Source organism: Hibiscus syriacus, unplaced genomic scaffold (assembly GCF_006381635.1).
Source record: "Hibiscus syriacus cultivar Baekdansim isolate YM2019G1 unplaced genomic scaffold, ASM638163v2 tig00111670_pilon, whole genome shotgun sequence".
NCBI classification, from domain to species: Eukaryota; Viridiplantae; Streptophyta; class Magnoliopsida; order Malvales; family Malvaceae; genus Hibiscus; species Hibiscus syriacus.
This window is the reverse complement of record NW_024063151.1, coordinates 164746-235496: the sequence shown is the minus strand read 5'-3', so window position 1 is coordinate 235496 and position 70751 is coordinate 164746. Positions and strand designations below refer to the sequence as shown.

Here is a 70751-nt window from a genome sequence, read left to right as displayed (position 1 = left end):
ACAATACGGACACTTGTTATTATACTTATGCATAGAGATGGGCATGGGACTAGAACTCAACGGGCTTCGACCGGGTTGGAGTTTTTTTAATGTGATGTTCGAGTCGGGTCATAGTTGGGTTTAGGGTGAAAATACTCGACTCAATCCAAACTAGAAAAAATATAAATTTGCCTTATATATTAGAAAAAAATACAATAATACCCCTCTCTATATATATATTTTAATTAAGTTATTGTTTTTATTAAATAAAATAATATTTTTATTATTTCGGGTCAGGTTGGGTTTTTAAGTTATATATCGGGTCGAGTTCGGGTCAGGTGGAATCTTGTTTGGTCAGGTCGAGTCGAATCTCGGGTGAAAATTTTTTTGTTCTCGGATCGAGTCTTGTGAACCAAAAAACCGACCCACATGACTCATGTCCATCCCTACTTATGCAGCCTCGATGATAATGTTATAATGGACGTGTATATTATTATTACGACCTTAGTAATGCGATCTTGAAATATATTTGAGGTCTTATGTAAATCTATGCGCGATTAGATGTGATCGAGATTTGATATATTAGTTTGAAAGCTGTTGTCACGGCAGGACGTTGCAGCTTTCCTCTCCATCCTTGTCTACGCACAACTTGAATTCAACATAAATTCTTTGGTATTATTTCACGGTCTTGCTGACTTATATTTTGAATTCTTCTATTTAAAACTAAGCAGAATTCCCAATTTAATTATAGTAGAGAATCATAAATAATCCAAATTTAATTCATAAAGAAATACCAATTTATAGGAACGAGTGGTACAGTCGTCCCCTAAAATTTTCAAATTATCATATATTTTATATTTTTTTTTATTTATTTTCTATTCATAAACTGTTTTCACCCCTCTGAAATTATAAAAGTACGTTCCTTCTAAAATTTTATAAGTTTACCATTGACATAAAATTCTACATCTGTTTTGACTGTGTCTAAGGGTATGTGTGCATTGTTATAATCACCCGGACTATTTTTAAAAAATGAGGTAAATAATAACAACAATATTTGTGTATTTGATTTATTACAATCACTCAATAATTAAAAAATCATTATATTTAAACCCTTAAATTTTTGATTTATTCATAGTAGAAGTTGTTCTTAACAGTGCAAAAATTAAAGTCTGGGCTTAAAGTAATCAACAACCGATAACTAATATCAACATCTAAAGTTAATCTCTCAAATTCGAATCACCACATGAGATTTTTTATTTTTAATTGTTGTTCCGATTTCAGGACTTCATCCTGATTAATCTAAATTAATCCGTGTGAAATTTTAATAAAATCGAAAACACTTTAAGATGAATTTATCGTTACTATTCATTGTAGCCTATTTATCAATTAATTATTCAACATTCTTAAATCATTAATATTTTTTTTTATCAATTTCCCTAAAAAAAGCCTCATTTTACGTTTCATTACTTTACATAATATAGAAAATAAAAAATAGATGAAATGGCTAGCTCAATATTAAAGGGAAAAAAAGAGTTAGTTTTAAGTATGCAAACTCAATGCTTATTTATGAAGGCATGAGTACATAATAAAGATACATTAATGCTGCCATTGGAGTGTAGTTAGAGTCATTACATGATACCAACTATTCTCTACAAATTTTGACAACTAAATTTTTATATTTAATTTGGATTCTATGTTTACGAACGAGGTAAACTAGATTAGGAGGGTCATCCTTATATTTATAATACTGAATCATATTATTCAATTAATAAATCATATACAAGTGGTTATAAAAAAACCAATAAATTATATATAATAATAATAATAATAAATTTAGTTTTTAATTTAATTTTATTATTTATTAATTAAATTTGCTCCAACTATTAAAAATGAATTTATCTCTTAATTTTAGAAAAAGGTAAACTATGTATTAGTCATCTAACTATTCTCGTGGTTCCGTTTTGCTCACCCACTATTTTCTTTTCAAAATCATACCTAAACTTACGTTTTGTTCCGTTTTGATCACCTGACGTTAAAAATTAACAATGATGGTGATGTATCACCATAAGGTAATAGTATACCACATCATTATTCAAAAAAAATTAAAAAAATGTCACCTCATTAAATCTATTTTTAATTTGACGGTGGATGATCAAAATGAAACAAAAATGTAATTTAGATTTTTTTTTTAAAATAGATGAGCAAAATGAACTACTAGAATCGTATGCATAGATTGTCACTCAAATGGTTATATCAAAATTGTGGAATTTTTGCTAAAAAAGAATAATACCCAAACTAATAAAAGGTGTAATCATTAAGGATTAAATTCAACATTATGCCAAATAAAACCACAAGTTTTAGTTATGGAGGAGCAACAGGAACACATAAAATTTCAGTAGTTCTAATCGTAAAATACGAAATTTGCTCAAAGGGCTTCAAATTATGAATTATTTACCTTTACTGAAAAAAGATAAAACCAACGTTCACATCCGGTCCTTCAAGCTGCCTGGTTGCACAGTTTCGAGCGTTTAAGGTCGAGAGCAGAAGCCGCTGCAGAGCTTTTAACACATGTCGCCAACCCAGCACAGCAGACTAGCGATACCTGCGGACTCGTGTAAGAAAAGAGATAGAAAACAACAAAACAAGAGTAAATGTTTGTTTGTAAGTAGTCCCACTTTGTGAAAAATCTCTACTTTCCTCTAGGAAAAAGTAAAAAAGGAACCAGAGGGAGATAGAAAGAAAGAGAACGATGGAAACCTGTACAAATAAAGCTATGTTAAGCTTCAGATGGCCATTTTCTGGAAAAAAAGTTTTGATTTTTGAGGGGCCAAAATCATGACACAAGAACAGAGCTTTGATGTTATAGAAAAACCACAACTTGTACTTGTTTTTTTTTTTGCTCTCTGTCTATCACATTGGGTATTTGCTTGTTTTGAGTGTGTTCATGGCTGATGTTAGTGCCCATAAACATGCTACTTTGAGGTATATATTTGTTTTCCTTCATGTTTCTCATTTGGGTATCTTTTTCCTTATGTTATGAATGCTTGCATACTGTTTGTGTTTTGTTCTCCTTCATGTTATTTCTTATGGGTATGTCTTCGTTTTGTTGAAAGTTCTTCCTTTTGTAATATTCATCAATGAATATTATCAGAAGAGGAGTTGTTTGTCTCTCTTTTTTCATCATTTTTGTTGAGTGGTAGCCATTGTTTGTTCCATTTTGCATTTACTAGTGCTTTTCTTTAACCATTTCCCCTTTTCCATTCGTTTTCCTTTGTGCTGTTTATATTGATTTTGATGCTATTTATGCTGTGGTTTCTAGTTTGTACATAATCATCTTTTGGCACTTGTGAGTTTCAGCTTATCAATTTTGAGGATTTTGTTTATTTTCTGTAAATCCTTTCTCTTTTGGGTTAAATCTGGTTTAGAGCTTTTTTTCATAGGTGTGATGATGATTTCCATGTTGGTTAGTGTTTTATTTTAATGCTATAACTGTCTCCCCCAAAACAAAGTTACTTGTACACATCCTGACAGAAACTGAGGTTTGATGATTTCCCCTTTTATTTGGTTTTGATGGTTATTGATTTGTTATCGTCATCGGTGTTTTCCAGTGAGAGCTCCATGGGTTCTGGTGAGAGGCGAGGTAAGAACTCAGAAGGCGGGGTTGTTCGAGCAACACATAAGAGGCAAGGGAAAAAGCTTTCTATATTCATCGGCCCAAGGTATTGCGACCTATCTGATTCATGTGTGGTGCATGACTGCATATGTTTCTCGAGTGCAAGCTCTTACCTGTCTTTCTTCTTATTCTATTCAAGAATTGCGGGCATTGGATGCGGAAAATGAGAAAAAGGATGGATCGTCTCCTACAGGAGTTATAGAGGCCAGTTTAGAACTAGGCTTGGAATCCGATATAACTTCTCCCGATGGCAGCCCCAAGGCAGAACTTCGTTGTACACATTCAGCAGCTCTTTCTAACTGGAGAAAAATCTTCAAATTCTGAAAAGAAAACCAGACAAGCACTTCAGCATATCGAGAAAGAACAACAAGAGCACGAAGGAGAGTCCTATGCTGAGAGAGTTATACAGCTTCAAGTCTTCTTTGGAGAACTTCAGTATATCTCAGCTCCGAGTTGCAACAGGCAACTTTAACCGAGGTATGCAATTATTTTTAAGACTATTAGCACTTGCCAAATATGAAGCTATGCAAGGATGCTTAATGATACTGTAAATACATCCAATACAATGACACTGATACAATGATGTAGATTAATATGGGTACGGTTTCTTGTAGAGAACATAATCGGAAGGGGTGGTTATGCCGAAGTCTTCAAGGGTCGGTTGAAGAATGGAAAGCATAGCAATAAAGCGGCTGGCAAGAGGGACCCCAGATGAGAGGACAGCAGCTTTCTTATCAGAGCTTGGTATTATAGCCCATGTAAATCATCCAAACACCGCCAAGTTGATTGGATGTTGCATTGAAGGAGGAATGCACCTTGTCTTTTTTATCTCCATTGGGAAGTTTGGCATCAGCTCTTCACGGTTTGTTCCTAACCTGCATTGTTTTTCTCGAGTTGTTATGATAAGTTTTTGATGCTCTTGACTCTTCAACATTATTCAGGTTCAAAAGTTACACTAGATTGGAGTAAGAGATATAAGATTGCTTTAGGCACGGCAGATGGCCTCACATATCTTCATGAGACTTGTGAAAGGCGGATTATACATAGAGATATCAAGGCTGATAATATTCTTCTTACAGAGAACTTTGAGCCTCAGGTAGCGTGAATCTGTATTTTTCATGATAAAAGGAAATCACGAAACTGTGCGGAGAGAAGAAAAGAGAATGCATTTCCTTGTAAAATGCTAGAACTGATTTTCTGTTAGCTGGGTACTTATGGTTATCTGTGTTAACTATGCTCTATGCTTTGTAATTTTTCGAATCATAAAGAAGTCAAATTAATCACCCAATAATTGCTTTTTTTCATTGACCTAGTGCTTGCCTGAATTTGTGATGCCTCATTTTGATTGTAATACCCGATCACTTGTGTTAAGCTTAATCACAATGTGAGCCTTATAAGGTATGAGCTTTGTGTTAACGAGAGAAGGTTCAAATAAGCCTCAAAATGAGGAGGTTGAAGCATATGCGGGATACGTGTTGCTTCCTTCCTTTGTGCTCACTCTGAAGGTAGCTGCAGTTACGGTGAAAATCTTAGACTATTACGTGTCATGTTTTAGTTATGAAAATCTAGTTTTTTGTCTCAATATCCTTCCCTGAAGTATGCACGTGTCGTGTCGTGCTTTATGAGAACTAATATCACCACCTTTCTGTCGGAAAATTGTTTCCGTTTTGTTTCTAACAGGCGCCTCGCATATAATATAATAATTAGTTTTGTCGACATATATAGGCAAGATCTACTAATAATAGTGTTGCTATCTGTCCTGTTATTTTGGCATTTTATATTTATTTTGTAAAGCTCCTAATGATCTGTGGTCATGATTGTCAGGAAGCCGTTTGCTTTTGTATTTGATTTCCTTATCCGTTCCATTTATTGATTACGCCAGCCAATTTTTCTTCCAGATTTGCGATTTTGGCCTCGCTAAGTGGCTACCTAGACAGTGGACTCACTACAACGTGTCGAAGTTCGAAGGCACTTTTGGGTTTTGTAAGCTTAAAGTATCTTTGTCGAGTTAATAAATACTTTGTCGTAACGCTGACACATTTATTTTGTCGACATGCAGCTACTTTGCACCCGAATACTTCATGCATGGCATAGTCGACGAGAAAACTGATGTCTATGCATTTGGAGTTCTGCTTTTGGAGCTCATAACAGGAAGGAAAGCTATAGATGATCACAGCAAAGCATTGGATATGGGTACATTTCTTCACGAAAATATGATCAACTGTTCCATAATCATAAAGGCCCCTTACTTACCCTTTTTAAGTTTGTAGGCAAAGCCTCTTCTTGATGAGAATGATATTAAAGAGCTCTTAGATCCTTCCCTCGGTGACGATTATGATGCAGAGGAGGTTGATCGCATGGTTCTGACTGCCTCTTTGTGCATTGAGCAGTCTCCTATTCTTCGTCCTCAAATGAGTCAGGTGAGGATTACTTTTAGAAGTGCTTATATTTGTTAATGCACACCGGAAAGAAATTAGCGAAAAGAAAGTAATATTAGGAAACAGAAAAATGCTAATTATGATATGATATCCTGCTTTGCTCTTCGGAAAGGCCCGACATTACGTTTCATTAGGAAGAGGTAGTACTTCTCGTAAAGTTATATCATTGATTCATCATAGAAAGCTACTCTGGTGCTTCACTTATTTCAACATGATATCGTTTGGTTTTACGATGCCAAAATATGTTGTAGTTGCATGTTTGTCCAAGTTCAATTGGTAGAATTCGCTCGATGATTGCTTGTGGCATCCATTTCTTTGCTGTTCTTTGTAGTTTCTGTGAATGAATTATTTTCTCCGCGACATCCCTGCCGAAACCGTAGAAATATAGCACCAAGAAGTTCTAAACCACAAGCAACTATACATCTAAACATGCAAACATTTTAGAAATACTAGTACCGTGCATGAAGGGCAAAGTCACTTTCTCATGCAAATGACTTGGTTTTAGGCTCATGCTTTGTCTGCTTTTACTGTATCAGGGACGAATGAATATTTAACTTTTCTTTCATTGGTTTGCTTCTCGTAGAAGAAGATCGGATCTAAAACCAAAACGTCAGCAATCCTCATATTCTAGATGGCCTTCATATTTCTGCATGCTCACATTTCATGTAGTTCTCTGTGATGTTGAACCATTTTGTTTATGATGCAGGTGGTGATACTGCTGAGGGGCGATGAATATGCAGCAGAATGTTGTAAAGAATCCCAGAACCAATCCCACCATAGAACAAACTCGAACGAGCTCCGCAACACTCAACTGAACAATATCGATCAACTTCGGGAGATTGCTTTAGGCTCATAAAAGCCTGTTAACTTTGTTTCGGTATCTGATGGAACTAAAAGGACAAATTGATGCTGTGTTTCATGGCATTTGGAAGCATTGGGTTCTTCCAATTTCATGTGAAAAACAGTTTATCAAAAGAACCAAATTGTCTTACTTTGGTGTTTGTGTATAGATAAGGTTGAAACTATGTGTATAGGTTTTAAGGTTGTCTTGTCTTGACCAAGTTTACAAAGGGTGTTTTGAGTAAATCAAGCAAGGATGTCCAGGAAGATACTTTTGATAATTTTTGGAAGGAAACACCGTGAAGAAGTGGGGGAAAAGGAATTAAAAATCAATATATACAAATAGTCCCCGACGAGCCTCTTAATTATTAAAATTATAAAATGATCATTCGATTATATGGTGTTGTTTTGTTAAATCATTTGACTATTAAAGTTATAAAATTCATCTATTTTTCGTTAAAAAAATGAAATGATGGTCGTCTAAGTTGAACTTTAACATGTTGATTTAGATATAATAATCGTTTGAAATTTTAGGATCAGATTTTAACATGTATTAATAGATAGATTGTTTAATTCAGACTGTCATCAATTTTTTAACGAAAAATGATGAGTTTGAAATATATGAATAATCGGTTGACTATTTTATAACTTAAATAGTCGAAAGACTTATCAATGCAATATTCTATGTTTGGAGGATTATTTTATAACATTTAATAGTCAGAAAACTCAACAAATCAATACTCTACGGTCGGAGACTATTTATGTACTTTACCCAAATTAATAATAAAAATGAGGAAAGGACAAGTTGGAAAAAGAGACGTAAGATGAATGTGTGATGGAGGAAACAAATTTGACACGTTAAGTTTGCATAATCTCTTTCAGCTGGAAGTGCTTCGTTACGTTATTTAATTTCATCTTTTAAATTAGGACTCGATTGTTAAATTTTTTAGCATTTCAAATTAATTTTTAAATTATAATCCTTGTTTGATATTAATCTTTAAACTTTTGAATGATTTAGGGGACTTTATTAGAATGTTTAAAAAATTGAAGATCATTTAAAATCAGAGTTATAATTTAAAGATAAATTTAAAATGAGCAAAATTTTGTGATTAATTTAGAATAGCTTAGGTTAGAGGCAATCAAAACTTGATTAAGAAAAATGAATTTTTCAACCCGACTCAATTCTAAGAAACTCGATCTGAAATTAAAATAAAACAAAGGTCGAATTTTAAGTTCGGGTGAATCCTTCAACTCTGCATGATATATGTATATTACATATGAAGAAAATAAAGAAATATATGTATATCGTATATGATTATAGAAAACTATTTAAATTAGAATTAAATAGTATCATAACATTATAAATATTTACAATTAAACTTAAACATAAACTCGAACAACTTGACTCTACTCGAATTTCATAAACTCAATTTGACTAAAAAAATTCAAATAAATTAAGTTATAAAATAAGATTCATAAACTCGACTAACTCAAAGTTTTTTTGACCCAGCTCGACTCAATACTCGCTCGTTGTTTAAGAATAAAATTAAAATATTCAAAATTTAAAGATAATTTAAAACGAGAGTCGAATTTGAGGATGTATGCTAAATCAATTATAAAATTTATTTTATGTCCTTTAAATTGTGTAATTTCAAAGTTTAGGGTTGACAAACTGTGCAAATCTATAATACGTTATACGCCCCCGGGTTTTGTGGCTCGCCATCTTCCCTTGAGATATTCTCCTCCCCTGTCGTAACGTAACCGGTCTCCCCCCTATACTTTTTGTTATTTTCCATCTTAACCCAATACTTTATTCTATCTGTCACTTCAGTCCTTTTCGTTGCTAATAATATTTTTTGCTATCACCAAACGTTGAAGATTAATCGTTAGTTTTGTATGATTAAATATGTTAATAGTAATAATTTCATCCATTAATAATTTCCCATGCTTCAAAATATGTTCAATGTACATATAAATTAAGCATTAATTAGATTCATATATGTTAAAACTTAATTAAGAATTTAAGATGTAAAAAATTAAAAAGATTTCATTCTTTATTTTTTAAAATATTATTCTCAAACTCGTACATTTTTTCTAAAATAGTTTCCCACTTTTTCTTTTAAAATGTAGCCTTAGATATTGACATAGTGTCCTTATATTTTTCTATAATATTCTCCAATTTTTTATTTTTTTTTATTTAGATATAAATAAATATATTCTCCGTTTTGATTTCTTTTCTTTTCGTCTATTTTTGAAAATTTATTTTTGTCTGTTTTTATGACACAATTTTCTTTATTGTTATGATAGTTTGGAGTTTCATATTGCATTCATCAAACTGCATCTCCTAATCAGGAAAAGTCGACGATATTTCATAGTTTCATCTCCTTTTATCGATGCATCAAAATCAATCACAGAGCAACCTATTATACTAGCTCTCTCAATCTACATGCCTATGTCAAATTTTGTATCTAGTTTTGAATAGAGACAAAAAGATTATTAATAGTTGTTAAATATATTTTTATAAGACGAAGCAAGTATTCAAGGGAAAGTTTTAATTTTATTTTATTCATGTCATTTGAGTTTTTTCACGGTAAAATTACCCGGATAATGAGGTGAGAAAATTATTTTTCCCACCTATTGCACCCCATAATTATTCACTAAGTAGGGTGTTTTGAACAGTAACCTTAAAATACGCCGAGAGTATAGTGTGTCTTCAACAAGACTCAGAGATCACAATGCGTCTTTAATTCTTTTGGGGAAGATGCATGGATAAGACAGATGTAGAACCATGTAAGGTATAAAAAAAAGACATATTATGATCCATGCATCTTTATCAGAAAAGTTGAAGACCTATTATATTATCGGCGTCTTCCAGATAATGCTGTAACAATCGTCCTACTTCATAGCAAATAATTCATGGAGCATTAAGTCCACAACATTATATGCGGAATTTTGTCGAGTTTTCACATTGAGTTATGTTATTTATTGCACCTTCTTTTTCTTATTTGATGAAAATAAATTTTTTATTTAAAAAATACTCATAAACCCTAAATCTATATCATAATATATAAAACTTAAGATATTAAAAAATAAGAAATTAAAAGTATTTTAACATTGAATATTTTTTTTTAAATTAAATGATTTACCCAATTAATCAATCAATCAAACCCGCTATCCAACTTTTTGTCAGGTTTAAGATTGAATCCAAAAAAGGAAAAATATGAAAATTCCATTTCCCGTGAAAAATAAAATAAAATAAAATAAAATAATTTAATAATAATAAACCATTGGAAGTTCAAAAAACAACTGAAAGTAGCAGGTAAGCTGCGTCAACCAAATCCCATTTTGACAAAAAAAAGGACTCCATCGAACACTCCGAAAACTTAACAGGGACTGATCTGCAATTCTTCCATTGTTACGTGCACTACAATTTAACATTTAACGAAGAAAGCAAAGGGTCGTGTCGTCTCATCCTTCCCATCCCTTCCTCTCTGTTAAGAAAGGTCAAACCCAACCACCGCGCAAAAGAAAGAAAGAAAGAAAGGTTCCATTAACGGTGATCCTCTGACATTGAAGCGCTGCCGTTTTGTTATTTTTTTTACCTCTTATGCTATTGCCGATCGCTTCTTTCTGTCCCGGTAACGCCCCGGTGGCCGGAAAAGGAAATTGGGTTCTTTTTTTACTATGAAGAGAAACGCCAACATCGGAAACAATAAAGGCTCAAATATTAATAATGATAATCGCTTTTTTCCAAATTCTTTGAAATTCATTTCTTCCTGCCTGAAAACAGCCTCTTCCGGTGTCCGGTCTGCTAGTGCTTCCGTCGCCGCTTCTATTGCTGGAGACTCTCATGAACATCCAAAAGAACAGGTTTTTTTTTTAATTTTTTTGATTAATTTTAGTTTTGGAAAACTAAGCTTTTCCTATTTTACCGTTTGGTGGCTCAGAAGAAATAAAAAGAAACTAAATGTGGAGATTTTTTTATATTACCATTTTTTAAAAATTTTAGGGCTTAATTAAGTGAATGTTGTAATGTACAGCTATAAGTTAATCCATTTTTAAATTTTATTCTTTGAATTTTTTTCGTTAATATTTGATGAAAAAAATTAAATTTTGATTGTTGAAAATGATCTTTTATTAATAAGGTAAATTTCAGATGCAGAGGAATCTTTCTCTTTTTTCCCTAAAAAGTATACTGTCGCTTTAGTGGCCATTGAATGGACATTTGCATTATAATCATATTAATTAATTTGATGAAGGGAAAGACAGCAGATTCAGTGTTTTAATTTAGATTGATTTGTGTTTTTTGCTCTAATCAAACCAATAATTAGATGATATTTGTTAGATGCATTTTCAGCTATAGTTTTGTTAAAAAAATGATTATGTTATAGATCTTAAAATGGTGGCTCTAAAGAGTTTAGTTATTTGTATAAGAACAACAATATTGATTTTTGGACATAGCCAATGATTTGATTCTTTTTTACTCTTTCTATTACAGGCCGTTATGTTCTATTCATTCTAGTAATGCTCTGATTTGAGCTCCTTTAAGGTCAAAATTGCCAAAATGGAAACTGAACTGCTTCATGCCATTGTGTTGTATGCAAGTTGTTTATCAATCGCTCAGTTTTGATGACAATATCTCATTGTCACATTGCTTGACATGGTTTTTTGTTGTGCTCTTCTTTGACAGGTTGTGTAACTCGTATGTGCATTTTCCTCGAAACTTGTTACTCAATCTGCTATCTCACTGGGTTTCTTTTTTAAAACAGGTGCTATGGGCTTCCTTTGACAGACTAGAGCTTGGTCCCATATCTTTTAAAAGGGTTCTCTTACTTGGATACTCCAATGGCTTTCAAGTTCTTGACGTCGAAGATGCCTCCAATGTCAGTGAACTTGTTTCAAGGCGTGATGACCCAGTTACATTTTTACAAATGCAGACACTCCCTGAAATGTCTGAGGGACATGAAGGATTTAGAGCATCACATCCTTTACTTCTGGTTGTTGCCTGCGATGAGTCAAAGGTCTCAGGGTTGACGCTTACCGGAAGAGACGGATTGGCTAGAGATGGTTTTGAGGAGCCTAAAAATGCAAATGTGCTCTCTCCTACTACTGTTCGATTCTATTCGCTAAGGTCTCATAATTATGTTCATGTATTGAGATTCCGGTCAACTGTGTATATGGTTAGATGCAGTCCTCGTATAGTTGCTGTGGGGCTTGCAACACAAGTAAGAATCAGCCCTTTTTTTTCTGAAACTTAGTTTTGGAACTAGTATTTTTATATTTGTCATAAATAAGTCCTGCCAGATGGAGGGATTTTTATTCCTTGTTTTCATATGTTGGAATGACCAGTTCATTGAAAAACTTAAAATAATCAGAATGAATTGTTCTGAGAGTGGTTGCATTTTATAAATATGTTGATGATAATTACATTCGTTATATCATATTATTTGATCAATTATTTAGTTGGAGCCAAATGATTTAAACCATGCATTCTTTTATTGGTTGGCAGATATACTGCTTCGATGCTCTCACTCTTGAAAATAAATTTAGTGTCCTCACCTATCCTGTCCCTCAAGCAGGAGGCCAAGGGTTTTTTGGGATTAATATTGGATATGGTCCCATTGCAGTGGGTCCCAGGTGGTTTGCTTATGCTTCAAACAATCTATTGCAGTCAAATACAAATCGCTTGAGTCCACAGAACCTGACTCCATCACCTGGTGTTAGCCCATCAACTTCTCCCAGTAGTGGGAGTCTTGTGGCTCGATATGCCATGGAATCTAGTAAGCAATTAGCTGCTGGGTTAATCAATCTGGGCGACATGGGCTACAAAACTTTGTCAAAATACTATCAAGATTTTATTCCTGACGGTTCTGGCTCTCCCATTTCTTCAAATTCAGGCCGGAAAGTTGGTCGGGGTGCATTACATTCTGCAGACACTGATATTGCTGGGACGGTTAGTACTTTATGTATTTGAGAAGCAAACTTTAGTCCTATGTTAGAATGCCAGATAGTAATTCACATGACCATTACACATTAATTCCACTTTGATGTGGAAGATTACTATTCATATCTTTTCCTATAATGCTTGAACTTTTATGTCAGATACATGTTTAAATTTCTTTGAGAGACATCCGATGAGCTAAGGCTGCTCATTAGTTCTTAGGAGCACTTGATATAGTCATGGAAATTTGACCAGTTAATTATCACCTATGAAAATTTTGAGTGTATATTTTAGGGTTTTTCTTTATATGTGGTCTATTTCAGGTAGTTGTCAAAGATTTTGTTTCCAGGGCAGTTGTATCACAGTTCAGGGCCCATACTAGTCCAATTTCCGCTCTATGCTTTGATCCAAGTGGGACTCTCCTAGTTACAGCATCAATACATGGGAACAATATAAATATTTTTCGGATCATGCCATCCTCAACAAAAAATGGATCTGGCACTCAAAGCTATGATTGGAGTTCTTCACATGTGCACCTTTATAAGCTCCATCGTGGCATGACATCAGCTGTATGTTACTGCATTCTCTACTTTTTCAAGAAAATATATATCTATAATTTCTTTTTGTTTTGATTTGTAGGTGATACAAGATATTTGCTTTAGTGCTTTCAGTCAGTGGATTGCCATTGTTTCATCTAGGGGTACTTGCCATGTTTTTGTTCTTTCACCATTTGGTGGTGAGACTGTACTCCAAATCAGGAATTCTCATGTTGATGGCCTATCTTATCACCAGTTGTATCTTTCCCTTGGTGGTCCACTCCGTCTTTCTTTGTAAACTATCAAACATTTCCTTTGCCTGCACCACCAACTGTTACCCTCTCTGTAGTTAGCAGAATAAAAATGTTAACTCTGGATGGCTTAATACGGTTACCAATGCTGCATCATCTGCTGCTGGAAAGACCTCCTTCCCTTCTGGTGCTTTATCTGCTGTTTTTCATAACTCTTTACCTAATGATTTGCAACGAGGTCAAGTGAAAGCTAATGTTTTGGAGCACCTATTAGTTTACACTCCGTCTGGCCATGTTGTCCAACATAAGCTACTGCCTTCATTTGGGGAGAGGCAGGTGAAAATGCTTCGAGAATTGGATCAGGTTCTGCTCTCCAGATACAAGAAGAGGCTTGTGGGTAAAAGTTGAAGCTATGCAAGCATGGGATGTATGCAGAAGAACAGATTGGCCAGAAAGGGAGGAATGCCTTTCTGGAATGACTCATGGGAGAAAAGAAGCATTAGAGATGTCTATGGATGGTTCTGATTCTGAAGATAATTATGCCGGGGAAAAGTACATGTCAAAGCCCCAAGACCAAGCACACTTGTATCTTTCCAATGCAGAAGTGCAAATTAGCTCTGGAAGGATACCAATCTGGCAGAATTCAAAGGTAGCTATTTATGATTACTTTGTAATATGCTATTGCTCGTTGCCAGTTTCACTTACGTCATTTGCATTTCCTTAGGTATCATTCTATACAATGAGTCCTGTGGGGTTCGATGAGACTAAGCTCACTGCTGGTCAGTCTGGTGGAGAAATTGAAATAGAACGGATGCCTGCTCATGTGGTTGAAATTCGACGGAGGGATTTATTGCCTATTTTTGAGCATTTTCACAGGATTCATCCTGATTGGAATGACAGGTATTTTCGGCATTCTTTGCATTGTGCTGAATATTTCAATATGGTGCCCACCAAATGGATTTCCTTGACACAACTCCCTTTTTCTTCCATGTGCAGGGGCTTTGCTGCAGCAAGTTATCCAATGTCTTCTCATGATGCTAAAGAAAGATTCTCTGAAGTCACTGTTATTTCTCACTCTAAGTTGATGTCACCTAGCCCGATCGAAAATTCAGATACTGGTATGACAATGTTTTTAATTGCAGATATCATTCAAAACACTTCTGGATTCATCATTCATGTAACTCAATTTGATGATTGGTGTTTTAACCAGGGTCATCAAGAAATTCTTATCCTCCTAGTCTTCAATCTGAGAACGGTAGTAGTGGGTTAAAAGGACAGAGTTCTATTTTGGTATCACATATGCTTAACCAGAGCACTCTTAACAAAGATGCTGGTTCAGTTTCTATTAATCAATCTAAAATGGGTGTTCGTCACATCGAGGATAATAAATCTACTAATAGTCCATCATTAACAAGTCTATCTGGTGGAAGAAACAGAGGTGGAAGCAGTGATATTCTGAACACAAGTTCTAACCGATCAGATTTGAGTATGAACATTTTAGACGAGGGGCCATTGAATGAATCACCAGATTTCGAGCACTTTTTTCAAGAAGAGTATTGTGAAGTATTGCCCTTAAGTGCATGTCGGGAGCCAACCGAGGTTGTTATTGACGTTGACAGCAACAGCAGCCCTTGTGAGAGAGGAAAACCAGAGGAAGAATGCGACAACGATGATATGCTTGGTGGCGTTTTTGCCTTCTCCGAGGAAGGTTCGTATCTAAATGTTATGTGATATAATTTCTTCCCTTTTAACAAACAAACCGTCTTTTATATGAATCTAAAACCTTATTGGAATCATCGTTCCGGTTTTGTGGCAGGTTGAGTTGTATCTCGTGTTCCTTTTTCTGATGTGCATGCTATATTTATATCGTCAACGTCGGTCTCTTTCATCGAAACGCCAGCCTAATCGGGCGGAGGCCGGCAAACTAATTGAAAGTGTGGTTTGGTGATTTAAGAAGCTACCGACTGATTGATTCAAGTAATATAAAGACTGGCTCATTGTGCCACTAGGCCAAATCTCTGGATTCCACCCTCTTAATGTGTACATGTTGTAAATTGAAAATCTCCTAAATGCAAATTTGTGAGTAAATGTTCTATCTGTGTTGTGTAAACATTATTCATTCTTCAAAGAAAAAGAAAATGTTTATATCTGTTATGCCCTTGCATACATTTTGAATGTATAGGTGAATTGAATCGTAAAATGTCACATGTCACGACTTGATTGATTGTTGAAATGTGATGGTGGCATCAACTTGAGATAAATTACTAACTCCGGGTACCAATTTGTATATTAAACCAAAATATATAGATTTCCAAGAATAAGCCAACATTTTTTATAGCAGACAAACTTTTTTTAGTATTGTAGAGAAATAAGCTCATCCAAAACATTTTTATTTTCTAGGTTAAACTATGTATTTAGTCACTTAACTATTTTGCATTTTCGGTTTAGTCACCAAAATATTTTTTTCAATAACATACTTTAAGTTATGCTTTTATTCCGTTTTGGTCACTCGTCATTAAAAAATAAATAGAATTGTTAACGTGATAAAAAATTATTTTTTCAATGACACGGTATTACCTTATGGTGATTAATACGTAACCACATGAATAGTTTGACGACCAAAACGTAACCTCATGAATAGTTTGAAAACCAAAACGCAAACGCATGAATAGTTGGGTGACTAATACGTAGTTTACCCAATTTTCTTTGATGACCTTTATGTTCTTTTCAATTTATTTACGAAAACTTTGGATACCATATCTAAACAAACCATCCTGCATCTTTGTATTGTTGTGGCGTGCAGCAATGGAAGGTACATTTATGGCATGGAATTTGCCCCCACCCACCACCTAGAGAGATGCCCTTCCCATCAAAGGAACTTAGACAATGGAGTGGTCCCTTCCAACTCTATAACCAGTCACACTGAGATACTCTTTTTCATCACCATTTTCTCATACAGCCAAAAATCTTCCACATCTATATATATATTCTTACAGCAAATTTTGGGGTCTGGCTACATGACAGTATTGACTGAAGTGGTTAGCAAAAACAAGATTTTGGAAAGGGCTTTCACTTAGGCCCCTTGCTACTATGGAGATTGGAGCCATTTTTGGTGTCCAGTCCATATCTGTTTTTGTCGTTTATTAAGGGCGAATTGTCTTATTCCAACACTACCATAGCCATGGAGGGTCCCCAGCAACATCTGGCCCTAAAACCATACCCAAAACGGCTAACTCTTCAACTTGGGATGGACAGAGGATAACAGGTGAAAACAGTTATTTATCCTAGACGAAGCCAAGTTATAGGTGAGAGGACAATGGCCTCCCAAAACTTTAATGGTCTAATTACCTCTAGGTCATTAGTAGTTTTAAAACTATTGCAATTAACCCATTGCTCCTAAATTTTGTTGCTATAATTATTTTTTAGGATATTATCGGTTTTAAAATTAATGACATTAAATCTTGACCCTAAATTTGTCTAGTTTAATTACTTTTTATTAGATGTTTGAATTTTAAAATTAGTGAAATTAAACTCTTAATTTCTTAATTTTTATAGTTTAATTACTTTTTATGACTTTTTGTTTTAAGGTTAAATAACTTGTCTCCCTCGTACTTTAATCCTGACTCTGTCCTTGATTTTCTTCTCTTAAAATTTTATAGATTCATTCCCTTGATTAATCTCTTTCGACAAGCAATGTTTTCATGGTTTTGTTGGTGGACAAATTATGCCATCAACTGTTGTCGAATCGGATAAAGTGTCGATATATGAATTTTCGTGATCAAACATGTTTAAACGTTCTATACCTTCCTTGAAATTAATTTACGGATAGTTTAAGAACAGCATCGAAAGATGAAACATTTCAACATCAAAAGGGAAAGTAATTGAGATGGCTTGTGGAAGATTAATTAATCTTGAGAAGTAAAAGCCAAAATAAAAGATTTTGGAGCATATTCTACGGCCAAAAAATTTACCCCATTCATCACTCTTAACCGATTAATATTTCTATGAAACATGTTACTTTTACAGACACGAACATAGCTTTCAACAACTATGGAATTATAAAATTCTTTAAAAAGATTGACAGCAAATTATAGCCGGCACAAATTAAACGATCTCGGTGAATTAAGGAATGATTGTTTTTTTTTGTTTTTTGAAAAAAGTTTTGTATTCGATTTTATGCAAATACAAAACGGAATAACAACTTGGGCTTCGTTAAAAAAACCTCCCTAATCTTAGATGGAAGAAAAAACGTGCACCAAGAGTTGTCAAGAGTTTGCACCATCCACATATAGTTTACACAGCTACAATCAAATTAAACGATCTCGGTGAATTAAAGAATGATTGTTATTCTCAAATATCCCAGGTTCGAGCACCAATGGCTACAGCTGTAGAGTATTTAAACGTTCATTGTCAAATGGTTGAGAATCTTTAAAATAAAATACTACCACTTGTAATCACCCTTGATTAATAAAATAATTATAGGCTTAATATGTGAACGGGTAAGAGGAAAAAATACCAGGGGTAAAAGAGTCTTTAGTAACTTAATTATTGTTTTTGTTCCGTTTTGATCACTCAACTATTTTTTTTTTCAAAATCATATCTAACGTAATGTTTTAGTTTTATTTTGATCACCCATGATTAAAAAAATTAACGGTTGGATGATTAAAACGTAACAAAAATGATTGTTGAGGTACCAAACATGTAGTTTAACCAAAAACTAATAGTAGTAGTAGTAGTATGTAAGATAGAAATGTAAATTCGCGTTCAAAGGAAGAAAATGATTACATATATAATATGTTATTTTTTTATTCCAATAATGAACAACAATGAGAGATTGTGAGAGAAATACTTGTTTCTACTGCAGCTATAATTAAACCTTGGACTTTACTGCAGCTGACAGTGGAATCAATTATGTAGAACTGAGATGGGGCGTAATGGTAAAGCCATATCCTTTAGGCTGGTTACCACTTTGTATAGGAAAAAAAACAAAATAATAAACAATTGGTGAAAATGATGGGGGACAGAAACAACAATAATTACTCAAGAAAAAAAAATGAGAAAATTTAAGGAATCACAGCCTAATTTCAGATTAAAAAACTGCCACTTTGGAACATAAATGATGAGGCTAAAATGTAGATAAGGTAAAGGAAAAATATGGCAATGTGAATCCATGGGATCAAGTTTTGGATCTTGTGATGCCTTAATATATATATATATATATATATATATATATATATCATCCACACCTATGTTATCTATGGTGCTCGAACTCAGAATCTCAAAGAATAATTACAACTCTTTTACCATAGAAACCACTTAGTTTGTACAGAGTTTTCAACTTGCTCATAAATGATGAGGTTAAAATGCAGAAAAGGCAAAGGAGTCGTAACCAGAAAGAGGAGAGAGGATATAAAAATTGCTAAAGTATATAAATGGTATTTCGATTGTATAATACTATTTTATTTAGTCTCTTGACAACTAGAGGTTATAAAATAGTCTCGATTATAAGGAACTGTTTTGTTGAGTCATTCGACTATTAAAAGTTATAAAATAATCATCCAAGTTATTCATGTGTTCTACACTCATCTTTTTCCGTTAAAAAATTGATGGTCGTCTAAGTTGGACGTTAACTTGTTGTCTAAGATATGATAAAGTTATATTTTAATGATGTTTACTGGCACTGTCATTGCTTTCAAGTATTGGCTCGACGATATAATATTTCAAGTATGAGATCGACGACATAATATGACGGAGAGTCGATCTACAAAACATAATTCAAATGATTCTAAGATAAATTTTTATCATATCTCAATCAACATGTTAACATCCAGCTCAAATGATTGTAAATTTTTTAATGGAAAATGATGAGTTTAGAACATATCAATAGTTAGGTGATCATTTTATAATTTTTAATAGTTGAGGAACTTAATAAAATAACAACCTATAGGTAAGGGACCATTTGTGTATTTTACCAAAAAATCAACAGAAAAAAGGGGAGAGAAAGAGAGAGAAGAAGGGAAGGTGTGTGACTTTACATATATTGTAGTTATTATTTATAGTCCACTTTGAAGGGCAAGATTCTTGGCTCAGCCATCACCTTTCCATTTCATTTAAAGGCAGCACATGACATAGTTCTCTATAAGATCTGCAAGTGAGGGGGAAATATACCTTAAAAGCAAGCTGCAATGGATTTGTTTCAGTTGCAAAGGCGGTTGGTTGACTATAGAGCCTCACTCTATCATGAGGTTAGTTTTTGTTATATCAGCAACTCTCTGTCTTTGCTTTCTTTGGTTTTTGGATATTAGATTTTGAGTGATGAGTTCTTTCTTGTTCCTTGTGTAGGATTTTCTGGATGAACAATTCTCCCAACTTCAAGACCTTCAAGATGAGAATAACCCAGATTTTGTGGTTGAAGTGGTGACCCTTTTCTTTGAAGATTCTGAAAGGCTTCTCAATGAACTCGCTAAAGCTCTGTGAGGGTTTTACTTTACAATTTTTAATCAATTTCCTTTTGTTATCTTTGCATTTTCTCCATGTCTTAATGTGATCTTCATCTATAGAGAGCAGCCAATCATAGATTTCAAAAGGGTTGATGCTCATGTTCACCAGTTCAAAGGTAGTAGCTCCAGGTAAATTGTTTTTTTCTCAATCTTTTAACCTCAGTTACTAATTTTAGCTTCAGATGAGATCATTAGATTGTTTGGTAAACAAGTTTTTCAGTGGTTAAATCAGATTCAAACTGTAACATTTGTAATGTTGCAATCATAATTATCTGTACTTCAAAAATTGCATTATAGGGGTTCCACCACATGGAAGAATCTTTTTAATTATATAAATTTCACATGCAAATTGCTCTTCATGTATACTTTTTATCATGGTAAAATGTTCTCAAATTAACAGCATTGGTGCTCAGAGAGTTCAGAAAGCCTGCATTGCGTTCCGCAACTACTGCGAGGAGCAGAATGTCGAAGGGTGAGTTTATTTTATGCCTTAGATTGTCACATTTCATTACTGTTAATAGTTCATGAGAAGTTTCGAGTTTTGATTGTCTTGTATAGGTGTCTTAAATGTCTGCAACAACTGAGGCATGAGTATTCTCTTGTGAAAACCAAGCTTGAATCTATGTTCCAGGTAATGTTAGTGGTTTTCTTTCTATCCAAACATGTTTTAATCCTTTGGTAACTCCAAGGATTGATTTTCCATTTTATTTACTGCAGCTTGAACAACAGATCTTGTCTGCTGGAGGTTCAATTCCTATGTAATAGTCGGCTTCAAAGAGACATATAAATCTGCAGAGAAAGAACATGGGACCAAATATGATATTTTGGCATTGTAGAAAAATTTGTTTTCTTTATCTTTTTTGTTTTTCAATTATTGCAGTTTTAGTAGGGTACATCCCCTAATGAAGGGCTCTATCTATTTTCGAGCTTAAGCTTGTATCATATCTCCAGTGTGTGAGCAATGACAAAGAATGTGAATAAAACCCTTCCGTCTGTTTCCTCCAAAGTGCTTTTTCTGGTTTTAATCATTTGATCTCATAATGAAAACAATCATGTATCTGTTTAATAACAACATATGAGTGAATGAAACGAAGATCGAGTTCTGAGACCTGAAATCCTAATACATCAAAGATGTCGGAATTGCAGAGGCTTAACATGGATCTGAAAAGGGTGATATCAAACTAGTTTGCAGTCATTTTCCATTAAAAATGAGTAACATTAATGCAAATCTGGACTATTTTGTTTCATTTCAGCATGTCTCCGAAGCCGAATAATAATGTCAAGTAACCTCTTTCATGTCTGTACTAATCCAACAGTAACCATTAAAGCTTAATCATCTCTAAACCCTAAAAACAGGTGATATGATAGCCAATAGCAAAGACCCGGAGAAGTACCCAAGTGGCCCCATCACACGAGCAAGGGCTAAGGAATTTCAAGCAGTTATGGAGAGTATGTTTACATCACGTTTGGAACGTGATGAAAAAGGAATAATAAGGGAGGAATACTTTACTTTGCTTATGCATGAATTTGCATGAGAATTTAAAGTTTGCATAACATTCATTGCATTTAATAAGTGTGTTGTTCATTCAAGCATGCATTGCATTTAAATCATCTAGTTCATTCATCAAATTAGTTCTTTTATTATATTAACTCTTAATTGTTTCATGCATGTTTTCAATTAAATATTGAATAAAGTTCACCTTTGTGTCTAGGTGCATGAGAGAAGTTAAATGGTTTCATCATATGCAAGAATGTCAGTCAGAATGTCTTCCAATTCTGGATGCGATACAGATGTGTTTGGTTCTAGAAATCAATTGGACATTATTCCTCTATCTCTTAGCTTTCCAACGCCTTTTGAATCACCTTAATCCGATATCGGGCTTGAGATATGATCGATTTATTGAAGACAGTGCAGGCTGGAATTTTGTTACGGGAATTTTATGCATGGATGATTTGGATGAGTTTGAGCCAAGGGAGAGTCTTTTCAACTTCAGCCAAGTGACAATCCATTGAAGGACTCTTAATTCACCTATTAAAGGCATTCAAAGTTGATTGTTATCATCTAAGTTCAAGGGCTGTTCATATTCTTCAAGGGAGCATGCAATGAAGGGTGATTTAATTCACTTATCAAGACAATTTTCAGCATGGAATAGCAAGAGTCTTCCACCCCTTGGACGAAATTAAGGCCAAATTCAGCTTCAAATTTTCTAGATTCATCCCCAAAATGATCTAGAATATTCATCCAACTTTGAAGATAAGAAGACAAAGCATTCAAGTGCATTTTATTGCTAAATTGATGAGAATGTTTTCATCTTTTGAGTCTTTTCATATGCTTCTTAGAAATACTATAAATAGACATTTTTGGGATCATTTGTAGGAGACATTTTGAATATATAAAACATCTTTGAGAGGTTGCTTTCATTCTTGTTCTCTTGTAGAACTTTATCAGCTTCAAGATAGTCTTGTAGTCTTCATCCATTTCCTTTTGTTATAGCGTTGGTTCCTAGCTCATATATAGCTAGTGGGTCACGTTCCATACCCTACCATTTCGATTCCAATTTTTTTTATATTGATGGTTCTTAGCTCCAAATAGCTAACGGGTCACAATCCGCTTTATCCTTACACACTTTGCCACAACAACACCATTTGCCACGACAACGCCATTCATACTTCACCATCTATTTTCATTATCATCAAACCACAACAACCATCACTCTTCCATTACCTTCAAACAACTTCCTCATTCTTTTCATTCCATCATTTCAATTATTATTTCATATCATTTCCTTCTTATGTTTATATTTATGTAATTTCAGAGTTCAAGCTATCATTACGAGGTTTTTTTTACTAGAATCACGATCGGACATTCACATATATGACTCGAAACATATAATCGAGATCATATCATTTGGTATCAGAGCTAGTCGATTCAGTAAGCGTATCATTCTTCTCTCTTCCAGGTCAGTACAAAATCAAAAAAAAATAGTCAAAAAGAAAAAAAAAAAGTTTAAAGAGGGAGGGAGTAATTATTTTCATCTTTAAAGAAAAAAAATATATATTTACTTCATCTTTATATTCAATTGTTCAATTTTTGTTACCTTTGCTTACCATCTCTTTTCCTTGTAGCCAATTTCTTTTCACTATCGTTACTACCAAACCATAATTGTTTCAGCCGAAGTCCACTAGACCTTGTAAGCCTTGAGAAAGTTCACAAAAGGACTTGAAATCAAAGCACGAGTGGTAAAAGGCAAGAGTGATCATTAAGGGTAAAAGCCATCCCGAGTGAAACACGAGTGGGAGTGACTTTTCTTGGAGTGTTTGGTGAGGTTTTTTTTTTGTTGTGTGAGGTTATTGTTTTATTACTAATTATGTCTCATCATTCGGGAGACAATTCTCAAGTTATAGGTACCGTTGAACCAAACCTACAAATTCAAGCCATGGTGCGTGAATTGACTAGGATTTTGAGGGAAGAGTTGGAACCTCTCCATGAACGTATTGACCGTATTGAAAAAGAGCGTACTCAAGGATTTCGAGAGCAAGAAGATGTCAATCAAGGAGGAAATGAAGAAGTGGAAAGACCAGAAGAAGATCGTGCATCACAACAAAGAATGGGAAATCGAGGTATAAGGCCCCAAAGGTTTCGTCCATTAATGGATGATAATCTTGTTAATATCAAGATTTCCATTCCACCATTCCAAGGCAAGACGGATCCCGAGGCTTACTTAGCATGGGAAAAGAAGGTAGAGCACATCTTCGGGTGCCATGATTATTCCGAACTCAAGAAGGTAAAACTTGATGCCCTTGAGTTTATGGATTATGCACTAATATGGTGGGATCAATTGACATCAAGTAGGAGACGCAATGGAGAACATCCTATCACTACATGGGATGAAATGAAAGCAGTGATGCGAAGGTGATTCATTCCAACCCACTACCATCGGGAGTTATTCAACTGTCTTTAAAACCTTTCACAAGGTAACCGAAGTGTTGAAGATTATCACAAAGAGATGTAGGTGGCCATGATTCGAGCCAACATCGATGAGGATCGAGAAGCCACAATGGCAAGATTCCTAGCGAAACTTAATCCGGACATTACAAACGTGGTTGAGTTGCAACATTATGTGGAGATGGAAGACATGGTGCATATGGCCATAAAGGTGGAAAAACAACTCAAAAGGAAGGGTGCCACACGATCTTATGGGAGTGCAACTTCAAAATGGGGGCAAAGTTCATACAAGAAGACTCCTCCATTGCCATCCCACGAAAGAGGAGGATCGCCCAAAGGAAGTAAGCCCATTGCCGAAACCAGCAAAGGTAAGACTGCCGCCACTCCAAATCGTTCTCGTGACATACAATGTTTTAAGTGTTTGGGGCGTGGACACATTGCAAGCCAATGTCCAAATCGCAACACCATGCTTCTTCGAGATGATGGAGAAGTTGAATCGGAACAAGAAGAGGATGAGAATGAAGATGCTACCATTGATATGGAAGAATTAGAGCATGCCGTGGAAGGAGAGGTCCTTGTTGTCAAAAGGAGTCTAAACGTGCAATCCAATGGAGGAGATGAACAACGTGAAAATATCTTCCATACTCGCTGCCACGTTGGAGGAAATATATGCTTTGTTATTATTGATGGAGGTAGTTGCACTAATGTTGCTAGTACCTTAATGGTAGATACACTTGGCTTGGCAACAACAAAGGCATCCACAACCTTATAAACTACAATGGCTCAACGATGGAGGAGAACTCAAGGTGACCAAGGAAGTTCGAATTGCTTTCTCCATAGGGAAGTACAAAGACAAGGTATTATATGATGTTGTACCAATGTACGCAAGCCATTTACTACTTGGAAGGCCTTGGCAATTTGATAGGCGAGCGATCCATGACGGTTATACCAACCGGTATACATTCACCCATGAGGCAAGGAAGATCACTTTAGCTCCACTTTCACCAAAGCAAATACATGAAGACCAAATTCAATTGAGAGGAAAATTTGAAAAAGCCAAAGAGAGAGAGACCAAAATGGAGGTAAAAGCAAAAGAGTGTGATCAAAATGAGGGAAGGAAAATTATCATTCTTTCTAAAGAGAGAGAGTTGAAAAAGTGTTTAATGACGGCAAAGGAAGCACTTGTGCTCATGTACAAGGAAATTTTTTTTAACACTAACTACCTTGATCAAAATTTGCCTACTTTTGTTGTGTCTTTATTGCAGGAGTTTGATGACCTATTTCCGGAAGAAATACCAAGTGGGTTGCCACCTATTCGTGGCATAAAACATCAAATAGACTTTGTTCCTGGTGCCGTCATTCCAAACCGACCAGCATACCGAAGCAACCCCGAAGAAACTAAGGAATTGCAAAGGCAAGTATCTGAGTTGATGGAAAAAGGCTACGTGAGGGAAAGGCTACGTGAGGGAAAGCCTTAGCCCATGTGCCGTGCCGGTTCTACTTGTGCCAAAGAAGGATGGAACTTGGCGCATGTGTGTGGATTGTCGAGTGGTAAACAAAATTACGGTAAAGTATTGTCACCCTATTCCTCGCCTAGATGACATGTTAGATGAGCTTAGCGGTTCTAAACTCTTTTCCAAGATTGATCTTAAGAGTGGTTATCACCAAATACGAATGCGGGAAGGTGATGAGTGGAAAACATCATTCAAAACGAAGCAAGGTCTTTATGAGTGGTTGGTTATGCCTTTTGGCTTAACTAATGCACCAAGCACATTTATGAGGTTAATGAATCATGTTCTTAGGCCATTCTTGGGTAAGTTTTGTGTGGTTTATTTTGATGACATTCTAATATATAGTAAAACCATGGAAGAACATGTTCAACATTTGAGGTCAGTTTTACTTGTTTTGAGGAAGGAAAAATTGTTTGCTAATTTACAAAAATGTACGTTTTGTACTGACAGGGTTGTTTTCCTAGGTTTCGTTGTGAGTTATGAAGGTTTGGAGGTTGACAAAGAGAAGGTTAAAGCCATTGAAGAGTGGGCACGACCAACAATCATTTCTCAAGTTAGGAGCTTCCATGGACTTGCAAGTTTTTATCGGAGATTCGTCCCAAACTTCAGCACCATAGCCGCCCCACTAACAAGTGTTATTAAGAAGAATTCTAAATTCTTTTGGGGGGAAGATCAAGAAAAGTCCTTTAATAGAATTAAAGATTGTTTAATACATGCCCCTTTACTTGCTCTACCTGATTTTAATTTAACTTTTGAAATTGAATGTGATGCATCAGGTGTAGGAATTGGAGCAGTATTGTCTCAAGGTGGACGTCCTATAGCCTATTTTAGTGAGAAATTAAGTGGAGCTACGGTTAACTATCCTACCTACGACAAAGAGATATATGCTGTTGTGAGGGCAATGGAAACATGGCAACACTACCTTTGGCCTAAGGAGTTCATCATTCACACCGATCATGAGGCGTTGAAACATATTCGGGGGCAACATAAACTCAACAAAAGGCATGCCAAATGGGTAGAGTTTCTTGAAACTTTTCCATATGTTATCAAGTACAAGAAAGGTAAGGAGAATATAGTTGCCGATGCATTGTCACGAATGTATGTTCTTTTAAACACTTTGGAATCTAAGTTGTTGGGTTTTACTTTTATTAAAGACTTATATGTTTCTGACTCTGATTTTGGGGAAATTTATAAAGCTTGTGAGAAAGGGACGATTGATAAATACTTTAAGCATGATGGTTTTCTATTCAAGGAAGGGAGATTATGCGTCCCTCAAGGTTCCATGCGAGAATTGCTCACTAAGGAAGCCCATGGAGGAGGATTAATGGGACATTTTGGGATAGCAAAGACTTTGGCTATACTTCAAGAACATCTATATTGGCCCAAAATGAAACGAGATGTGGAAAGGTTATGTGAGCGTTGCATTACTTGCAAGAAGGCCAAATCTAAAGTCATGCCACATGGACTTTACACACCACTACCCATACCGGAAGCACCATGGATGGATATTTCAATGGATTTTGTGCTAGGGCTTCCTCGCACAAAGAACAACAAAGACTCCATCTTTGTAGTTGTTGATAGATTTTCCAAAATGGCTCATTTCATTCCCTGTGACAAAACTAATGATGCCTCACATATTGCTACTTTGTTTTTCAGGGAAATTTTAAGGCTACATGGTATACCAAGAACTATTGTGTCTGATCGGGATATGAAGTTCTTAAGCCACTTTTGAAGAGCCCTATGGATTAAGATTGGTACTAAGTTACTATTCTCCACCACTTGCCACCCTCAAACGGATGGTCAAACTGAAGTGGTGAATCGAGTACTTTCCATGTTACTTCGATCTATCATTCGGAAGAATTTGAGAACATGGGAGGAGAGTTTACCATATGTGGAGTTTGCATACAACCTTTCAATCCATACTACTACGGGGCGTACGCCTTTCAAAGTGGTGTATGGGTTTAATCCATTAACACCGATAGACTTGTTACCATTACCTGTTGATCAAATTGTGAATAAAGATGGACTTAACAAAGCTGAGTTTGTTAAGAAGCTTCATCAACAAGTAAGGGAGAACATTGAAAAACGAACTAAGCAATACGAGCATCAAGCAAATAAGGGTCGTAAGCGAACTACTTTTGAGCCAGGGGATTGGGTGTGGCTGCACATGAAGAAATAAAGGTTTCCGGCACAACGAAAGTCCAAATTACTGCCTCGGGGAGATGGACCATTCCAAATAGTCAAGAAGATCAATGACAACGCCTATCAATTAGATCTTCCAGGTGAGTTTAATGTCAGTGCAAACTTCAATGTTGCTGACTTGTCTCCTTATGATATAGGTGATGATTTGGGGACAAATCGCTTTAAAGAGGGAGGGACTGATATGATAGCCAATAGCAAAGACCCGGAGAAGTACCCAAGTGGCCCCATCACACGAGCAAGGGCTAAGGAATTTCAAACAGCTATGGAGAGTATGTTTACATCACGTTTGGAACGTGATGAAAAAGGAATAATAAGGGAGGAATACTTTACTTTGCTTATGCATGAATTTGCATGAGAATTTAAAGTTTGCATAACATTCATTGCATTTAATAAGTGTGTTGTTCATTCAAGCATGCATTGCATTTAAATCATCTAGTTCATTCATCAAATTAGTTCTTTTATTATATTAACTCTTAATTGTTTCATGCATGTTTTCAATTAAATATTGAATAAAGTTCACCTTTGTGTCTAGGTGCATGAGAGAAGTTAAATGGTTTCATCATATGCAAGAATGTCAGTCAGAATGTCTTCCAATTCTGGATGCGATACAGATGTGTTTGGTTCTAGAAATCAATTGGACATTATTCCTCTATCTCTTAGCTTTCCAACACCTTTTGAATCACCTTAATCCGATATCGGGAGCTTGAGATATGATCGATTTATTGAAGACAGTGCAGGCTGGAATTTTGTTACGGGAATTTTATGCATGGATGATTTGGATGAGTTTGAGCCAAGGGAGAGTCTTTTCAACTTCAGCCAAGTGACAATCCATTGAAGGACTCTTAATTCACCTATTAAAGGCATTCAAAGCTGATTGTTATCATCTAAGTTCAAGGGCTGTTCATATTCTTCAAGGGAGCATGCAATGAAGGGTGATTTAATTCACTTATCAAGACAATTTTCAGCATGGAATAGCAAGAGTCTTCCACCCCTTGGACGAAATTAAGGCCAAATTCAGCTTCAAATTGTCTAGATTCATCCCCAAAATGATATAGAATATTCATCCAACTTTGAAGATAAGAAGACAAAGCATTCAAGTGCATTTTATTGCTAAATTGATGATAATGTTTTCATCTTTTGAGTCTTTTCATATGCTTCTTAGAAATACTATAAATAGACACTTTTGGGATCATTTGTAGGAGACATTTTGAATATATAAACCATCTTTGAGAGGTTGCTTTCATTCTTGTTCTCTTGTAGAACTTTATCGGCTTCAAGATAGTCTTGTAGTCTTCATCCATTTCCTTTTGTTATAGCGTTGGTTCCTAGCTCATATATAGCTAGTGGGTCACGTTCCATACCCTACCATTTCGATTCCAATTTTTTTTATATTGTTGGTTCTTAGCTCCAAATAGCTAACGGGTCACAATCCGCTTTATCCTTACACACTTTGCCACAACAACACCATTTGCCACGACAACGCCATTCATACTTCACCATCTATTTTCATTATCATCAAATCACAACAACCATCACTCTTCCATCACCTTCAAACAACTTCCTCATTCTTTTCATTCCATCATTTCAATTATTATTTCATATCATTTCCTTCTTATGTTTATATTTATGTAATTTCAGAGTTCAAGCTATCATTACGGGTTTTTTTACAAGAATCACGATCGGACATTCACATATATGACTCGAAACATATAATCGAGATCATATCAACAGGGTTCAGACATGTCTAGGATCAATCATTTTAGCAAAACATGAAGTGAAATTCTGCAGTATTTGGAGTTAAAAAAGTTTGAAATTCTATGAGCTTTCATCTACATAACCTTCGGTTAGATAAAGAAGGAAAAAAGAAATTTTATCAGCAGTTTGCAAATTATTAATTATCCAATCAATTTAATTAGTCCCCCCAACAACTGAAGAGCATAGATTCCTCATGAGTTTGTTGAAACAACTATTCTTATCAACAAATACCTGCTAAACTGTTCCTTTTTTATACCAACTCTGAAAAAAGTCAGAAAAAATGATAAATACTGTATGTATGTATGTATGTATGCATGTATGTATGCATGTATGTATGCATGTATGTATGCATGTATGTATGCATGTATGTATGCATGTATGTATGCATGTATGCATGCATGTATGCATGTATGTATGTATGTATGCATGTATGCATGTATGTATGTATGTATGTATGTATGCATGCATGTATGTATGTATGTATGTATGTATGTATGTATGTATGTATGTATGTATGTATGTATGTATGTATGTATGTATGTATGTATGTATGTATGTATGTATGTATGTATGTATGTATGTATGTATGTATGTATGTATGTATGTATGTATGTATGTATGTATGTATGTATGTATGTATGTATGTATGTATGTATGTATGTATGTATGTATGTATGTATGTATGTATGTATGTATGTATGTATGTATGTATGTATGTATGTATGTATGTATGTATGTATGTATGTATGTATGTATGTATGTATGTATGTATGTATGTATGTATGTATGTATGTATGTATGTATGTATGTATGTATGTATGTATGTATGTATGTATGTATGTATGTATGTATGTATGTATGTATGTATGTATGTATGTATGTATGTATGTATGTATGTATGTATGTATGTATGTATGTATGTATGTATGTATGTATGTATGTATGTATGTATGTATGTATGTATGTATGTATGTATGTATGTATGTATGTATGTATGTATGTATGTGTATGCATGTATGTATGCATGTATGTATGCATGTATGTATGCATGCATGTATGTATGCATGTATGTATATGTATGTATGTATGTATGTATGTATGTATGTATGTATGTATGTATGTATGTATGTATGTATGTATGTATGTATGTATGTATGTATGTATGTATGTATGTATGTATGTATGTATGTATGTATGTATGTATGTATGTATGTATGTATGTATGTATGTATGTATGTATGTATGTATGTATGTATGTATGTATGTATGTATGTATGTATGTATGTATGTATGTATGTATGTATGTATGTATGTATGTATGTATGTATGTATGTATGTATGTATGTATGTATGTATGTATGTATGTATGTATGTATGTATGTATGTATGTATGTATGTATGTATGTATGTATGTATGTATGTATGTATGTATGTATGTATGTATGTATGTATGTATGTATGTATGTATGTATGTATGTATGTATGTATGTAGATGGAGATCTTCAAAAGAAAGAAGCAAATGCATTGGCCAAATAAACATATCACCGACCGTTCAGTGTTGCATACAGTATATGATTATAAATTAGTGGTTACTGTTGCATTTTAGGCATTGAAAATGGAGTGGAAACCCCACGTTGTTGGGGTGATTTCTATCTAAAAAGTCCAAAAATGTTTTTATAATCACTCTTCAGTACTCATCTCTCCATCACATTCATTGAACATGATTATTTATCAGGTCAAACTGTTCTTTTCACATGAGTGGAATGCCCCCCCACTTTGATTAGTTTGCTGGTAATCTTGCAAGTAAAGCCAAAATACATCCTGTAATGACAGAATATCAAATGATTTTCTTTTCATCTTTTCATAGTATTTTATAGTAATCGGTATTATCGTCGTCCAACCAAGTCACCGACCATGTCCTGCAATGTTTTTCATGGTTGATTCAACTTTACAGGTAGAAATTCGGTTGCCGGAATGATTCCTTCATTCGAGACAGTTCGAATACGATGACTATGTATCAATACGAGCATGCTCAAATTTTTATTTTTCGTATATTTGAAAGATCATATGCTCGTACATATATACAAGAAACTTGGGGGAAAATCCTTCCAGCTGGGGGGACTTGACTTTATGTTGTATGATACTAATATTTTAACTAATAGAAAGGACAGAGGAATCCAAGGGAAGGGCTTATGCATGCATTGTTCATTACATTTATGTTGTAGAACCGGGGAGCATGATTCGGTACTTATGTACATCACGACACGAAAGCATGATGCCAGGTGCATAAAGCCTGATTCCGTAACTGTGTCTTCTATGAGGTATTCTGTATTTCATTTGTTGCTAAGCTCATGGACACTAAGTAGAATCTGCTTCAAAAAGATGTCAAAACTGTTCAAAGGATAGGCTAAATTATAATAAATTCTTACAACTTCCGATTATGATCAATGTTCATACTTCCCCGTCGTGAAGTCCATAGTCTTTCCTGCTCATGAAAGCTTCCCAGAACAGCAGACTGTCTGTGATCACCTAAGACCCTAGTGAAATGGTCATAATATGCATCTGGGTTAACGTTTTCCAAAACATTCACTTGTTTCCCTTGATCTTCATCAATGGTTATCTCTCTTATTGTCTTAAGGTCTCCGTCTGTAAAGACCTTAAGAGACTTGGACATATATGTCTGGTTCAGATGTGAATTTCCAGACAATATTACTGCACCAAGGATCTCTCCCAAAAATATATCCTTCAAAGAGACAAAGTTGTTTCAATCTAATCTAAACTCTTTTGCATCCATAAGTTGCATTGAAAGTAATCAAGAATATATCATATCTGAAACTAGTAAAACCTCACAGACCAAAGAAGCATATTTAACGGCCATATATATGCTTGAAGGTTTCTGAAATTACCATGTGATGATATCTATAATGCTCTTGTTGTAATTGCCAAAATCTCGAAAGTAAACGTCGTGCAAACACAAGTTCAGGAGTCTGAGTTGTGGCATTCATCCTGATAAGTATCATGTTGAAGGAACTAACTCTTCTTTGCATCTGAAGTGGAACAAGTGTGATGTTCACAGATGAAGTGAAAACTTCCTTTGCAGCTAAAGGATCGAGAAACATGTTAAATTCCGCATATTCATTCGAGGGAACCGTGAAAATATTTCCTTTGCTATTGTCATTGGCATTGCCTATGTGTCCTCCAACAATGTATACTCCCTGCATCAGTAAATATATATATATATATATATATATATATATATGATCAACTCCATCATTCGGAGACTGAAATCTCTGTTATCTATATAATTTACCTGAATCACTGAGCTTGCATTCTCTGATAGAATGATCTGCGCTAAATTAGTCAAATGTCCATTTGTCAATACAGTGATCTTTGATCCATGATCCAATGAGTCGACTATATACTTCCAAACATTACATGCTGATGGTTGCCTGAGTTTGGGATTATCAGTATCTCTAGGAGCCCCAAACTTGACAGAGTTTTCTTCTGTGTATCTGAAAAGTCATTAAAAGGCCAGTAAGCCACATATTTTTAACTTGTTTTTGCTCATGCATGTTCTGCATCATTTTCAAGTTGTTGTTATCATAGTATTATATAAAACTTTACCTTCTTGGACTTCGAGGTAAATCATGAGCGAGTCCATATAGTGTGTCGGAGTCCAAGTAACCACCACTACCATGAGGGATAGCTTTGGAGTACTTGCAGTCTCCAATCGAAGCAAAAGATGGATTGGCTTGCCCAACTGCAAAGGCTTCACCAAGACCAACCGGAATGTCATCACGACCCATCATAACGACCCATCATAACGAGTATATCATATACGACATCAATCGCTGCAGGAGTCGCCCAGCCTGTTGAGCTGATTAGTATTCCCTAGTTGAACATACAAATATCAATCATCAGGAACTACAGTAAAGCCTGAACTTTAGTAATGCTTAAACATAATTTACATAACATTGTCATATTTGTTCAATTCAAAGTTGCAGATGCTTAACTCATGAGATCCGCAGTCTACATAGAGGTTAGACCTAGCAAATCCAATCCGACATAAACTACCTTGAGGTCAATTAATTCCACGGGTAACTTGAGGAGATATAAAAGAGCTAGAAAGTCTCCAACACTCATATCCATGTCGAAAACAGTCGCTTTTCCCCTCGTTCTCTTTCCAAAATCTGGTTTGTAAAGAACCTCCTTGTGGAAAGGGTATTGGCTTCTGATATCAAACCTTCCAGTTCTCTCAGGGCTATTTATAACCTACAATTCAATTCCAAAAATCGACCACATTAACTGTATTCCTAGCACCATTAAGCATTTCCGGGTTACTAGTATGTGACTTAATTAAATTAAACAACAGAATAATGGTGTTATTGATAAAATATGTATAGGAGCTTACATGGAGAAAATTTCTATAAAATTCTCTCCCAAGTGAGCTTCCCTTATCATAATTTTCTTTAGCCTTCACTGCAACGAGAACACGCACGGCATCCTCTCCATTATCTTCTTTCGTGTAACCGTCCTGTTAGCATTGTGTAATTCTGTAAGATGATAAATCCCATAGTTGAAAGAAGCTACATTTTTCAAACGATATATGACGAATTTCTTACGGTGTGAGAACGGATGCATAAAAACTTACATGTATAATCAGCTAGAGTATGTACTGTTAATACCTGACATAGTCCTTTTCCTTTCTGAAGGCAAAAGGGATCTTGCATTCCCATTTGAACATGGCCACTATGAACCCCATTCTTGTGTACATTAAACATTGGCATCGAATACCCTGAAATGAGTGGATTCGAGCCGTCTAATGCTCCATAAGGTTGGCTCGAGGTACCGACGGTAATGTTCATATATCGCATCTCTGCAAACTCATTTTCACCATTATGATAGTAAGAGTTGCGCATTATAGATAATGCTACACCAACCATAAAAGAGTCCCAAATACAATATTGCTGCCAACATTTCATCAGTAAGTTGAATGTCTACAAATCCGAAGCAAGAACCACTAAGATTTCGAGAGGCATTACCTCATGAAATCTGTTACTCAACCAGGTATCGCGGATAATCTTTAAAGCTTGGAAGCAATATTTTGCCTCATAAGTACCCTGTCTCCTTTCAAACTCCATGAAGAAACTATTAGTTACAGGAATGGTACTTGTTGCATCCATAGGAATAAGTGTAACTGGGATACCATAATGCAAAACCTGCTCATACGAAAAGATTCAAATACTAGATAAAAACGAGTCCATGAACGCAAAACGAAAACAATCAAACGAATACCTTGTAGGCAGCAAAAGGATCTGAAAATATATTGAACTCGGCGTACGGATTGCTATCTTGTGGATACAGATTACCGATATCCGAACATTCACTTGAATTTTCCGAACCATCATTCTTCGGACAGTTCGGTCTAACGGAACCTCCCATGGCATAAATATGTTTGACATTTTTCTTCAAGTGAGGATTGTTCATAAGAAAGATGGCAAAGTTTGTGTGTGCTCCCATGAGAAACACAGTTGTAGGACCTGAAGATATTGCATCTATCATCACTTGTTGTGCTGTGGGTTGCTGAAGAGGAGTATATCTCCTGCCACCCTATGTCATTTTGGGAAAAAATGTCACTAGAACTTAAACCGCAGCTTAAATCGAAGGATATTACACGCTTAAGTACGCTCGATCGGCACTCTCGTCTCGTCGTTAAGAATAATAATTCGGAGATGCAATCAAGTAAAGGAAATGGGGACCTGTGGAAGGAAAGCTTTTCTAATGCCATAGTTAGAATTGACATCAAGCCGTCCTCTTTGTGCCAATGGAATTGCTTGTCTATACCTACATTCCCCAGCTGTTGACATTCCGTCGTATAAAAAAATTGTCAACATCTTGCTTTTCTTCATTTCATTGTCACCCATCATGGGGTTTCCATTATAATTCATATATATGCAGCCTATATAGCTTGTTGCGACACATGGCACGCTTTTATTGGTTATTCGAAAAGTTCGAAAGATGATCCTGGACCTGGTCAATTATGGGATGATAGCCAGAGCCACCAACATCTGGAGGGATAGTGCCATTAGGCAAAATGCCACCTTCACCTCCAATGCCTACAGGAACAATGGAGTTCGAACGGTGGAAATGTTAGCCCAGGGCAACATGTTTGAGGGGTGCATGATGTGGATGCTGTCTACGGTGGATACCATGCACGTGAAAGTGTAGACGAAGATCCCAAGGTTTTGATTCTCTACTCAATCACATCCGTTGATCTTGCTTATTTTGGGAGTGTTGATCATGCTTTCCAATGTGGGTAAACTTTTGGAAACAATTTCAATCCAACGGATGATTCAAAGTGAAGAAGAAAATAGGTGTAGTTTTTGCGTATTGAATAGAAAGGTTTGATTAGACAGGGTCGTACCTAATCTATTTATGAATCTGTTGACTATACTCATACCGCAGTTAATCGCACTGACCCAAATTTATGGCAACTTTTAATATTTTTGACTCTTCATCCCAAATTTGTTTCATTAATTCGTTTTTTGTTGTTGCTGTTTTCCTATTATTTATTTTGTGTAGAATACACTGTCTCTCTATTATAGGATTATTTTATGAGAAAATTGCCCAAATAATATTTTTTGAAAAATCAATTCACCATCTCACATTTTATTTCTCACTATAGAATGTTTTCTACAGAAATAATTGTAGACACGTACTTTATGCAATTCCTTGAAGACTCCATAATTTCTATGCGTCTTCAGCATTTGCACAGCTAAAAAGTTGTTGCCCTCGACTCCCTTGAACATTGCTCTATGCACACCTAAAGCGTGGAGTCTTCATTTTTGAACATCTGATCGGTTTTTTTAGTATTTATAGTATGTATATATATATATTTGGTCTAAAAAAATTAGCTCAAAACACTTGATCGGTCGATGGAAGACTTAAGGTAGACGACAAAGATCCAAAAAATTTAATTCTCCCTTAGAAGTGCAGACGTCAAAAGATGCTTAATTAATTCTCCTTTCGAAAATCCAAAACAATTAATGGAAGCTGGATGGTTTTTTCGATGCAGACAGTGCATAATCATCGATGGAAGATCGATGTTTTATCTATTATACGGTACAAGTATATGGACATAAAATTATTATCTCGCCCAAGACATTAAAACTCATTGGACCGACCCTGTGATAAACCAACAAAAAGAGAATGACATAAACAATATGGAAGCTTTGAAAAGTTTCTATTTTTGCATGGATATTTCGTTTTGAAGTTTTTTTTTTTTTTTGCAATCGGGAAATCTGAAGTTCAATAAAAAATATTCACTCATTTTTATAGTTTAAAAATCTACTAACCACTGTGATTTATTTATGAGTTAATTACATTATATGTCCCCAAACTATGATTCTCATTTTAAATTGGTCCCTAAACTTTTGGACATTCTAATTTCATCCTCAACCTATGACTCTCATTCTAAATTGGTCTCCAAACTTTTAGATCTTCCAATTTCATCCATAAATTCATCCAAATATAGATTGACTTAACGATTTTATTAACATGGAATGTGATTAGTATATACATATAATTTGGTATGAAATTGAAATGTTGAAAAGATTTGTGGACCAATTTAGAATGAAGGATCTAGTTTGGGGATGAAACTAAAATATTCAAAAGTTTGAGGACTAATTTAGATTGATAATTATAATTTAGGGATAAAATTGAAATATTTTGAAGTTTAGGAAAATTTTTAGAAAGAGAATCATAGTTTGAGTACGTACGATTCAATTAACTCTTTATTTATAAAATATTTTTAAATAAAAGAGGAATTTGTCGTTTATTAATTTTTTTTATATTTTTTCATTAATATTTAAATTTAGAATTAATTAATTTAATTTTAATATTAATAAATGATAAATATTAAAAACATAAAACTTATATTTTAAATATTGAAAACTCTTTTGATTAAGCCAAAGGAGTAGGCTTTCCTTAAAATTAAGGGTTACTACATTGATGATCTTTTTCTATTTTAAGTATGTCTTATTTTGGTAATTGATTTAAAATATATATGTTTTGATCATTTTATTTTTATTCTTGTCTTATTTTGGTCACTTTTATTTTTTATTTGTCTTATTATGAATTTATGATCATGATTCCTTAACTCTAGTTATTTTATTATATGACATGTTCATAAAAAATTGTTAAATTCTAACTTAACCTTAAAACTTTAGACAAAATACTAGTTTAACCATAAATTTTAAATAAAATATTAATTTAATCTTTAAACTTTGACAAAATATCAATTTGACCCTTTTAAATTCAGTCAAAGTCTCCATCGTAGATCCCCACTCACTAGTGTTGATGACCATCACTGGTCATCACTGATTGTCTCATTAATAACTGTTGAATTTCAAAATTTACAATTTCATCATTATTTTACTTTTTTTAATCATTTTTTACTTTTGAACGTGAATCCAATCGTTGTTTCATAAAAAAATACATTGTACTCCATAAACTTTATCCAGAACCCTTTAAATTTCTTTAAAAATAAATTATAATAATAAATTTATAATTAAAAATAAATACTAAAAATCTAAATTTATATCATAATACATTCATATTATAATTATAATAATTTAATTTATATAAATTTTAATAAATTATTAAAAAAATTATAATTTTATATTTACTTTTAAATTATTAAAAATTAGATAAATATAGTATTTGATCTTGATACATTTAAAGACTAAAAATTAATGAAAGATACACTTGAAAATGACTACTTGCAATGTATTTAAATTGAATTCAATTACATTTTTGTTTGAAATTAAAAATAAATAAATTTTACCATTAAAAGGAAACAGTGAATCTAAAAATTGAGAATTAAAATCAACACATTGACATACACAAATATAATATTTAATGATTTTTTTTCCGAAATTGAATCTTCTCAATAACTCTCTTCTTCCATCACTCCTTTTTTTTTTTATCAATCTATCACCATATCTCCTTTCTCCACCATAAAAATCCCACCTTTCTCCAATACTGCCAAGAATGGCCAACGGGAAGAAATCTATCCGTAAATCCAAAGGCCGAAAACAACAAAACCCATCTTCAGAAATTCAAGAACCTGCAAAAGACTCGACCTTCAGAGAATCTTCCACGGAAGACCCTAACCAGAAGGTTCAAAGTCTTCAGTCTCTTAACGCTTTGCTTGTCAAGCAGGCCTATGAAAATAGGCATCAGATTGAATACTTGGTTCAAGCCAATGAAACCCTTGGCGCTGAGTTGACTCAAAGTATGAGTTCAGAGTTGCAAAACGGGTTGCTTTGGGTTTATATGGCGAGTCAAATGAAGGAGATGGGTGGGGCGTTGGATAGCAGAGTGAATGAACTGATTTGTACTATTGAAAGTGAGAGGGAAAGGTTGAGTTTGGCTTGTAAAGAGAGGGATTTGGCAAGAAATGATTTTGAGTTGCAGGTTAATGAGTGTAGTTTGATGAAAGATAAGATTATGGCAATGGAGGAAAAGGAGAGGAAATTAGGGGAAGAAATTGGGAAACTGAAAGTGGAATGTGATAGGTTTCTTGGGGAGATTGAGGAATTGGAGAAGGTGAAGAGTTTAATGGCGGAGGAGAAAGACTTGATGGAGAAAAACATTGAAGATTTGGTCCAAGAAGTTGAGACTTTTAGAAGAAAGATTGAAACTTTCGAGAAGGAAAAGGAAGTGAATGAGATGGAGAGAAATAAACAAAGAATGAAGATTGGTGAGTTGGAAAAGGAAACTCGGGAACTGAGTGAGGTTGTATTGAATTTGAGGAAGGAAGAGGGAATCTTGCGCGCCAAGGCACTCGAGCTGGAAAAGAATTGTCGTGAAGCAATGGATAGGGAGGCTGAACAGGCGAAAGAGATTGGTTCATTGTTGGAAGAGAAGAGAGCAATAGAAATGTGTCTTGATAGGTTAAAGGAGGAGAAGGATTCTGCCTCGAAATCATTGGAGTTGGCAACGGCGGAGTCGGAGGATAGGCAGAGAAGAATCGAGAAGTTATTGGAGGAACAAGATGCAGCTAGAACAGAGTTGGAAACGAACAGGAAGGAACTAAAGGATTTGCAGAACAAGGTTGTGGACTTCCTTGAGGAGTTTCTTGGAGAAGTAGTTAGTGGTGAGAATGAAAATTCTGAGCCACAAGAAGACATGAGTGATCTGTGGATTGTTGTCAATAGGCTGTTCGAGGCATGTTGGGCTCATAACAAGAAGAATGAAGAATTGTTATCCGAAGTTAGCAATATTAGAGTTTCATTCGACCAATTAACTCTTGAGAAGGACAATACTTTGAAAGTATTGGATGAGGAGAAGATGAATGGTGTTAACTTGAAATTGAAAGTTTCGGAAATGGAGAAGCTACTTGAAGAAACTACAAAAGAACTTGCACATCAGAAGACTGAATGGCAGGACCTAATGAAGGAAAAGAAGGATATCGAGAGTCGCTGTGGATCGATGGCTGAAGATATTGATAGGCTGCAGAAGGAACTTTTGGAGGCAAAGAGTAGTTTCAATGATTTGAGGGCTAAAATGGAATCAACCAGCATGAGTTATAGGCAACTATTGACTCTGTTGAAGAACACTGCCTCATTGTTATGCGACTCTAAAGATGAAAAAAATGGAAAGGAGAAGGAAGAAGCTGCTATTTCCCAAAAGAAGCTTGAAGACGAAATCGAACCAATTGCAACCAACTTAGAGGCAATCAAACAAGCATTCAAGAATAAAGAGACAGTGGCTCAAGATTTGAACCTGAAAGTTGCTGTTATGGAGAAAACTATTGTGGAAGTGGAAAAGAAAAAGAGTTACTGGACTTTGGTCTCCTCGGCAACAACCATTTTGGCTGCAGTAACCTTTGCCTATGCTGCAAAGCGACGATGAGTGATTCGATCGATCGGTTAACTTTGTTTTAAGCACAAGTTTTTCATACTACAAGAGTAATGGAGAAAACATTATGACAACAACATAATATGTTGCTATTTCTGATCTTTTTGCTCTGCAATAAACAATATTCTTTTTGTAGTAACTTCAGGGGATGTTCTATGTGTTAATGCTTCATATTTTCGGATTATCTCGGTTTTCTTTCAGATTGATTCTTGTTTTTTGGAAAGTGAAATGAAAATGAAGGCTAGGTCAGGTGAACCAAATTGATTCTATATATAATGAACAGATTGCAGCTGAAGTTACTGTTTTCCAAAATCTGGTAGTTGTTTGGAGTACAAGGTATTAGCTGACTAGGTATATGCTTCCTTGCAACATATACATGCATCACTGCAACTTAGATTTAATGGCCATTACAGCAATCTTCAATTGAACTGTTGCTTAAGGTTTAATGGCCCTTGGGAACAACAATTTAACCCAAAGCATCTGTTTTCTTGTTACTTAATTATGCTCAAATGAATGACATTTCAACCATTTGACTTAGATGGTAGACAACAATGTCTTTCTCACTTCATCTAGGCTCATCCCAATCTTTCAAAGGTTCGTGAACTTGTATTATGTAAATTTTCTACCCTTAACCACAATGTCATCTGATCTTTGTTTCTGGCACTGCAACTTTCTTCAAAGGTCATCAGAAAGGGATAACTCTGTAATAATATTTGACTGGACAGCAATGTTTTCAGATTCAAGGCCTTTATTACCATAAATCTCTCAAAGTAAATGGTCTGGGAGTTGGGATGGGAAATCATTATTCTAAAGATTAGACATTTTTATATTCTGATACATAGTATCATCCAGCTTGGAGAAAAGGGGACAACTTTAGAATGGTAAAAGAAAAACTTTTGTATGGGGAACCATTCATAATCAAGTTGGAATATTTATCAATTTTTCACATGCCACATAAGCTATCCTAGTCAGACCACATGACTAGGAAACAAATAAAAAAACCAAACCCAATTCTCTTGTTTAGCCAAGTAATTTATGCTGCTAATCCCATAATTTTAACAAATAATACTAAAATTAGTCACTAATGTTTATCAAGATATCATTTTGACCCTTGTTTTTTAAGAGTATTTTATCCCTGAACGTTTCATTTTATGACATAAAGGTCTCTAACGTTTAACCAAATAATCACTTTAACTCTTATTCTTTTCTTTTTCTAGAGCATTTCCCCTACAACGTTTCATTTTAGGTTAAAAATACCCCTATTTTAGTACGTTAACCGTTTGTTGACTAATGGTTTCAGCCAAAGATGTGTCTTTTTACCTTAACATGAAATGTTAGAGCAAAAATGCTCAAAAAAAAATAAGGGGCCAAAATGAATATTTAATTAAACATTAGGGATATTTTTTGATATTATGCCTATTTTTAATTGGTTCATAAAAGCCATTTAAATCAGGCTTGTTGATGTCTTTATCTGGAGGCTTAGCTGTTTTTCAACATTTATGTAAATATTCTTTTAGCACCATGAAAGCAAATCCTAACAGCTTAGAAAAGATGTGAGTTCCTTCTCAAAGTGGTCCCCTTTAATGCATCCAAATAGCAACCACCATTGTATATAAGATGTGTGTGTGTTTGTGCTTTGATTTCCCTTTGCAAACAAGCCAATTTCTTTGTTTTTTTGTATGCAGCTGTCGAAGCTTCATTTACAAACATCCAAGAAATGACAAGAAAGCATCAAAATCAATCTCAATCTCAAACCATGGGGGGGCTACTACTATCCTTTTGTCCTGGTTCGATTTAATGGATGGAATGGCAGCATGTTTTCATGCCTCGTTCAGTCGTCTCCGAAACTATCTTCCGGGGATCGAACTTTGGCTGAAACCAAGTCATCAATCATGCAACAAGATTAACTTGTAGCTAATCAAACACAATCAAGCAAACATAAGTTCTTCTCATCAGTCTCATTGAACCTGTAGAGTTTAATAGTATATAGCCAGAAATATGTAATCCAAAATTTCTCGATCTTATAAATCATAGCTGTATTTTTACACTTTTCTAGTAAAGTGGCAAACAGGAAAATATCTAATAACAGTAGGCGAAAAAACCGATATAAGTAAACATCCTTTTATATACTAACACATATGATATGTATAGACATACAGGGTCACAACACCATGGAACTTTCCTAATCCATGTTCTAAAATTAGCATATATAACAATAAACGGGTGCACCGATCCCTTGAACAGGTACCAAATATTCTCCTTTGGGGCGTGACGTCGGAGTTTGTAACACTTAAACTTGGTGATCTGCAAACATAGTCAAAAAGGCTATAATTGCCGTTAACTTCACTGAATGCAGACCGGAACAATTAGCGATTCAGCTACATGCTGAAATACCTCTTCTTCACCATATAAGGAGAAAAAATAGCAGAGACCAATAACACCATGATTAATATGAAAGTGATCAGTAGTACCGTACAACCGTGAACTGCAAACTTCGTAATGGCCACAAGTGGACTGTCGAGCTCCTTTCATACAGTGCTGTCTGTGGGTAAGGTTAATTCTATTAACAGTCAGAACTCACGAATTTACTTATCTCGTCCAGAACGAAATGGAAGTGGTCATTATTCGGCAACAAGTAGAAACCGATTGTAGCCTGTTCCATATATAGAAGTTTAACGTCTTGGCCGGCCTTTTTGAGCCCTTCAACATAAGCCAATTGCCAATCCTGAATAAGATCAAAGCCAGCAACCACCACAAGACTCTTTGGGAATTTGATTCCTTCAAGACTTCTACCATTGGGACCAAACGGGTTACATGTAGGATGGTCCCGATCTGCCCCCTCGGGGAGAAAAGCCCTCCAATACCAATCCCTGTCTCGTAGAGTAACAAAGTACTTCCCATCTAACCACTTTTCGGATTCAGTTCTTTCTTTTCCACCAAACATTGGATTGAGCAATATATTTCCCAATATATCGATTCCTGATTCAACGGCTCGCAGGGCTAAATGGTGTGCAATGTTACCACCGGAGCTATCACCAGCCAAATATATATGAACCTTCGAATCTTTCCGACTTTGAAGCCATGATCTAGAGTTAACCCATTTAAGAGCAGTCCACCCATCATCATAAGCACATGGATATCTATTTTCAGGAGCACGATGATAATTCACGGAGACCACAACAGCCTTACAGGTACCTACCAATATCCGACACAGATTGTGGTATATAGTACTATTCGCCGATGAATGTGCAAAGCTTCCCCCATGAAAGAAAATTATAACAGGGACAACCTCAGCTGTAACAGGCTTCTCAAGGTCATCAATAGTAAGCTGAGGCTCTTCACCGGTAGCCGGTCTATAAATCCGACACAGGAGGCCTGTACCACGATCGATGAGGACATCAAATGAGAAAACCCCACCAACTGGATTCACATTAGCAGGGACTCTGCGGTCGAGGAACTCCGCCAAGTGACGATTGAAAGTGCCATCGGGAAAGTGCCATCGGGTCGACGAATAAGATTGTAAGCCAGCTTAAAATTAGAGATGAGGACCCATGTATTTAGCGGAACCACCATATATCAAGAGACAAAAGTAAACAAGAATTAAAAATGAGCTTCATCTTCCATGAAATCAAATCTAAAGCAAAGAAAAAGAATTACCACCAAATTTAAATGAACAGAAACCGTGGAAACCCTAAGAAATTAATTGTACTCACCTTGCCAAGAAACACAAATTTTAGTGCTAATTTGCAGAAAGTAGTCAAGTCATGGGTTATCCACCAAAGCAAGTTGAACAAACAAAAGAAGACTCATCCAATATCTAATATGATATTCACAATCAAATCAAAAACCTCCAAATAAAACTAACCCAAAGACTGAGCTAAAATCAGAAAATTCCAACTTTCTTGGAGAAATAGAAACATTGCTCAAAAGGCAAACTAAACTGCTTACACCAAAAATAGCAAATGAATCAACTTTTAACAGCAATATGCCATAACCCCAAATCTTTTTATTTTAAAAAACTTCAATAAATAAGATTGATAAGACTAACAGCTCTAAAGAAGAAGAAAATCAGGTAAAACCCAGCTTTATTCAACAACAAAAAAAAAGGAAAATAAATAAAAATTCCATTAAAAAGCTCAACTTGACAACCCAATTCTAGAAAGAAAGTATACAAAATAATAAAAGGGAGAAGAAGGACAAAAAACTGTACCTTGCACTCATTGAGGTTGATTTCGTTACTTCCAGCCATTTCCCCTTCTTTAAAGACTCAAAAGCAAAGCCCAGAAGCTTAAAACAGATCCTTGTGAAGAACAACCCAGAAACCCAAAATTCATACCACAAAACGAAAGAAGAAAACAACCCAACAAGGATTTTAATCTAATCTTATTCCCCTTTCTCTTTTTCAACTTCAAAGGTCCCTCCTTTTTTTCTGCTGTTCAACTTATATTATCAAGAGAGAAAGAAAACCAATTTTGTTTGTTTAAAAACCTGCTGGAAAGTGAACAGGGAAAGAGTAAAGAGAGAAAAAACGATAAAAGATGGAATTGAAGAGAGGTTAATATGAGTGTCATGTGGAGTGGGTGAAGGATAGGAAAAGGTGCGCAGGTTAGAAGACTAAGGAAATGCTAAAAAAATTATACACAAGGAGATGAATGTGGAAATGAGAGACGACAAACTGAGAGGCCAATAGATAATTGTTCTATGGGTCCCATGGGTGTGGATTAGTGACATGTTTTTTTTCCCAAAAAAATATCGAAAATAAATACTTCCAATGATTATCCTATTTAAAATTCAATTTTAATCTTTTAGAAATGACTTTAAAAAATATTGTCTTTTAATTTTTTATGATTGGTTGTGGAATAATTTAAACTTTTTTGAGATGATTGTAAAATCATTTTAAAATATAGGCAATTATATAAATTATCATCGATTATATGACGTTATTTTATTGAGTTTTTTATTTTAAAAAAATATAAAATACTCTCTTAACTATAAAATAATGTTTTGTTAAGTCTTTCGACTATTAAAAGTTATAAAATAGTCACTCAATTATTCATATATTTCAAACTCATCTTTTTCATTTGAAAAATCGACGTCCATATGAGTTTGACGTAAACTTGCTCATTGGAATATGATAAAATCTACTTTTAAAACTGTTTAAGTTGTATTTTGTAGATCGAGTCTCTATTTACATTATGCGTCGAGCCAGTGCTTGAAACATTATGTCATCGAGTCATTGTTTGAAAGCAACAACGATGCCAGTAGTCATCTTTAAAATATAATTTTATCATATCTTAATTAACAAGATAACGTCCAAATTAGACAATCGTCATTTTTAACGAAAAATGACAAGCTTGGAACATATAAATAGTTGAGTGACTATTTTGTAACTTTTAATAGTTGTAAAACTCAATAAGCAACGTCCTATAACATATAGATCATTTTGTGACTTTTAATAGTCAAATAACTCCACGAAATAATATCTTATAATCGAAAGACCATTTATGTACTTTACTCTAAAAATATCATGAATCAAATTTAGATTTATTTTTTAAAATCAAATCTTAGCTCAATTTGATACGTAAATCTCTATGTATAATAAGAATTGAGCAATAAAAAATTTGTAAATAATGAGGGCGGATTTTTTTAGAAAAAAATTATTTAAAAGTTATTTTGGGATCTAGGTAATTTATAGTAGTTGTGTAATTTGTCACAAGAGAATGAAGAGTTTTATAAAATATATTAAAAAAATAAAAATCATCACATAAATGAAAAAAAATTATGAAACTCGTCACAAGAGAATAACGAGTTCTAATTATTATTATGTTTTATGAAACTCATCACTCATTCATGACAAGTTTTACATATTATAACAAATAACCAAGATTCTAAAATAATTTTCAAGCATGTGTATATTTAAAAAAAACACCTGAATTATTTAGTCAACAAAAATGAATGATATTTAAGAAATTATTTTAAATAAATTTGAATAATATTGGAGTCGTATTTTCTTGTATGCACTCCCCCAATAAATACGACATTAATGATAACGAAAGAAAATCATTTTTTTATTTCAATTTTTAGTTTATTTGAAGAAAGAACCAAAAATGAGAACGGAGAGGACAAAAGCTACCGTGCGTGCTACCGATGACAGGTCACGTGAGGACAAACGGAGTCCGTCAGATCTCTTTCCCTGAGATGATGGTTCTATGAAATGACAATTTTCCCCTATTTTAGACTTCAAAACCACGGGATTGCCATAGATACCGTTTCGTTTTGTAGCTTTTGTCGTTTTCAAGATTTATGATCGCATTGGACACCAGGGTCGGACGCCCATCCCCATTTACTTCAATTCTATGTAAATCTCGATAAAGTGCAATTCAGTCCCCTCAGCATTATATTGTTAAATATTTAATCCTTCATTTATTTATCCACGTTAATTATTGAATTTGATAAAAAAATTAATAATCCTTTTGACATTCTGATATTATGACATGCAGCCTAATTTCATAATATCACGCCATTAAAAGATTAAAAATTAAATGTAATAACTAAATATAGATAAAAGGATATTAGAAATTAAATTAAAAATAAATCTAAGGATTAAAAATTACTTTATCCCTTTATAAAATTAAGGGTAACCTACATATTTAGTCATTCATTATTCATGTGGTTCCATTTTAGTCATCTAATTATTTTTTTAAAATCATATTTAACGTTACATCTTGGTCATTCGTCATTAAAAAATTAACAGTTATGTTGACTTATCATTGAAGGAAATATCACTTCATCATTGAAATAAAATAAAAAATTATCGCTTCAACGATTTTGTTTATTTCTTAACAATGAGTGATCAAAAATAAAATTAAAAAGTAACATTAAGTATAATTTAAAAAAATTACTAACATATATATGGTTTAATTGTTTTTTTCTCATTCGATTTACCTTATTTTGAATTAGGTTTTCTAGCAAGATAAATTTCTTATTACTTATTATTATTATTATTATAGCAGCTAATATATATGCTATGTTCTCTTCTTCTTATTATTATTATATGTATACATATATATTATTATTTATTAATCTAAATATCATCACATGCTGTAATTATGCATTTTTTTCTAAAAAATTAAGGTAATATCCCTTTATTAAGATAATTGAAAGGGTAATATATAAAGTAATTGAAATATGATTTTTTTAGTTATTCATAATGAAGGATATTTTTCTAAAAATAATTGAAGTATGTTGTTCTATTTTGAAAATTAATTTGAATATTTTTGTCTTTACACAAAGTCTATTCGAGTAATTAAAATTTCATTCATATTTATTAGGACGACATTTAAAATTAAATTTGAATTTATAACTTTAAGAAATCGAGACAAAATAAATCTATAAGGTACTAATTATGGGTGTCATTAGTTGCTCTGATCTTTCTCGTACATAAACGACTCTCAAATCTAATTACTTATTTTGGTTTAAACACAAAATCTCAAAAAATAAATAAATTAAAACAACACTTTTTTTTTTTTGGAAAAAATATAAAAATTAATTATTTATAAATGACATCATTGTATATTATTTGAGAATTTTTTTCCCTCGAATCATTATGTCAGCGTTTCTGCCACTAATAATAATATTGCAATGGTTTAAGTAATGCTTTGTGTGCATTATGTTGTTCTGATCACATGGTTACTTTGTGTTTTGTCTGATATAACAATATTTTAAATATTTTTCTAAATTCAAATGTTAATTAAATAATTTTTTTTGTTTTTAAAATGTTTTAAATTTAAATATTTAATACATTTTATTCTTTTATTGTGAAATAAATTAGTCCCTCGTAATAGGAAATAAAGTTAAGATCAAATATTGAAAGGTGAAAGAATATATCAAATATTTAAATTAAAAAATTAGAAGGATAAAAATCTTATCCGACTAATAATATTATGATAATAACGGTTTAATGATTTGTGAATATTAAATTAAATTAAAATTAAAATATATAATTATACAAAATTAAGAATTTATATATTTCATTACACATTAAACTGAAGATTCTGTGTAATTTTGACGTAGATTTTTGGTGTTAAAATATTATTGTAAAAAGAAGAGAGAATGGATCTAATGGAAACATGATTAAGTGGTGTGCCATGACAATTCTAGGTGAGTTATATATAATGGAATATATTGTCCCATTGTCCTTGCAATTATGCTAAAACAAAATGCTTTGGTGGATTGCTTTGCACCAAATAATAATCATAATAATTTCAAAAAAGAGTAAAATACACACTGAGTCACCCATCTATTCTTATGATTTTGTTTTAGTCACTCAACTATTTTTTAAAAATAGAACTGCTAATTTAGTAATTTTTTATTTGTTCAATGATGATGTGACATAAATTATGTTGACACGTCAATTTCAGTGCTAATTTTTTAACAGTTGATGACCAAAATATAATATTTAGGGCTGTAAACAAGTTGAGTCGAGCTCGACTCCAAAAATCGTGAGTCTAAAATTTTCAAGCTTAACTCGAACTCGAAACCATGAATTGAAGCTCGAAAAAGCTCAAAAAAAAACTCAAAATAAAAAAATCTTAAACTTAACTCGGTTAAAGCTCAAACTCGAATATGAATATTAAATACACATAAATATTAATATTATTAATAATTTAATTTTTTAAAGAATACATTTTTAATATATTATTTTTTCGAGTAGTCACGAGTTTCTCGAGTCGAGTATGAAGTAGCTGGTATCAGCTCGTTAAAAACTCAAGTCGAGCTTGAGCTTGAGTCGAGTATTTGTCGAGCTTTGATCGAGTCGATCTCGAGTAACATGTGATCTGACTCGTCTCATTTACAATCTTAATAACGTTAGATATGATTTTGAAATATAATAATTAAGTGACCAAAATAAAACTATCAGAATAAGTGGGTGAGTAAATGCATAATTTATCCTATGATAAATACCAAAACATAAATTATTGGGAAAATGAGTGATGAAGCAAGAAAAAACAAAACAGCTAGCATCTCTGGCCTGCTGTCATTGTCCATGAACTTCACTGTCAAAGGGAAGCAGCCTTGGGATCTTTTACTATTATTTTTATTATTATAATTAGGCAGTAGTTTCACAATTGGTACTTGGAAGCATTGGTGTTGGGTCAACAACAGAGAAACTGTTCTTGGATTGTTGTGGATTAGCTTCTTTCTCCTAGGGATGGATGGACAAAGACAACGGAGATGTGAGAAAATTAAATAAAGTACTAAAATAAAGGATAAACTACATATTTAGTACCCAATTATTACTTCTATTCAAAATCATATCTAACGTTACGTTTTGATTTCATTTTGGTCACCTGACGTTAAAAAATTTATAGATGTTCTGACGTGATATTATTTTATGATGACACATCAACACCACCATTAATTGTTTAACGAAGATTGACCAAAATGAAACTAAAACGTAATGTTAGGTATGATTTTGAAATAAAAATAATTTAGTAGTTTACCCTGAAATAAAATGATTTTTAAACACCCCTTACTTGGCCAAGTTGCCATCATTCAGCTCTTCTCATCTCTTTTTTTTTTCTTTGTGAATGGACCAATTTCACACATCATTCTTCCTTTCCCCTCCCTTTTGCTCTAAATATATCTAGGCTTCTTTTACACACTATTTTTGGGTTAAATTCCATGGTTAATATTTATATTACATATAAATTATAATTATAGATTTAGGGTTATTCATACAATTAATACCCCACATGTTTTACAGCTTTATTCTAAAATAAGCGCTTAAATTCTAATTTTTTTTGCTTTAGGTGATTAAATATTTTTTAAAACTAAAGTAGATATCCAATGTTTTATTTTATAATCATTTTAAGGTCGCTTTATCCATACAATAGATGGACGAGTGTCACGTGTCATACAATTATTAGATAACATATTTTTTAACGGGCATAATAAATCACCCTTAAAATGATTACGAAATGGAACATTAAACATCTATTTGGAAAAAATAATTTATACACCTAAAAAGATAATTTAGGTATTTATTTTACAACTAAGCTCATGTTTTAAATATATTCCACTTTAGATCCAAGCTAACATTCAATACCCAAGTTGATATAAGACTGATGAAACAAATTGATTGGTACGATACTCATATTCCAAGGATTTAATTATAATATTTTAAAATTTAAGGATCATTTTAGAATCATGACCATAGTTTGGAGTTGTTTGGTGAAGTAACCCATTGGCAAAACTAAGAAAGAAGGAAAATACAAAATAGTTCTACATAACGGGATATTGACAAAAATTGGCCGAGGGGAATGAATCTGTTTAGGTGTTTTGGGCTTACGAATCGTGCATGGTTGCTGGCAAGCACTATTGCGGAAATATTGGGAACTTGCTGACATTTTCTAATTCAAGATTTTTTGGGTTAGAATCAATCGAACCTCAGGTTAAGGGATTTATCGTTATCTTTTGAAGTTTAAGCTCGAACATCGCATATATACGTATATAAATGTTCATTGTCAAAGGATTAAAAGTCTAAAAAGAACTTTTTTGGGCATACCCTTTTGACCAATTGAAGTAGAGTCCAATGTCGATCAACATTTATACTACGACACATTCAATCTCCAAAGGGTATTTTAAAATTATGGTAATTCATGTAATTAGATAATATTATTTATTTTTCAAATCTATTTTATTTCGAGGTTCTTATGATAGAATTTTCATGCTCGAAAATCTTTTTTTATTAATCTGGGTGAATACAAGGTAATATATGTCCAAAAGACTTTCAACCATTTAACAATAAAATTTCATATATCTATGTAGATGTCGTGTTCGAACATGGGATCTAAAGAGATGACAACACTCTCTTAACCACTGAACTCAAACATCTTTAATATGTAAATGGAATTAACGAGAGAGAAATTTAATTTAATTTTTAAATAATTAAAATTTTAAATTACATAATGTGTTATTTGAGTTTTTGAATTAATTGGATTATTAGTTTAAGTTAAATAATTTAATTCATATTTAAATTGTAGAATTTGGTGATCATTATAAAAATGACAACAAATTAGATGCTTACAATTTTTTAATTATTTAAATTTGATTCTATCTTATCTATAGATTACTCAAGTATTATTATTTAAATTTAAATTAAATATTATTATTCGTTAGATATCTAAAATTATAAAGAATCTAGTTTTAAATAACATGTTAAATTCAAATAATGAATATCTAAAAATGTTTATCAATATTCATTTTGTATCACTACTATTATACAATTTAACCAAAAAAAAACTCAATATCAACTAATATCCAAATCTATAAATCCATAATCAAGAATTCAAGATTGCTATAGCTAACCCTAAGTAGAGTCCCATTAAAGTTGGGAAGGCCTAGCTTTGATCTATATTTTTGAGCTTTATAAGGCTCAAAACTATGGTGATTTGAAGCCCAAACAACAAGATCAAGAATTACATTTGAGCTACCTTAACAAATCGAAGGGACCGAATCAAGATTAAATCATGAGGAGATAAATTGTATAACTTTAAAATAAATAGGATTCTGAAAAATAATTAAACCATAAAAATTAAGAAATGAAGGGTTTGGTTTCACTAAATTTAAAATTCGAAGGTCTTAAAAAGTAATTAAATCATATAAAGTTGGGTAAAGGCTTAATTCCATTAATTTTAAAAGTGATAATGTCCTAAAACATAATTATACCAAAAAAATCTGGGACGGGCAAGGACTTAATTATAATGGTTTCAAAACTATCAGTGACCTAAAATGCAACTAGACCTTCAAAGTTGGGAGGAGCAATTATCTCCTCCCACCCATAACGTACATCTAGCTGTAAGATATATTAATTGGTCGAGTGGTCAAAGGATGGTTATGTTATCTCACTTTGTGTGGGTTGTAGCGACACTTCCTCTTTTAATCTAGATACATTAATTGATCAAGTGGTCAAGGGTGCTTATAACCTGTAGTTAGACACGTGTGTTTTCCACGTTATTGAATAAAAAGTTCTTATTTTTGTTCGATATCTCTCAACTTTTTACGTTCTCGTTGGATTGCTGGAGGGCAGTTTATATTGGGTGTTTATCATGTAGGCAGAGAAAATAAATATTAAATATACTAAAATGTACATTATCCTGTTTTGTGTGGCTGAGAAAATGGGCAGTTTAAATTGAAAGAGACATGCATGGTATGCTAGAAAACTACTGAATATTGGAATGAGTTCTTATTTAAAGTTATGGGCACTTCGGTTTGTTTTTGGAACTTAACTTCATGTCCAAGGCTCAGGTTGTCTACTTTCAGGATTTTCAGTTCATCGGAAATCGGAGTGTCAAGGAGGCAAGTACTGGAACAAGTTGATAAGGAGCTGAGCAATGGAGATGAGAGGACTGCACTGTCCCTTGTCAAGGACTTGCAGGGAAAGCCTGGTGGCCTTCGATGTTTCGGTGCTGCTCGCCAGGTTTTCGAGTCTTACAAATTTCGATAGTTTTTCTTTTTCTTTCAATTTGTGTTCTTTGATTTTGTTTTGAAATAGAAAAAGGTAAATCAGAAACCAAGAACATATTGATAGAGGGTGCTTAGTTTCCCATTTTTGATGTGTGAAAATAGATGTGAGATTACTGCTGGTGTTTCAAATGGTAGCAATGTTGGATTTTCCTGCAAAGTTCTTTTTTTTTTACCACTAGGGCTGATGGATGTGCAGCTAAAGTAGTCTATCTTGTGATGATTTACATCGATAGCGTATCGGATTTGCTGTTGCTTTGAGGAGTAAATTTGCTTGCAGGTTCCTCAGAGGCTCTACACCTTGGATGAACTGAGATTGAATGGAATAGAAACTACATCTCTTCTATCACCAATTGATGCAACTCTTGGTTCAATAGAAAGAAACCTGCAGCTTGCTGCTATCTTAGGAGGGGTTGCAGCATGGAATGCTTTTAGTTTTAGCCCTCAGCATATCCTGTTTATTTCTTTGGGATTCTTGTTTCTGTGGACACTGGACTTGGTAATTTCCTCATTCTGTTCATCTAACTCATTCGATCGTAAACTATCCCCTTCTCGATATCGACTTTAGAAGTTTATTCTCAACGTCTCATGAATGTTTTCCTTTGTCTGATGAGATTTCTAGTTCATTTCCGTTACTTAAAACATCGATGCAGCCACTGTTTTCTACAGCATGCTGGTGTTTGTGTAGGTTTCATTTAATGGAGGCATTGGTGGCTTGGTCCTCGACACGATCGGTCACACTTTCAGTCAAAAGTACCACAACAGGGTTGTTCAAGTAGGACCCTTCTCTTCTTATTTTCCATGTATTTTGCTTCAGTTCATGATTATCATGTGTCACTTCTGATTAGTCTTTCATATTGCTGAAAGACTCAAAATGTGTTCCACATAAACAGGCTACTTAATGTATATCTACTTCGGTGCAGCATGAAGCGGGTCATTTCTTGATCGCGTACCTGGTGGGCATTCTTCCTAGAGGATACACATTAACTAGTTTGGAAGCATTAAAGAAGGAAGGATCACTCAATATTCAAGCAGGAACATCATTTGTCGATTTCGAGTTTCTCGAAGAAGTAGGTTTTTCCTTTCGATATATCTGCTATATTCCACTTAGCCACTGCTTCTGCTTCTGCTTCCCATTCTGATAAGGATTACCTTGTCCAAGATCCTAGACAATGACCCTTGATCGTAGTTTTCAGTAACCGGAATGATATCAAACCGAGCATAAGGCGGGATACCTTACTTCAGTTTTAGGAATAATGTAGTTTTCAGATGATTCCCTAATGCTATTTCTTTACCAATGTTCTCATTTCATGCAGGTCAATGCAGGGAAAGTATCAGCCGCAGTATGTTGTCTACTTCTCATATTTTCCTGTTCTTAAAACATGTTAGATTTTAGATAACTTGATTGACTAGAAATATTATGTTGAACATGTTTATGGACCAGACACTGAACAGATTCTCATGCATAGCACTAGCGGGCGTGGCAGCCGAATATCTTTTGTTCGGATACGCCGAGGGTGGCCTTGCGGATATAAACAAGGTATACATACAATTCATCTACCCTAACTTCCATGCCAAGCACTATTCATCTACCCTAACTTCCATCCCAAGCACTAGGGAGTTTAAGTTGTGAATTGAACTTTCTGGTTATGGATCAGTTGGATGGATTACTGAAAGGCTTGGGATTCACTCAAAAGAAAGCAGACTCGCAAGTTAGATGGTCTGTACTTAACACCGTCCTACTGTTGCGCCGCCATGAAGTCGCTCGAGCTAAGCTTGCCGAGGCGATGTCCCTGGGAAAATCAGTAGGATCTTGCATTGCCATTGTAGAGGATAACATCAATGATGCTGACATATAGTTGCAACTGGCCAACTTTGTTCAGTTTTTCTAGTTTTTTACTCAGTTTCGAGTTACACGAGATTGTGTTTTATATGCATAAAAATGATTGTCAATATGGTATATTAAGGTAAAAGTAGATGTGAGTATTCGGTTTAGTCGAGTCAAAAGTTTTCGAGTTAGTTGAATTGATGAGTCCTATTTTACTAATCAAATTTTATTTGAATTTTTTTAGTCGAGTTGATTGTTCGAGTTTCTGTCAAAATTTAATTGAAATTATTTTATCATATTATGGTACGTATTGATTCCAGTTTATCGACTTTCTCTAACTAGGGGTATCGGTAATCAAGTAACATATTGAAATTTTACAAACCATTCAATATCGATACCAACTAGGAGTACAGATCACGATAATTGACGATATTATAGAAAATGGAGTAGTTTCTTGAAAATTTTACTTCTAGAAGGTGATCACTATAATGTGAATTCTTTATCTACTATCACAACATACACACTCTGCAAACGTAGTTGCGCGAATCTAGGACCTTAAAAAAATAGTTCGCGTAACTACGTTTGTAGATTGTGTTATCAATGGTTGAGAAATTTATGAACAAATATTATCTTATAATCACTATATATTATTAAAAATATATAAATTATTTGTGTTATAATTATTTTTAAAATTTAAATGTGAGCTTTGGATCTTAGGTGGCCTAAGTTCAAACCTTATGAAGAGCACATCAAAATAGCCCACTTCATTTGATGTGGTGTACACGTAGCAGCCGTAATCCATATTAAAATTTTAGTGTCGTATTATAAATATAAAATTGGTAAATTACAAATTTCATTAGTAAACTTTATTCTTTTTCCTATGTTGCTCATTTAATTTTAAAACCTTTCAATTTAATCATTAAACTTTTGAATTGTTCCTATTTTGATCACTTTCTCGTTAAATAGTTAACGTCCTTTTGTTGGAACCGTCTTTCGGTTGGGCCCCGGAATTGGGCTTCGACGTGAAATAATTGAGTTAGAGTCGCCACCGACCATTTTAAAACGAATTTAGGCGGGTCGGACACCATCTTACCTGATATGTGTTTTACTAGAAACGTGTCGGGTTCGGGAGTCTTTTACGGTAAAGGAAGGATTAACACCCTTGAACCGCCCTTTCGGTACCAATTAATTTGTCGGTTGTCTTTAATTGTGAAAATTAAAAATTTAAATTAAAATTTAAAATATTCGATTCGAATTGCTTACCTTTGATCGATTGAAATTTATCTACAAAGCTAAAAATGTTAGAGAAAATAAACAAATAACTGCTAAATAAATCGAAAGAAAGAAGAAAATAAAATTAAAAAAAGAAAGATTATATAAATAATAATAATTTTAAAAAAATAAAAATAAAAACAAAGGAAAAAATAATGGAATTAAAATAAAAAACAGGAACAAAAATAAGATAAAAAGGAATAAATAATATATATGTATAATGTAGTATTTTAAATATATATATATACAAAAAAATAAAGGTGTTTAAAAAAGAAAACAAAAATAAAAATAAAAATAAAGAAAAAATATATATATATATATACAAATATTAATGTTAGAATAAATTACATAAATGAAAGAAAAAGAAAATATAAATAATTAGAAATTAATAAGGAAAAAATAATAAAAAAATATATAAAAAACGTATGGAAAAAAAGAAGAAGAAAATAGTAAAAAAAATAAAATAATAAGTAATAAAAAATAAAAGAAATAAATAAAATATATAGAATAATAATAGCAAAACAGAACCCAAAAAATAATAATAAATAAAAATAATAATAATAATGATAAAATGACATATATTAGAATATTAATAAAATAAATAAAATAAATGAATAAATAAAATATAAAAAAGGACTGAATTGAAATGAATTGAAATTAATGAACTAAATTAGTAATGAAATGATCTGCAAGAAAGAATACAAAGTTAGGGGGCTTTAACATTAAATAACCCAAAAAAGGGTGTGGGTTACAAAATGCTTGAAACTACAACGTTTACACGATTAAAATAATTCAAGACTTTGGGGTAAGGAACCCTTTGTATCATTCTTCTGCCTCTAAAAAACAGAGATGTTATCTCTAAAAAAAACCCTTCCGAGCTCCTAGGGTTGAAGAGAGAGTAAAGGTTGGCTGACGCTCACCTTGGCTACCCATCCATGCCTCAGATCCACAACGATGAAAGGTAAAAATGGTTCTTTTGAACCCAAAACTCTTAAAAGATTTCTGAATGTCTAGAGCTAATAGTGCCAAATCACCCTCCTTAGATCTAAAAGTTTAATGAGATTACCCTCAAAGGCTCGTAGATCCTTCTTTTTCCGATGAAGAAATCGTAGGGCTCTCTCTAAAAAATAGAAGGATTCGATATTTTATACTCTTCTCCTCTGTATTTTTTTTGAAAAAACTCTGAATTTTCGTATCTATCGTGTGTAACACTTGTGTAAACCTCCGTTCCTGCTTGTGTATTCCCTCTTTCTTGTGATGTATCATGCATATTTATAATGTTTAAAAGCCTTGTTCCATTTGATTCTAGACTTCTAACGATGCCAAACTTCTTTTTTGTTTATTGGTGATATTGGTGTCGAGAAATCCGGTGCATGGTTTGTTGGATGCGTGAGAAGCGGTGCTGGTGGAGGGCTGAAACGGTTGTTGACTGGTTCGGGTCCTGGAATCTGTAAAATAAAGAAAAATATATTATTTAAGTAATATATATATGTGATATATATATGATATTATATATGGATGAAAATTGGTGTCCACAGCTGCCCCTCTTTGTCCTTTTTCGTGGAACGAAAAATAGGACAAAGACAAAAAGACACAAATTTTCGTTCGGTGGAGTTGAAAATTGATTCTAATATTTCAATTAAGAATAACTCCCTGTCGATTTGAGTTGCGGATGACTCCTGAGTTGCGAAGTCAGGTCCATCTTGAAATGAAATTGAAGCCATAATTCTGAATTTGAATCAGAATGTGGCTTATCGTTGTCAAATTGTAGTCAACGTCGGTCTTCTTCTCGGTTTGAAGACTTTGGTTAAAAATTCGACTGGACAATAATTCATTGACTCCACCCTGGTTGATAGGCTCTTGAGCTGAAAGAAATCGAACTTGAAAGGTCTTTGTTGACAGATAGCTTTTCTCGACTTAAGCTATGCTGCAGAAAAATGGTTGCTTGTCACTCGAGCACGGTTAACACATGTCTTCTTCTTGACTTGAAAACCTCGACTGCAACCGAACAGTAGCGTGATTGATGTGTCATCGAGCTGAACGTAGTCGAACTCGAAGGTCTTTTGTGTTTCAGGAGAAATGTTTTTTTTGTGTTTCAAGAGAAACCATTTCAAAGGATTTTTTGGTGTTTCAAGAGAAACTGTCTCAAGAGAGACAACATTTGTTTCAAGAAAAACTATCTGAAGAGAGACAAAACTTAGTTCCAGAAGAAACTGTCTCAAGGGAGACGAAACTTGTTTCAAGGAAAACATATTCAAAGATTTTGTTTCAAGAGAAACTGTCTCAAGAGAGACAAAATTTGTTTCAAGAAAAACTGTCTCAAGAGAGACAAAGACAAAATTTGCTTCAAGAGAAACTGTCTCAAGAGAGACAAAACTTAGTTCTAAAAGAAACTGTCTCAAGGGAGACGAAATTAGTTTTAAGGGAAACTGTCTCAAGAGAGACAAAATATTGAAAACATTTTTGATATTTCGATATAACAAATTAAGTTAAATGAATTTTAAGATTTCACAAATGATTTTACAAATTCGATTCAATTAACCGAATATCAAATTATTACTCCAAGTTTTTCAAGATCAATTCTAATCCTTACTAAATGTGTAAAATTGTGATTTGTACTTAAACTATTTTTGAAACAATTTTCACAAAGTATTTTGAACCAAAAACAAGCCTTAAATCAATTATTCAAAGGCATGCACCGATGCATCAGTCCATGCATCGATGCATCGATGAATTAATTGAACATCGAATGCATTCCATGCACCGATGCACTCTCCATGCATCGATGCACTCTGAATTTTTTCAAAACATCGAATGCATTTGATGCATCGATGCACAAGCCATGCATCGATGCATCAGGCTATTTCTCAAACATCGAATGCATTTAATGCATCGATGCACACTTGGTGCACCGATGCATCAAGTGTTCCAACGGTCAAAATATTTGAATTTTACACGAATGCACCGATGCATACTTGATCATGCATCGATGCATGAGACGCTCCACCTAGAAAAATTAATTGTTTTCACACTTAAACGACTCTATTATCCCCACTAATTATCACCAACGTTTAGAATTGATTCAAGGGGTATTTAAACAAGTTCTGGAGCCATTGATCAACAACAAGAAACATCAATCAACTAGAATCAAGAGAGAATCAAAGAGAAAGCATCAAACCTCAAGTTTGAGTATTTCAAGCCTATTTTTCATCCAATATTCATTTGCTTTCAAGAACACTTTTGTACTCAATTGTATTTATCCTTGAGTGTTCTTTTCTTTGTTCTAGAATTGTGCAAACATCTTACCTTGTGAGGTTTTCTTGTAAGTTTGCAAATTTGTAATCTTCTCTTTGGGAAAAAGAGTGTTCTCAAGAGTTGGGGTATACTCTTGAGGGATTTTGTAAGGTTATCTCTTTGGCCTCAAAAGAAAGAACAAATTAGTGAATTTGTTGGAAAATCCTTAGTTTGGATAGCTAAGGTAGTGGACGTAGACTTTGTTTGAGAAAGTCGAACCACTGTAAATCGCTGTGCAATTACTTTAAATTTTCTGCAAAAGCTTCCACGAAATTTTTAATTGCCAATTCACCCCCCTCTTGGCCGATTCCGTAGATCGATTAACTCAACAATTGGTATCAGAACCTCACTCATTTGAAGGTTTAATCGCCTCTTGAGTCGATTCAGGAAGAGTTACATCGATTACCAAGTCATCAATGGCCTCCACTTCAAATTACGACTCCGGTCTTGATTCGATGCCCGTCAACAAGCCTCCTTTCTTCAATGGAGCTAATTACGCCTATTGGAAGAATAGAATGATGTACTTCATTCAAGCAAGTGACATGGGAGCATGGAATGCCGTAGAAGAAGGATACATCAAGCCTATCACTCATCCAAGGTTGTGGAGTGAAGGAGAGACAAGAATGTTCCAGCTCAACTCCAAAGCCATCCATATTATTTTTTGTGCTCTTGGACCAGATGAATACGGAAGAGTTTCATCGTGTACAACCGCCAAAGAAATATGGGACAAGCTTCAAGTCACACATGAAGGTACATATGAGGTAAAGAAATCAAAAATTAGTATTCTAACGCATAGCTATGAAAATTTCAGGATGAAACCAAATGAAGACATCAAAGCTATGACGGATAGATTTTCAACGATTGTCAATGGTCTCAAATCATATGGAGAGATCATCTCAAATGAAAAGCTTGTGAGGAAGTTAGTCTACTCCCTCCCAAAATCATGGCAATCAAAAAAGACGGCAATCATTGAGTCTAAGGACCTATCGTCCTTAACTCTTGAAGAACTTATCGGTTCACTCCTCACTCATGAGATGATGCTCGAAGATGAGGTGGACCTTGATAAAGTTGAAGAGACACCAAAGGAAAAGGAGAAGAAGAAAAATATTGGAGTTGCTCTCAAATCCACAAAAGATGAGAGTGATTCTAATAATGATGATGATGACGAGGAAATGGCATTGTTTGCCAAACGGTTCAGAAAAATGATGAGACCTTACCAAGGAAGAAAATTCAAACGAAACGAAGGCCTCAAAAATAAACCAAAAGAGAAGGACCCAATCATTTGCTATGAATGCAAAAAGCCGGGGCATGTCAAATATGATTGCCCACAATTGAAGAAAAAGGGTCAATCAAAGAATAAGCACAAGGCTCATGTGGCTACATGAAGCGATGGAGAAGGTTCCGATGAAGAGGAACAAGAAGTAGCAAACTTGTGCTTGATGGCATTCGGGGAAGATTCTAAGGTAACCTCTAACTCATCCGATTTTGATGATTTATCTTATGATGAGTTATTTGAGGAGTACAATGGGTTGGCTTCGGATTATGAGAAATTGTTTTTAAAATATAAAAATGATGTTTCAAAATTGAAAAATGAAAACAAACTCATATCCAAAACCAACAACGATCTTGAAAGTAAAATCAAAGACTTGCAAATCAAACTAGAAGAGTTTGAAAAGAAAAATTTAGATTTGCAAAATTTACTTTCAAAGATCAATGATGATCATCAAAATAAAATTGATGATCTTAAAACTTCTTTTGATAAAGTTGGAACAAAACATTTTGAAAAAGGTGGAAATTCAAAATCCAACTTTGTTAGAAAAAGTTTTAGAAACTACAATCATAGAGGTCCCCAAAGAACCTCTAATGGAAAAATCATTAGAAGTATGTGGGTTCCTAAAGAACTCATTACTACTAAAGATAAAAATATCCTACACAAATGGATACCTAAGGGGACTAGGATTTTGGAAACTAATGAATATGGACCCAAAAGAATTTGGGTACCAAAAATCAAAAAGTAATCTATGTTTGTAGGGAAAGGAGCATTGCTACAAGGCACAGGAAACAAATTCAAACTCATGGTACCTTGATAGTGGATGCTCAAGACATATGACCGGAGACAAAAGCCGGTTCATTGAGCTTAACGCCAAAAATGGAGGAGAAGTGACTTTTGGAGACAATTCAAAAGGTCACATTGAAGGTATTGGTACAATAGGTAATACCTCTTCCATACAAATTAAGAATGTTTTATATGTGAATGGATTAAAGCATAATCTATTGAGTATTAGTCAATTATGCGATAAAGGATTCAATGTCTTATTTGAAATTAATGGTTGTAAAGTCATTGACATTGCATCTAATCGGATTATGCTTGTTGGTCATAGAATAGGAAACATTTACATGGTGCATTTAGATTCTATTGATATGACTAATTTATGCCTAGTTTCTAAGGATGAGCATGATAATTGGTTATGGCATAGGAGACTAGGTCATGCTAGTATGAGTGTTTTGCAACGGTTAATTCAAGGAGACTTAGTAAGAGGGTTGCCTAAGCTTAAATTTGATAATGATAAAATCTGTGATGCTTGTGCTAAAGGAAAACAAAAACGAGTTTCTTTTAAATCTATTAATGATGTATCAACTAGTAGAGTATTACAATTGATCCATTTAGATCTTTTTGGGCCAACTAGAACTACTAGCTTGGGAGGAAAACAATATGCATTTGTCTTGGTAGATGACTATTCTAGATACACTTGGGTTCTATTCTTAAGTACTAAAGATGAAGCATTAGAAAATTTCATCACATTTTCAAAAATAATCCAAAATGAAAAAGGTTACTCTATCACTAGTGTTAGAAGTGATCATGGAACTGAATTTGAAAATCTTGGATTTATTGAGTTTTGTAATTCTAATGGTATTAGCCACAATTTTTCAGCACCTAGAACCCCTCAACAAAATGGAGTTGTTGAGAGGAAAAATCGAACTTTAGAAGAAATGGCTAGAACCATGCTTTGTGAAAATAATTTGCCAAAATATTTTTGGGCGGAAGCCACAAATACCGCTTGTTATGTTGTAAATCGAGTAATGATTAGGCCAATTTTAAAGAAAACTCCATATGAAATTCTCAAAAATAAAAAGCCTAACATTAGCTATTTTCATCATTTTGGATGTAAATGTTTTGTTTTAAACAACGGTAAAGAAAATCTTGGCAAATTTGATGCTAAAAGTGATGAAGGAATTTTTCTGGGTTATTCCTTAAATTCTAAAGCTTATCGTGTATTTAATAAAAGAACTTTAGTTGTAGAAGAGTCTATACATGTTGTTTTCGATGATAATCCCCTTCCAAGGAATGATTCTTCTGTTAATGATGATGTAGGTATTGTACAAGCAAATGACGTTAGACATGACGTTGGAGAATCATCATCAAAGGAAGAAACAAAAGATGAGGAAACTCATGATCCCCTCGAGAATCCAACCATTGAAGAAAGGGAAGTATCTTTTCCAAGAGAGTACAACTATGTCAAGGATGGTGAAATTATAGGTGATCCATCAAAAGGGGTAACTACTCAATCTTCTCTTAGAAATATCTGTAATTATGTTGCATTTATTTCATGCATAGAGCCTAAGAACACAAAAGAAGCATTAAAAGATGAACATTGGATTATATCTATGCAAGAAGAATTAAATTAATTTGAGAGAAGTAAAGTATGGACATTAGTTGAAAGGCCTAGTAATAAATCTACTGTAGGTACTAGATGGGTTTTTAGAAATAAACTTGATGAAAGTGGTAATATAGTGAGGAACAAGGCTAGACTTGTTGCTCAAGGCTATACTCAAGAAGAAGGCATAGACTATGATGAAACATACGCTCCCGTAGCTAGGATGGAAGCAATTAGAATGTTATTGGCATTTGCATGTTTCAATGAATTTAAATTATATCAAATGGATGTTAAAAGTGCATTTTTAAATGGTTTTATAAAAGAAGAAGTGTACGTGGAACAACCTCCAGGTTTTGAAGATTCAAATTTTTAGGATCATGTTTTAAAATTGACAAAAGCTCTTTATGGTTTAAAACAAGCTCCTAGAGCTTGGTATGAAAGATTGTCAAATTTTTTAATTGAAAAAGGTTTTTTAAAAGGAAAGGTTGACACTACATTGTTTTTAAAGAGGAAAGGTAAAGATTTATTAGTAGTTCAAATTTATGTTGATGATATAATATTTGGTTCTACTAATGATGTTCTTTGCCAAGAATTTTCTAAGCTAATGCAAAGTGAGTTTGAGATGAGCATGATGGGGGAGCTCTCATTTTTCTTGGGACTCCAAATCAAGCAAAGAAAAGATGGCATCTTCATTAATCAAGCTAAGTACGTCAAAGATATGCTCAAGAAGTTTGGACTGGAAAATGGGAAACCTCATAACACTCCAATGAGCTCTTCAAAAAAGCTTGATTTAGATGAAGGAGGTAAATGTGTAGATGTTAAATTATATAGGTCAATGATTGGCTCTTTTCTTTATCTAACTGCAAGTAGACCGGACATTATGTTTAGTGTTTGCTTATGTGCTAGATTTCAATCATGTCCTAAGGAATCACATTTACTAGCTGTTAAGAGAATCTTTAGATACCTTAAGGACACTCCTAGTTTAGGACTTTGGTATCCTAGAGACTCTAGTTTTAGCTTGCATGCTTTTTCTGATGCGGATTATGGAGGATGCAAATTAGATAGGAAAAGCACCTCCGGTACTTGCCAATTTCTTGGAAATATGCTGATTTCTTGGTTTTCAAAGAAACAAAATTGTGTTGCATTATCTACCACTGAAGCCAAACACATTTCAGCTGGTAGTTGTTGTGCACAAGTTTTATGGATGAAACAACAACTTTTTGATTATGGAATTGAAGTAGGTACTATTCCTATCAAGTGTGACAATACTAGTGCTATTTGTCTCACTAAAAATCCCATCCAACACTCTAGAACTAAACACATTGAAATAAGACATCACTTCATTAGAGACCATGTCACTAAGGAAGATGTAGTTCTAGAATTTGTTGATACTTTGCACCAATTAGTGGATATTTTTACAAAACCCTTAGATAAAGAAAAGTTTTGGACACTTAGAAGAGAATTAGGTTTAACTGACCTATCTTCACTTAGTGTTTAAAATAATTTAACACTTTTAATAATTACTGAAAAATGCTTATAATAATAATTTTTGATTGTATTCTTGCTATTAGTTAGGGGGAGTTTATGATTCTTAATAAAAATTAATTTTATGTTCAAATAAAGTTTGAAGATTAATTTGATTGATTGAACATAATTAATTTTTGATATATATGAGTTGCCATTACCATTAGAGCCAAATTATTTAGCATTTTAAGTGTTTAAAATGGATTTTTGACATTTTTGCGCTTCATGCACCGATGCATTTAACAATGCATCGATGCATCCTTGAATATGCATCGATGCATAAGACCATGCACCGATGCATCCGTCGGGTTTTAGGTTTAAAATCTTCATATTCTTCATTTTTCTCAAAACCTAAAACACAAACTCTCGGCCGTTCATCCCCCTCTCACCTCAAATCTCTATTTTTGCTCAAAATCTTCGGGAAAACATCGGATTCTTCAAGTTTTCATCCTACAAACCTGCTACACTCATTAAATCGCGCAAAACATCTCCTCATTCCCCTCAATCCGAATTTTTCAAGGTATTTTCACAAAAACTCTATTTCATTAAATTTTTGAACTTAGGACTAGTTTAGATTAGTTCTAGTTTGAAATAATTATCGGTCATTGGCTATATGATGATTCTAAACTAGTTTCTACAACGAATTTCATCAAAAACGCATAATTTTTCAAAATTATTTGGAAATTTCGAATTCAAAAAAAAAAATTATTATTATTATTTCGAAAATTATTGATTCAATTGTGTTGTTTTCATGAAAACTATGCGTATTATGATATTAATTTTAAATAGTTTTCAAAACTTTGCCCATTAGGATTATGTTAGAGAACCTTGAATTATTGAGGACTCATTTGTGTTTTGGGATTGAATTTTGTGCATACATGTGTTTTTAAATTGCAGGTGATATTTCTTTTCCGATTTCCCTAACCATGTCTAATCCCAAACGCCCTAGATCATCCTCGAGTCGGTCTCACCAAAACTGTCCTCCCGCTCCTAGACCTCAAAATCCATCCAATATTCCTTCATCCCTCATTAGTACTTGTTTTAACATGCCTGAAAACCGTAGGGATGAATTGTACTCTAGGTACATGAACTCCTTCCAATCCTATCGTATTAGGGAAGAGCGTATTCCTTCTCTACAAGCTATGATAAAACTTGAATTTGAATACCTCTCAATTTTTCACCGATGGAAGTTTGATAAACTATTTTCTCTTCAACCCATTGTCTTTCACCAACTTGTCCGCATCTTTTATTCTAATGCGGTTTGTATTCAGAACACAACTCAGTGCGGTACTATAGCGATTAGATCCTATCTTTTAGGACAATATCACTATTACTTCTGAATCCATCGCATCTCATTTGGTTTAGATGACGAGGGTTTATTTAATGAGAAGGAAGATGTGGAATATCCATATCTTCCTAATGCTAGTGTCAGTACCTTTAGGTCTCACCACGATCGATTTCTTCACTTAATGATCTCTTGGTGGTTTAGACCATCCGCAGGTCGGTACTCCACACTACGTACTACAGACTTATGGTGGATGCACTGTATAAAGAACAAAAAGAAAATCAATTTTCCACATATTGTCTTTAGTGCGCTTGTCGATATCATAAACATCATTCCCTCAAAGCATGTAGAAACCCTACCTTATGGTTGTCTACTAAGCAATTTGTTTATCAAACTCGGCCTAGATGTCTCCCTTGACAATCCTATTCCGCTCCAAAACCCAATCAATATCACATCCTTAAAGAAATCGGATTGGAAATTGGATGAGAACACCAGACTATGGTTTTTTCGACCCGGTAAGCAAACCCCGAGAGCTAGTTCTTCACGAGCTGCTCCTAGTTCTTCTCGTGCTCCTCCTCCTCCTCCAGCTCCTGACGCTGATAATGATCCAGAGCTTCAAAGGCTTATGAGAGATATTGACGAGGAAGTACCAGCTCGGCAAGATGATCAAACGCCACCTTATTTCCAATCTTTTCTAGAGTCGTTTGATCTGCGTTTTGCTTCCATGGAGTCTATGATTACTGAGTTTCAGAGGGAGATGCGTGATCGTATGGATGCTCTTACTCTTGAAGTTAGAGCTCATTATCCTCCTCCTCCTCCCGATTCCGCTATGGATGATTAAACGTTATTTGATGATATTTGGTTTTAAACTTTAAGAACTTGGATTGTTAAACTTTTTGATTTGAATGTTTATGTTTGTTTGGATGTTTGGATGCTTGAATGTTTGAACTTAATTTTAATATATTTGGTTTGAATTTTATTCATTTTGCATCATTAGATATATGACCAATTATGCCATTTCACATTTTATTATGAATATTGTTTATGAAAACTAATGGCTAATCTCTCTTTTGATTGTGATCTTAGCAGCTTATTATTAATAAATCAATTGGCTAATGTTTTTCAAAATTCTTGTTTAAAACGTTTATATAGAGTCTTTTTGATTTAACAAAAAGGGGGAGAAAATTTAAGATGTGCTATAGTAAGGGGGAGTAAGTTTTTCAAAATCGATTTCAAAAATAATTTCTTAAACAAATCTTAAAATTATTCAAATGTTTTGTTATATCAAAAGTGGGAGATTGTTGAAAACATTTTTGATATTTCGATATAACAAATTAAGTTAAATGAATTTTAAGATTTCACAAATGATTTTACAAATTCGATTCAATTAACCGAATATCAAATTATTACTCCAAGTTTTTCAAGATCAATTCTAATCCTTACTAAATGTGTAAAATTGTGATTTGTACTTAAACTATTTTTGAAACAATTTTCACAAAGTATTTTGAACCAAAAACAAGCCTTAAATCAATTATTCAAAGGAATGCACCGATGCATCAGTCCATGCATCGATGCATCGATGAATTAATTGAACATCGAATGCATTCCATGCACCGATGCACTCTCATGCATCGATGCACTCTGAATTTTTTCAAAACATCGAATGCATTTGATGCATCGATGCACAAGCCATGCATCGATGCATCAGGCTATTTCTCAAACATCGAATGCATTTCATGCATCGATGCACACTTGGTGCACCGATGCATCAAGTGTTCCAACGGTCAAAATATTTGAATTTTACACGAATGCACCGATGCATACTTGATCATGCATCGATGCATGAGACGCTCCACCTAGAAAAATTAATTGTTTTCACACTTAAACGGCTCTATTATCCCCACTAATTATCACCAACGTTCAGAATTGATTCAAGGGGTATTTAAACAAGTTCTGGAGCCATTGATCAACAACAAGAAACATCAATCAACTAGAATCAAGAGAGAATCAAAGAGAAAGCATCAAACCTCAAGTTTGAGTATTTCAAGCCTATTTTTCATCCAATATTCATTTGCTTTCAAGAACACTTTTGTACTCAATTGTATTTATCCTTGAGTGTTCTTTTCTTTGTTCTAGAATTGTGCAAACATCTTACCTTGTGAGGTTTTCTTGTAAGTTTGCAAATTTGTAATCTTCTCTTTGGGAAAAAGAGTGTTCTCAAGAGTTGGGGTATACTCTTGAGGGATTTTGTAAGGTTATCTCTTTGGCCTAAAAAGAAAGAACAAATTAGTGAATTTGTTGGAAAATCCTTAGTGTGGATAGCTAAGGTAGTGGACGTAGACTTTGTTTGAGAAAGTCGAACCACTGTAAATCGCTGTGCAATTACTTTAAATTTTCTGCAAAAGCTTCCACAAAATTTTTAATTGCCAATTCACCCCCCTCTTGGCCGATTCCGTAGATCGATTAACTCAACACAAAATTTTAAGAGAAACTGTCTCTAGGGAGACAAAATTTTGTTTCAAGGGAAACTATCTCAAGAGAGACAAAATTCATTTCAAGAGAAAATGTCTCTAGGGAGACAAAATTTTGTTTCAAGGGAAACTATCTCAAGAGAGGCAAAATTCATTTCAAGGGAAATATTTTCAATGTTTATGTTTGAAGAAAAACTCTCTCAAGGGAGAAAAAATTCATTTCAAGAGAAACTGTCTCTAGGGAGACAAAATTTTGTTTCAAGGGAAACTATCTCAAGAGAGACAAAATTCATTTCAAGGGAAATGTTTTCAATGTTTATGTTTCAAGAGAAACTATCTCAAGAGAGACAAAATTCTTTTCAAGGGAAATGTTTTCAATGTTTATGTTTCAAGAGAAACTGTCTCAAGGGAGACAAAATTTTGTTTCAAGGGAAACTATCTCAAGCGAGATAAAATATTGTTTTAAGAAAAACAATCTTAAGGGAAATAAATCTTCTTTCGAGTAAAACAGTCTCAAGTGAGACAAAGTCTGTTTTAAGAAAAATAATCTTGAAGGAAATAAATCTTCTTTTGAATAAAACAGTCTCAAGTGAGACACGGTCTGTTTTAAGAATAACAATCTCAAGTGAGATAAATCATCTGCATTAAATGAGACTGTCTCAAGCGAGACAAAATTTATATGGGAAATGTTGAATCTTGAAGATGATTGTTCCCTCTTGATGAGGATGCCTTATTGTATTTTAATCCCATATTCTCCTAAAAGATCTGTAAAATGTATCTGGATGTAACTATCCTGATGATGGATGTTTGATGTATGCCAAGATGAAGTTTATTTGTTGTTTTATTGAATTTGTCCTCAAAAGAGGAAAAATCAAGGTCTTTATTGCACATGATGATGAATGCAAAGATGCAAATTTCATACGTAATGTATGCATATGTGAAATATGTTAGGGTTTGAAGAGAAATACGAATAACTGGTTGTCAGTCTTGATGACTCTTGACTCTGGAATTTTGAATTTCTGATTCTTGATCTTAGATTCTTCAGCATGCTTAAATCCAATGCAAAATGTTGATCTGTGAGCCGTCTTCAACCTATCCCTGACTCAGTTTGTCTTCATTTCCACCAGGGTGTACTCTTGAAAATCTCAAAATTTACTCCAAAAAATGGCTTCCTTTGCCTCAGCTTCGATCTTGAGCTTCAGAGAGATATTTGTTGAATTCCAAGATATGCTTCCAGAGAACTTATCTTGTTTGAAAATGCTTTTCTTCCTTTGAATTTTCAAAATTTTGAAAAATATCAAAAGGAATTTTGAAAAATATTACCCCCTTCTAGGTTTCACAATTGAAGCAAATCATAAAACATGAGTTCATTGGATATCACAAGAATCAAATGCTCTTTTAATCTTTGATAACTGCAAACCTTTGACAAATATCAAGATCAAAAAGTTGGTTTAGAGGTGGGTTATTAAGGTTTGTTTCATCAATTCGGTCATCGTGAAGATCATGACATACCTTTTTTCTTGATTTGACAGTTTGATCGGAGGCGAACAAAATGACACAACTAGCATAATCAATGGCTAGACCTTTCAGAATATTTATGTTCCAGTTCTCTGAACTCTTCCATTTGTTCAAGTTTTGTAAGCTCCTCTAACAAAGGTAGTGCAGAAATATCGATCTAAAATGAGATTCTTGAGTGCTCGTGTGCATTTGACTATAACAGGTGTTCCTTAACTCCCTTAGTCCATTTTTACCGAAACTCCTTATTTAAATTTGCCATTAAATGGCTAGCTGGATCCATAAAGCGGGGGCATTTTACCAATTGCTCTAGAGGGACAACTTAATATGTAAATACCTTTATCATGTTAGCTGAATCTTATCCATAAAGTCGGGGCATTTAACCAATTGCCTTAGAGGGACAACTCAAGCTTTATTGTATAGTATAATCACCTTTATCAGGCTAGCTGAATATCATCCATAAAGCCGGGGCGTTTAACCAATTGCTCTAGAGGGACAACTCAAGCTTTATTGTATATAAATAATATTATAATGTGTGTATACGAGTCCAATTTCTTAAGTTTGTTAAGAAGAACCTGTTATAGTCTACGTGTTTTTGAAAGTTAAGGAATCTCATCTTTAGAGTTCAATTTCCAAACAACTGACCTAAACTAGATTTGCTAACTCGACTATTCCATATGTGAAGATCATTATCATCACTGAACGTCATAAACAAATGTATAACCCAATTAGTTTTGCAATCTCATGTGTTAGTTGCCCCATTCTGTTCGCTCTTAATACGTGTCTGAATGCCAAAACTTGGATGGACTCTTCATGAGAAGAGAAAACTTAGCTCGGTAAGAGAAAAGCATGTAGTCTGATGTATCTTTTAAATTAGGACCAAGGG

The 70751-nt window shown here is 33.9% G+C and overlaps 4 protein-coding genes and 3 pseudogenes across 4 annotated transcripts; 5 read left to right on the top strand and 2 right to left on the bottom strand.

The window, feature by feature from the left end:
- The first annotated feature begins 2923 nt into the window (after nucleotides 1-2923).
- On the top strand, nucleotides 2924-6946 carry LOC120167132 (annotated as a pseudogene).
- A 3446-nt stretch (nucleotides 6947-10392) lies between these two features.
- LOC120167141 lies at nucleotides 10393-15800 on the top strand (annotated as a pseudogene).
- A 3939-nt stretch (nucleotides 15801-19739) lies between these two features.
- LOC120167131 (histidine-containing phosphotransfer protein 1-like) lies at nucleotides 19740-21157 on the top strand. The gene is made up of 7 exons (XM_039176230.1): nucleotides 19740-19903; nucleotides 20001-20131; nucleotides 20219-20287; nucleotides 20559-20630; nucleotides 20717-20789; nucleotides 20876-21032; nucleotides 21093-21157. Exons 1-6 carry the CDS (start codon nucleotides 19844-19846, stop codon nucleotides 20918-20920), a joined length of 450 nt encoding a protein of 149 aa, XP_039032161.1. The 5' UTR covers nucleotides 19740-19843; the 3' UTR covers nucleotides 20921-21032; nucleotides 21093-21157.
- A 10773-nt stretch (nucleotides 21158-31930) lies between these two features.
- LOC120167133 lies at nucleotides 31931-35466 on the bottom strand. The gene is given in 11 exon segments (XM_039176232.1): nucleotides 31931-32315; nucleotides 32479-32787; nucleotides 32883-33084; nucleotides 33197-33396; nucleotides 33398-33463; nucleotides 33647-33844; nucleotides 33984-34106; nucleotides 34258-34539; nucleotides 34615-34791; nucleotides 34868-35182; nucleotides 35332-35466. Coding segments are annotated over 11 exon segments (2325 nt in total). The 3' UTR covers nucleotides 31931-31997.
- Nucleotides 35467-38623: 3157 nt separating this feature from the next.
- Nucleotides 38624-40489, top strand: LOC120167138 (MAR-binding filament-like protein 1-1). The gene has a single exon (XM_039176236.1). The coding sequence runs from the start codon at nucleotides 38624-38626 to the stop codon at nucleotides 40487-40489; it is 1866 nt and encodes a 621-aa protein (XP_039032167.1).
- A 2444-nt stretch (nucleotides 40490-42933) lies between these two features.
- On the bottom strand, nucleotides 42934-45060 carry LOC120167143 (annotated as a pseudogene).
- A 7660-nt stretch (nucleotides 45061-52720) lies between these two features.
- Nucleotides 52721-54918, top strand: LOC120167144. Its single transcript, XM_039176238.1, has 7 exons — nucleotides 52721-52976; nucleotides 53301-53519; nucleotides 53709-53795; nucleotides 53944-54090; nucleotides 54337-54363; nucleotides 54465-54560; nucleotides 54679-54918. The coding sequence occupies exons 1-7, from the start codon at nucleotides 52755-52757 to the stop codon at nucleotides 54877-54879; spliced, it is 999 nt and encodes a 332-aa protein (XP_039032169.1). The 5' UTR covers nucleotides 52721-52754; the 3' UTR covers nucleotides 54880-54918.
- Nucleotides 54919-70751: the final 15833 nt, after the last annotated feature.

Coding starts and splice junctions, on each gene's coding strand:
- LOC120167144 (XM_039176238.1), top strand. CDS start 52,755: ATGGGCACTTCGGTTTGTTTTTGGAACTTAACTTCATGTCCAAGGCTC. Junction 53,520..53,708: donor TTCTGTGGACACTGGACTTG/GTAATTTCCTCA, acceptor GTGTTTGTGTAG/GTTTCATTTAATGGAGGCAT. Junction 54,561..54,678: donor GCCTTGCGGATATAAACAAG/GTATACATACAA, acceptor GTTATGGATCAG/TTGGATGGATTACTGAAAGG.
- LOC120167131 (XM_039176230.1), top strand. CDS start 19,844: ATGGATTTGTTTCAGTTGCAAAGGCGGTTGGTTGACTATAGAGCCTCA. Junction 20,631..20,716: donor GAGGAGCAGAATGTCGAAGG/GTGAGTTTATTT, acceptor TGTCTTGTATAG/GTGTCTTAAATGTCTGCAAC. Junction 20,790..20,875: donor AGCTTGAATCTATGTTCCAG/GTAATGTTAGTG, acceptor TATTTACTGCAG/CTTGAACAACAGATCTTGTC.
- LOC120167138 (XM_039176236.1), top strand. CDS start 38,624: ATGGCCAACGGGAAGAAATCTATCCGTAAATCCAAAGGCCGAAAACAA.